General features: G+C 35.8%; 1 protein-coding gene across 1 annotated transcript; it reads left to right on the top strand.

Moving 5' to 3' along the window:
* The first annotated feature begins 33,184 nt into the window (after window positions 1–33,184).
* Window positions 33,185–55,093, top strand: LOC115436381 (zona pellucida sperm-binding protein 3-like). Its single transcript, XM_030159244.1, has 12 exons — window positions 33,185–33,571; window positions 33,657–33,759; window positions 34,165–34,283; window positions 34,361–34,479; window positions 36,252–36,355; window positions 39,061–39,238; window positions 40,916–41,033; window positions 41,976–42,067; window positions 43,198–43,301; window positions 45,495–45,620; window positions 45,721–45,836; window positions 55,010–55,093. Exons 1-12 carry the CDS (start codon window positions 33,185–33,187, stop codon window positions 55,091–55,093), a joined length of 1,650 nt encoding a protein of 549 aa, XP_030015104.1.
* Window positions 55,094–57,059: the final 1,966 nt, after the last annotated feature.

Raw genomic sequence — 57,059 nt, 5'->3', positions numbered from 1 at the left:
GGGTGACAGGTAATATCATCATAGGTGACCTGGCAAAGTTATATGACAGCAACTTTAGTTTCAGACTGTAATATCGCTTTACAATAACTATAAAATAGAGAAGTTAAAGGTTATAAAACAACACTAACACAATGGGAAACTAAAGTTGTTACATTTAGATGAACTTATTGATCCAAAAAAAGTTGGAGTTTTCTATCATTACTAAATATCTATATTAGGGGTGTCAAACATGTGGCTCGGGGGACAAATCCAGCCCGCCAAAGGGTCCGGTCTGGCCCGTGGGATGAATTTGTGAAATGCAAAACTTACACCGAAGATATTAACAGGTTCCACATTCAGACCAATACAATCTGAAGTGGGTTGGATCAGTAAAATACTATCATAATAACCTATAAATGATGAAAATGCAAAAGTTTTTATGTCATTTTACTGTATTTACACTAAAACAAACTATCATTTCACAAAAAATGTGAATAACCTGAGCAAATATCAACCTGAAATGTCTTAAGAGAGGTGCAATTTTACTAATATTCTGCCTTTTATGAAATTTTTTTGTGTATTTGTTGATCGACTGTGATCTGTAAATTATAATTTACATGTGGAAATGATGAACTGAAGCATAATATAGTTAAAATTGGACTTGTTTCTTAAGAAATTTTAGTTTGTTTATGTTATTCACATTGTTTTAAAGAATAATTTATAGGTAATAGATGCAAACATTTTCATAATGTAATTTTTTTCACTCTAAAACATAGAGGAAAGTTTGGAGTTGACATTATTTATATATTATCATGTTATTATTTCACTGGTCCGGCCCACTTCAGATCAAATTTGGCTTAAAGTGGTTCCTGAACTAAAATGAGTTTGACACCCCTGGTCTAAATACAAATGCCCCTGAAAGGTTTAAGTTTAGTTTTTCAGTGAATATCCATGCCGTATTACAGAATACACACCCAAAACTCTATTTATCATCCAGAGTCTGTTCCCAGGAAATAAATTGAATATTGCAAATCACACCAAATCGCAGAGATGAACAAAAATACAATCACAGGATCTGTGTGTTCAGTGAAATAAGAGATTGAATTTTTACTTTTTATAGATATTTAATCATAGACATGGCTGATTCATACAAGATTAAGATCACAGACAACCTCCAGGATTTTCACAAATTACCTGATTTGCAGAGGCAGTACTAGTCCTGAGTGAATAAGGCTTTAGTCTGGATGTCTGGTCCAACAGTGGATAAAGTTAACCGTAAAAATCAATGCGCGATAAACACATGTGAAGCGCAGCGTAATATAGATATCTGCATCCCAAAGTGTTCATGTTAATCATATTTTTCCTTCTCCCGATATGGAAATAAATGTTTTCCCCTGTAAACTACCCCCCCCCCCCCACACACACACACACACACACACACACACACACTTATATTGTATGTTTATAGTTATATTCTAGTTTCTGTGTTTTATGTTTTTCTAGAATGTTCCTTGTTTCACCTCAGGTTTTAGAGTTCTGTATTTCAGTTTTTTTGTATGTGATGAATATATGGTAAAACTGACAAAATAAAGCTGACTTTGACTTTTTGACTTTGACCGTGGCATCTTTATAATCCAGTTTTTTATCTTATGTCCATATGCCTACTTCTATATATTCATCTCACACTTTATCAAAACTGTATTTATTACAATTTCCATCACATAAGAAAAGGATCATGACACATCGTTGGTCTTCTAAGCATGATCTTTGGCTCTAAATTTGGTTAAAAAAGAAATGTTATTGTAAGAAAGATTTAGCTTTTCCAATATTCCATAGTATTCCAATGTATTGTAGGTGTGTAATGAAGGATTTTCTATCTATCTATCTATCTATCTATCTATCTATCTATCTATCTATCTATCTATCTATCTATCTATCTATCTATCTATCTATCTATCTATCTATCTATCTATCTATCTATCTATCTATCTATCTATCTATCTATCTATTTGCACATACAAATATAAAATAAAACAAATACAAGTACATATCTGTCTTGGTAGAAAGGAGGGTATGAAAATGTGCAGGTGAAGTCAGAAACCTGAAAGGCTTATAGAATGACCTCACCTTGACCTAGCTGTATTTTAAACAAACTAAAAGAATATCATTTGCATACCTTTCATGAAGTAGAGGGATAAATAAAAATGACATAAAAGTAAAAGAAATGATGGTTATATATCTATAAACATCATTTCTTTCAATAACATAAAGAGTAAAAAATAAAGAATGATAATGATAATGCAATAATAGTTGTGGTAATAATAATAATAATAATAATGTAATTTTTACTTGCTATGTCATATTGTTCTGTTTCAAAACCAGAGCCTGGTCCAGATAAAAGGTCTCCAAGTCCTGGGGTATTTGTGACTATTTAACCCATAAAGACCCAGCACTACTTTTATGGCACTTCCCAAATTCATTTTTCTCTACATTTAACCTTTTGTATGTGATTTATCACCATTTATCATGATATTATTCTCTGTATTTTGGATTTTTTTTTCAGTGAAAATCATGTATTTTCCTATATTCAACTCACTGATCATGGAGATATTCATAAAAGCTCAGCAAAGATATCAGTAACTGAACTAAATACAAGGATTTGCATCAAACTCCATGAGTTTTTCTGATGAATCAGTGTTGTAGAATATGACAGTGTTTCCATGGTAACAACGGAGCCTCTGACTATCCAAATGGCTCATATCTGATGAGCACGAAAAGATGACAAACTGCATTTTACACCAATTATTTACAGGTATTGACAGGATAAATAGATCAGAAGTTATTAAATATTTTATACTGGTAGATGATTTTGCTCGCCAGTGGTTGTTTGGGTCTTTATGGGTTAAAATAGAGGAATTAAAATTGAATTTCACAGCGTTTTTCTTTTTCAGTGTCACACAGATAAAGCAAATAAAAAAAAAAAAAAACATTGAATTTTGTTTTCCCTTTCTAATAACAAAAAAGAAATTTACTACCTGGCAGAAGTGGAAAAACTGACCAAAAACGCCTGTGTTTTTTTCATTTTCTGAGATCAGATGTTGTCATTTTTAAGGTAAAAGCACTAATGCCTAGGTCACAAAGATTCTTACAAGTGATGGGTTCGAGTTCGTACAAAATCTGGAGTTCGTAGACGTTCATGGAGGGAGCATGTCTATGATGTCCAGATTTTGTAAAAACTTATTTTTTTATTTTATCAGCTCCATAAACATCTCAAGGGGAGACATACTTTTTTTTATTGCATTACACATTTGTTAAACAGATTTAGTTAAACCCTTTATCAGGCAAGTGACTATTTTTTGTAATTTCCGTATACATTACAAGACAATGACAGTAACAGTCATTATGGTCAGTGTATATTTTTTGATGATTGGATTGTCTTTTTAGAAACAAAAGAAAAACTAGTGGTTAATTGATTTTCGTTTTGAAATAGAGGAATTAAAATTGAATTTCAAGGCGTTTTTCTTTTTCAGTGTCAAAATGGATAAAGCAAATTTTAAAAAAACATATTGATTTTTTGTTTTGTCTTTCTAACAACAAAAAAGAAATTAACTACAAGACTGAAGTGGAAAAACAGACCAAAAATGCCATTTTTTTTTTTTTTCATTTTCTGAAAGGTCACAAAGATTCTTTTTATTTAAGATTCTTTTTATGTATTGATAAGTATCATGTTTCAGATGTTATTAAGTATTTTAGATCAGTAGATGATTTTTCTGTGTGGGTTAATATTCTATGGACATCATTGCAGTCCTAGAGTATTAGAAAAGAACGGTTTATTTTATATTGATTTTCATCCTAAGAGAAACCTTGAGAAGAGAGTCTATAATCTGTCAACCTACGAGGGATTGAAAATGAGTAGATTTGAGTGGAATTACAAAACAACAAAGTGAAAAACAATTACACGACTGCAGATCGGCAGAGTTGATCACTTGATCCACGAAGCCTGGTCACCACAGTTGAACACTAATCTTTTAATGCATCTAAACAGTTAGCACCTCCACAGTGATCATACTAGTTTTAAACAGTTTTTGTCAGCACATCTCACTACATATGCAGAAAAAATGACCTAGAATTTGCACATACTGGTAGTGTGCATTTTTTCACAGTAAAAACCTTATTTAACCCATTAAGACCCAGAACTATTTTGGTGGTTTTCTCTGTATTTAACCATTACCAAGTGATTTATCACCATTTATTCTAATGCTATATTTTGTGTTTTTCCAGTTTAAAAGCGATATTTTCCTATATGTAATTCAATGATCATGTAAATGTTAATAAAAGCCCAGTCATTATATCAAAACAGAGAAAATTGAAGGAAACATGACTTTTTCAGCCAAGTATATAATTTATTCGACATAAAATCAAGTGTCTCCAAACACTGTCATTAGTCCATTAAGTGTTAAAAATTCAGTGTGTAATACTGAATGATATATTTGGCAGAAAATGCCAGTTTTTCTTCAGTTTTCTCTGTTTTGATATTATAACGTTATATATAACGAACATCGTGATCAGTGAAAATACGAGAAAATACATGATTTACATTGAAAAATGCAAAATACAGAGGATGTTAATATAATAAATTCTGATAAACTGTTTAAACTAAATCTGTTTAACAAATGTGTAATGCAATAAAAAAGTATGTTTCCCCTTGAGATGTTTATGGGGCTGGTAAGATAAAAAATAAGTTCATGCGAAATCTGAACATCGTAGACATGCTTCCTCCACGAATGTTTACGAACTCCAGATTTTGTACGAACTGGAAGATTCGTACAAACCCATTGTTCATAAGAATCTTTGTGACCTAGGCATTAGCACTTTTTCCTTAAAAATGACAACATTCAGTATTAGAAAATGTAAAAAAAAAAAAAAACCAGCCGTTTTTAGTCCATTTTTTACACTATTTTGTAATGTATGCAGAAATTACCAAAAATAGTCACTTGTCCGATAAAGGGTTAAACTAAATCTGCTCAACAAATGTGTAATGCAATAAAAAAGTATGTTTCCCTTTGAGATGTTTATGGGGCTGGTAAAAAAAATAAGTTTTTCCGAAATCTGGACATCATAGACATGCTCCTTCCATGAACGTCTACGAACTCCAGATTTTGTACGAACTGGAAGATTCGTACAAACCCATTGTTCGTAAGAATCTTTGTGACCTAGGCATTAACACTTTTTCCTTAAAAATGACAACAACAAATGTAAAAAAACAGCCGTTTTTAGTCCATTTTTTTACACTATTTTGTAATGTATGCAGAAGTTACCAAAAATTGTCACTTGTCCGATAAAGGGTTAAACTAAATCTACTCAACAAATGTGTAATGCAATAAAAAAAAAAAAAAGTATGTTTCCCTTTAAGATGTTTATGGGGCTGGTAAAAAAAATAAGTTTTTCCGAAATCTGGACATCATAGACATGCTCCTTCCATGAACGTCTACGAACTCCAGATTTTGTACAAACTGGAAGATTAATACAAACCCATTCTTTGTGACCTAGGCATTAGCACTTTGTCCTTGTAAATGACAACATCCGGTCTCAGAAAATAAAAAAACAAACAAACAGGTGTTTTAGGTTAGTTTTTCCATTTCTGTCAGGTAGTAACTTTCTTACAAATGTGTAATGCAATAAAAAAAAGTGTGTTTCCCCTTCAGATGTAGTGGAATAGAGTTCTTAAGTTGCATAAAATGGAAATGCTCCAGTTGCTCACACCTGTACTTAAATGTCCAGAGTTGCATTTCACCGCTGTTCACGGTCACACAGACCCTCCACAAATGCATTACACTGGAGGTCAGAGTATCACCCAGGCATTTGGAACAGTCAGTGTCTTGCTTGATTACTTCAGCAGCATCGCAGTAGGACCCACTGCCCTCCAGGTGATCACACTCTCAACACTCCACCGATGCCAGGCACTGAATCAGCAGCTTTTTTTTCTCTTTTTTTTTTTTTTGTGTGTGTTATCTGATATCCTCTCTAAATTCCCTCATGGCCCCGAAGAGAAAGAGCATAACTCAGGAAATCAAAGAACCGTCACGTTTCGAAAAAGTTTCCAGTCGAAACAAAGAAAGAAAAGGTCAGTGGAAACATTAAAAGATAAGCGAGGGATCAAAAAAAGATGAGTACGGAAGGTCGCCGAGTGGGCAGAGGAAGAACAGCTTGTCCGAGCTGAAAAAATCAATAAGTGCTCGAGAGTCAATAGCGCGTGGGTGGTCAATGGCATGATTCAAGCTCATTAGCACCGCGTTTGACTCGAGTGTTTGACCTTAAACGCAATCATCCCACTCTCACACTTTTTAGCCTATATGATAGAACTTCGGAATGATAATGAGCTCGGCAGAAATTGCTCAGTTGAACAGCCTTGTCTGTTCATTACGGCACTTTTTGACACGTTCGACTGCGGCGTAGCAAATCAAACTTGAGAGGACTTCAGTGAAAACAGGAAAAAAAAACAAAAAAAAAAAACAAACCAAACCGCGTCGTCGTTATATTACTGTGGTTTGAGCGAAATTGAAGCGCGCTCATTACTCGGGTTCATTGTGTTGCTTCGGGGTGGGAAGATACTCTTTGTTTTTCCGCGGCTCCTCCTGCAATATCTTTCAGAAGAGAAGAAGTAATATGCTGTCAAACAAAGAGACATCCCAGTCAGTTTTCCATCCTTCCTTACAGTCAGTTAAAATTAAATTAAAATGACTGATAGCGCACAATCAATGGTGGTAATTTCAGCAAATGATGCAGCACTGTTTCAAACTGTACTAAAGTATTGATTCAGCTGCAGCCTCCAGTAAGCCATTTATCTTCCATTAAAAACAATCTCTTATAATTACCTTAAACTGCTTTTTAGCATCATGGAAGGAAGAATTAGCCGGAGCTACTGTGTGCAACAAATTACACATCATTAAAATTAAATATATTAATGTATGCACTCATCTTGTGCTCCTGGAGGTTTTGAATAAAATGCAAGTAATGTATGCTCTCATTTTCAACTCCCTGAGGTTCTTCTGGATCACAGCGATGATAAAGATCGGCTCATACCGTTGGAAGGCGCAGCTTCAACCGGTCACACCGTACCCAAAGACCTCATGTTGTTTTTTATGGACTGAGAAAGCAGCCATAATGTTGCATTAAAAACAGAGCTTTTTTTTAATCTTCTTTCTAATCTAAATCTATACCTGATATTATACTGCACACATAGAATATGAACTTAATTCTGCAGTTAGTAATATTTATACAGGCTCTAATCATTTTACGTAACCCCAAAATGTGACATACAATATGCAGGAATAAAATGAAAAAGGAAAAACTGATGGGTGTGGTTTCTTCCAGGATGATTATGTCTGTATCTATGTTATATTTGAGGAAAATCAATGTAACCAAGATTTTTTGGACTGAGTAAATATAGCAGTATCACAAGAGAAAAAAATGTATAATAAATAGACACTATGTCCATTTTACACCTCATTCAAGTGTTGGAGATTTAATTAAAAGTACAGTCACGGAAAAAAAATTATTAGACCACCCTTGTTTTCTTCAATTTTTTGTTCATTTTAGATTCAGAACATCTTGATTAATGTACATACAGAGGTTTAAAAGATCAGTAAAAACTTAACAAATTTTTTTTTACTATTACTGTAGATTACTGATTGACAGATAGCAAAATTATTAGACAAAAATATGATAATTATTGCACATTTGTCTCAAATACAGTATTGATATGTTGCTTTCTTCCATATAATGTGCTTTTCCCCATGTTTTTTAATGTTCTGTGCTATAAATTACTATAGTGTAAAAATGACATGAATGATATGTTTGTAGTCGTCACATCTTAACTTGAATGAACGCATGAAATTTTGGATTGATGTTTCAGACAGTGCAATCCAATACCATCATTAAATCACCAAACGAGAAGATCTATTTCATGAGCTCTCACAGACATGAAGAACTAAGAGTAAAGTCCAATGGAGATGTCCAATACCTTTATTTAATTCCTTTTTTCCCTTTATTTTGTCACCTGTCTGTATGGTTTAACCCATAAAGACCCAAACAGCCACTGATTCTGAAACCGTCTACTGATCAAAAATGTTTAATAATCACCACCATATAAATAATAATTGGTGTAAAATACAGTTTGTCATCTTTTCACGGTCGTCAGCTATGACCCATTTGGATGTTCAGAGGCTCTGTAGTGAACGTGGAAACACCGTCATCTTCTACAACATTGATTCACCAGTAAAACCCATGGAGTTGGATCAATGACAGTGGATGGAGACACTTGTTTTTACATTAAGTTATTCGTATATTTGCTGAAAAAGTCACTTTTACGTCGTTATTTTCTGTTTCTGACAGATAGATTTGAATGGTTGGATGTGAATGATTTTTTTTTATATAGATGGAGTTATAGAAATGCATTTTTTTACTGCTTTTTGTATATTTTAGTTTTTATTAATGTCTGGTTTTTTTTTTATAACATCAGCCTGCCCAGGAACTACAGGTGGAAAGTAGCGCTAGTGCTCCAGCCTGGTACACTACAGCTGTCCTTTTTAAGGTTAATGCATATTGTGCGTTGTCCCTGTCTACAGTAGATAAATAAATAAAATGAAAAAGAAAAATGATAGATAGATAGATAGATAGATAGATAGATAGATAGATAGATAGATAGATAGATAGATAGATAGATAGATAGATAGATAGATAGATAGATAGATAGATAGATGTACTTTATTTATGCCAAACTGGGACATTATCAAGTAGCAGCAGCACGACACATGATATAATAACCTTCAACTTTAACTTCATTTATTATTAGGTTTTACTGTTATTATTTTAATATAGGATTCATTTCATTTCATTCATTCATACTACATGTAACGACAATGAAGTGAACCTTGAACCTTGAACCTTAATCAGACCTGTTATGAACTTCTACATGATCGGTGAATGAAATATAGGAAAATCCTGATTTTCACTGAAAAAACCCAAAATACAGAGGACAGTATTATATTAAATGGTGAAAAATCACTTAAAAAAGGGAAATAGAAGGAAAACTTCATTTGGTAAGTGACATAAAAGTAGCACTGGGTGTTTATGGGTTAAGATGGAGTTGGTGGTCAGCGTTTGTATGTTTCCCAGCTGTCAAACAGTACACAACAACAGCGGCGTATCGTTTCATAGTTTGTACTTTGACCTCTTGATGCCATCAGTAACAGCAGCCCGGTTTACTGCCATCTGTCTCTGTAATAAACCCAACCAATTCAATCTGCTTCAATTCTGATCAAATGTTTATGCACAAAAAAAAAAAAAAAAGGACATATGGTTTTGTCTGAGGACAGATTTGCATTAAAAACCCATAATCAAAGTGCATGTCAACGACAACACAATAAATTAGAGTCCGCCGTACAGCTATGATCAAGCCTTATGAAATCAATAGAAGCTGGAGTAGGTCATGTCTTTACAGCAGCAACGACAAAGAGTTGTTTTGAAGATTCTGTTGTTCCTGCTTTACAAATGGGTAACCTGTCTTGATGATGAGAGAGGCATTGGCCTTCTTTTTAAAGATTTCAATTAGGTGTTCCTGGCTCACAGTAATAACGTCACCGCTGCTGCCGGTTGCCGCATCCAAATATCGATTCAGCCGTCTAACATCATCAGACAAACATGTGAATTATGCTTTAGGCTCGATTTTTGCTTTGATGAGAAAATCACAGCCTCTGTGATGACCACCGAGGAAGCCCCCCGGCAGGTTGAGGTACCAGGCGAGATCTTTTGACAAGGTTAACAGATGATCAGTAAAGAGTGGCTCCCCGTGGCCCTCCCATGGCCCACGCTTCTTCCTTCCTTCCCTCTTTCCTTCCCCCTCAGTATCAATCAATACCTGTTAACAAAAGCTCTGCGGGGCTCCTCTCCACTCTCTGCACTCTTATTCATATTTCAGGATGTTATTAGAGCGCACGGCGAAATGTCAAGATCTTTACAAGGTAAATATCTCTCCGAATGTCATGGGGAGAGTTGAAGGGGGGTGGTGTGTGTGGGGGGGTGAAACTACTTTTCTTCTCCGCTATGTTTTTCACTGTCAGAATATAGAGCCGCCAACATTAGGGCAAGAATGATTTTTCTGCCAGCAGCTATTTCTCAGAGTCGTTTGTTTCTGCCGTGTTTTCAATGATCATATTGGTGTGGCTGTTTGCATTTTAATGGCTCGCTGCAGAGGGGGAGCAGCCAATTTAGAATGCTAAAGAAACCTTCCAGCCGTAATGTAACTAAGTACTGGTTTTATTCGAGGTACTTTACTCGAGTATTTCCACTTAACCCATAAAGACTCAAATAGCCACCGACAACCAAAACCATCTACTGATCTAAAATGTTTAATAACTTCTGAACCACTTATACTATCAATCCATGTAAATAAGTGTTGATAAGTGCAGTTTATCATCTTTTCATGGTCATCAGATATGACCTATTTGGATTTTCAGAGACTTCGTAGTTACCATGGAAACATCATCATTTTTCTATAACATTGATTCGCCAGTAAAACCCATGGAGTTGGATCAGTGACAGTGAATGGAGATGGCTGGTTTATGTTCAGTTAATGATATATTTGACTGAAAAAGTCACTTTGTCTTCATTTTTCTCCATTTTTGACATAATTATCCTGAACTTTAATGTGAGCTTTTATGGATATCTACATGATCTGTGAATTAAATACAGGAAAATACCTGATGTTCACTGAAAAAAACAGAAAACACAGAGGATTATGTCAAGAAAAGTTAAATATAGAGAGCAAAATATTTTACAACTGACACAAATGTAACACTGGGTCTTTATGGGTTAATTCAGCTTTATACGACATGTAATACACCTCAGAGACAAATACAGTACTTGTTTTACATCTGTCTGACAGATTTAATTACTGTTCAAAGTCAAGAATAAACTATTCCTCTCTGAGTTCACTTTTACATTCCTACTTCTTAAGTTAATAATGTCTTTAAAAACCCAGCTGGGTTCACTGGAAAATGCATCATCACAAAGGCCTTTTTTTCTAAAATCATATAAAGTTGATTTTTTTTTTTTTTTTTTTTTTTTTTAAGAGATACATGGTTCTCACAGGATAGCAATGTGACATTATGATCTCATGGAATATGATGCATTTGTTTAGATCTTTTCTAGAGCGCTGATAAGGGGGGGTAAACATGACAAATTCATGGGGCCTAGTACTGGGGGGGGCAGTGGATATAGAAGTTGTGAAAATTTCGTGTAGGATGTGCTGTATAAGAGAGGTGTAGAAGTCGGGAGGCGAATGTTGAAAGTATGTTAAGTTTCATTTTCATTTTCACGGTAATGTAAGTGACGTTGTGTATGGACTGCACCCCCAGGTACACAGAACCCCCCCACCCCCATCCCCACCCCCCCTTAGAGTGATTATGCTTTCATGGGGCCCATAATTGGTAGCACCGCCCCTGGGTCTGTTTGCCAAACTTGGAGTTAGGACCCAAAATGAGTCAAGGAACTGGTTTTATTGGGTGAAATATATCGCAATAATATATGAATGAATGAATGAATTAATGTTTATTTCAGTTAAATACAAAACACATACATATTAAAAAAAACAAACAAACATAAAATTAACACAATTTGAAACTGAAAAAGGAAGAAGCTGAAGCCAGAGGCGTATTTCTGCTTCTCCTATTCCCATCCTTACCCTAAGTCCGCACCTGAAGTTGCAGCAGATTAATACTTAAACACAAATTATACTACATTCGGTGTTATAAGTCACTTTATAATCATATTATTTTCATAGCCCTTCAGAATTTATATATATTTATATATATATTTATATATGTTTATTTATTTATTTATTTATTATTGATTTATTTCGAATATGGAAATGATACAAGCTTTCTGACTGCTAACTGACTTCTTTGCACAACATAATATAGAAATGAAAATTCAAGGAAGCATAAAATAATAATACACACAAAAAGAAAAAGGAAAAAAAAGGTCATATTCGAAAAGGAGTGAGAAGAATCATACCTTGTTAGCTCTCACCCCTTTGTCTATGTGAATTTGTTATCATGAAGTCACCAAAGCAGTGTGGAATGCAGAGTAAAGATGTCACTTGTAAAAGACACAACAGGACAAGAACAAAGATTAAAATGATATTAAAGATGTATGAAAATGATGTAAGACAAACACAACATCACAACCGCAGCAAGACGAAACAGTGGAAGAGTCAATAAAAATGTAGATCTATCACAGTTTATGATGTAATTTTCAAATCTGTACATTTCTTTTTAGTTGCTTGAGCTGACACAATTTGGGAGGTGTTGCTGTAGATGCAACTACACAACAAACGTAAGCCATAAAATGAAACATACATGTTAATTTCTCAGTCATATGAATCCAGAAACATCATATCTAACAGTAAAACATGCATACGCTCTAAGAAATGAAATGTTGGAATTTGTTGGAATTAATTAAAAATGTTATGCAACTTGTTCCACGAAATATGGTTATTTAAATGTCAAAAGATGTTGCCGTTAATTGCAAAGATAACCTTCTAATGAATCCGAAGTAATTGTGTCAATAAATCTAAAGTAAGGTGTTGCTTTAATGCTACCACTTAAGAATTACATTTTCTAATCAAGGGTATTGGTTTGGATTTACACACATTTTGTTGTAAATTTAGTGATGGGAAGTCCGATTCTTTCAACTAACTCGATTCATTCAGTTCATTCGTCTGTTGCAAATCGATTCCAAATTGATGCAGGATGTTTTTTTAAATTAATGAATCCATTTGGAATTGATTCGCAACAGACGAATGAACCAAAAGAATCGAGTTAGTTAAAAGAATCAGACTTCCCTACAACAAAATGTGTGTAAATCCAAACCAATACTGTTGATTAGAAAACGTAATTCTTAAGTTGTAGCATTAAAGCCACACCTTACTTTAGATTTATTGACAGTTACTTTGGATTTATTTGTAGGTTATCTTTGCAGTTAACTGCAACATCTTTTTATATTTAAATAACCATAATTCGTGGAACAAGTTGCGTAACATTTTAATTAAATCCAACAAATTCCAACATTTTATTTCTTAGAGTGTAGGGATTACTTTCCATTTTTAGGACATGAATGATTCTTCCTTTTGAGACAAATATAAGGAGTCAAAGAACAACTGGTAGGACATTACAGGTCTGATTTATTCAATCAGCCAATGCTTGTGCTGCTGTTCTTCTGAACATGTCCAGCAGAACAGCCTGAGGACAAGTCATGTCTTGCAGCGCCTTTATTGAACTCAGCTGCCACAGCGGAAAAGTGATCTAACAACCATTCTGAGGCGACAAAACCACCTGTTTTCTATCTACACATGCTGATGTTTAGGAGATTTCTATACTTGCACAAGTCTCTAGTCACTTTTCCATTGGGCATCTGTGCAAAACTTTATCGATCTTCACTAAATGTCAAAAAAACAGAAGTGCGTAATGTCAGTTTTTCCATTAAATCACAAATGCAATGATTTGTTTATTTATTATCACGAAATGACACAAGAAATCATTCCATAAACATGATGACGAATGTAAATATGGTGTCGATTTACAGATATATTCATTATTATTAAGTATTACCCCTCTATCTTCTACTAAATTAAAAAGTTATTCGGTTTCCTGGTGTGTCCACACATACCGACACATGCTTCTTCTTCTTCTTCACTTGTTGTAACGTACGTCAACATCTAGTTTTTTAATTCACCTGACTAGTTGCGAAAAAAGGTCTTTCCATTAGCAGTTTTGTGTGATATACCATTTGCGCTATGCCCGAAAAAAACAACTCTTGCCAGTGCAAAAACTTTGAATCAAAAAATGAGAATTGTCGTTTTTGCATTAGGTAATTGCACAAGTTATATTTGCGCAATTTGAGGGCCAATGGAAAAGCGACTTCTGTCATCTGCTAAAGCTGGTAAATCAAGTGCATAGCAGACGTGTCTGAGGCAACGTAGATGCAATTAAAGGAGTGTAATAAGCACAGGCCGACTGCCGGTAGGAAGCACGCAGCAGGTTCAGAAGGTGGATTAGAGGGAGGATTTTTTAAAGGTGAGGAGGTCTCAGCTGCATGAGGGGCCTGTTGATCAGAGGAGGATGGAGAGATGAACTTTATCAGCCTGCCAAGAACAAATTACAAACCACAGTAAAAACATGTAGGAGGGGATTTCAAAAAGTTTGTGGAAAAATGACAGTTTAAGTTATGAGCTTTATTTTCAACACATGCTCCATCTAGGTCAAAATACTTCTGCAAGTACTGATACCAGCCTTTAAGTCCAAACTGAGGGCCGTGTTCTAATCTTTCAGAAATGCGTAATAAGGAACAACCACTGTGGAAGGACATAATGGACACTATACTTAAAATCCCTACACTCCCCAGAGACGTGAGACAAACTGGAGCAACACGAATGGTCTATGTTTCCTCTGACCCATGTTAGATAGATGGTCCCAGTGGCCTTGATTTGGTTGATTTTATCCTTTGCACCCTCACCTCACAGAGCTACATGAATCCCTCTCTTGTTGTAATTTTTTTTTCTTTCTTTTTTTTTTTCTCTTATTTTATTTATATTTTTTCGATGCACTTTGTACAGGTATACATATCGATATGTAAGTCAAAGCATTGGCCTCTTTTTTTTGTTTGTTGAAAAACCAATAAAAGTTTTAGTAAAAAAATCAACAAAAAAAAACTGAGGGCCATGTTATTTAAATCATACCAAAGCCCCCCCCGCCGTATATCTGTATTCAGTGCTAACAGATTTGCACATGGTTTAATTTTTGATGTTTCATTAAAGCTACAGAAAGTTAAAAAGTTGTGATATTGTCAATATTCTCATGATTTATTATTTAGTTAATCACAAAAACATCCATTATTACAATTTGTCCACATTTTAAGAAATAAACACAGAGTGAACAAACCAAAAGTACAACAGAAGAAAGCAAACATAATTAACACACATTTTAACAACCCTTATCCCACCCCCCCATCCCAGGACTTATGAATATATTTAGAATATATTTGAGAATATATAATGAACAAACTAATATTACTGTATTTGCCTTTATGTTAATATAGTAGCTAAATATAAAAAGAAAATGTGTTTGAAATAAAGCGAAACAGAGAAGATAAATGCTAACACTGCTAAGCTAATACAGTGTTCAAGTTAACAGTAAATAACAATAGTGTTGCTAAATAAATGAACACTAAATTGTCATTTTTTTATGAAAAATGTTGTAACAATAGACACTTGGTTAAATACTGGTATGAAAACATTTAGTTTATAGTGTCTTTGAGTGGAATTTAGCAGGTCCGTCAAAGTCTAGCTGAACCAAACTGGAGATTACTTCCTATTTCAGTGTCACATGGGTTTGTTCACTGCCCCGCCCCTTTAGGAGAATTAATTTTGACCACTTCTTGAAAAAAAAAGGCATATATGTTAATATTGGATCTATTTGCCTCAAGCCACATACTGTCTGAGCATGGTGACGCTGAACATGAAATATTTTTAAAAAGCACAGATCAGGACAAAATGGACTTTGAAGCTTGTTTAAGTGTCAGCAACAAACTCTCATGAGATTTCGACACAAATCTCATCTAGAGGATGTGCAAACAAGCAGGAAAATAAAACAATAATTCTGGAAAGTTGATGTTTGTTACCATTACAAGAAAGAAAAAGAGAAAGAATAGACTAATATATATAATAGTTAATCCTTTCTTTCTTTCTTTCTTTCTTTTATGATTATGATTATGATTATGATTATTATTATTATTATTATTATTATTATTATTACTGGTCGTAGTAGTGGTCGTTGTACTTATGTCCAAAGTAATAGGCCACATTCTTTAAAGATGGCCGCCGTCTAATATCTAAAATATTTCTTACGAAGCTGTTTACTCATTTGTTCTTAGCTACACTTACAAACCCCAAATTTAAGCAAGACATACTAGCTGCATAAGTCCTTATCCACTCCAGAAAGTATTAAACCATAAAATCTGATGAAATACTTATGTTACTTAAACACTTAGACAACAAATGTTGTATCACTTCGCTCCTTTTCTCTCTCCTCAGAAAACATCATCACACATCAGTAGCGACAACAGCACCACCCAGAACATGAAATGTGTATTTCTACCAGGGATCATGTCTATTTTTGAGTTGTTTGCTTTTTTTTCCCGTTACTGAACATCTGTGTGATGCTCCCGAGCGACAGCTTTGCCTGCCTGATCAGTCAAGCAGAAAGACAGAGAGGGAAAAGGAGAGAGGATAGAGATGGTGAAAGAGAAATGGTGGCATTTCAGGTGATGACAACAGCGCCGTCAACCTCTGGGATTGTGGGTAATGAGGCTCTCATGGGGGAGCTGATCGCCAACGCCAGCTTGGTGATGTCACAGTGCCAACATGAGTGATTCAACATTCAAAGATCCATTTGACAGAGGCAGGGAAACAGTGAGATGGCAAACCCTTCCTCCTTTAGGCTCTTACTGTTTCTTTATGTGACGATGCAAGTGGTGGCTGCTCCTGGTTGACCTCATTCCTCATCACCTCCGTAAGAAACATGCCTGATTTCTGTGTCTGTGCGTCATTTTTCACATTTACCAGCTGCCTTTTCCACTCAGCGGTAATTATAATGTACCACCAACTCTTTTTATCCACCCTTCATCTTGTTGACAGCAGACGTCCTATTTGTGAGTCTACTGTACAGTCCTTTCTTTTACCACCTTCACCCTTCCTCGTGCATTTTCCACACATAATCACCGCCTTATGTTGTTAACTGTTCTCATTTCAATTAAAGCACCTGGCGAGTCAAAGGATGCAATTGTCCAACGATAATTGCAAAAGCCTTGCAAGAAATTGCACAATCAAAATCTCCCCAATTATTCTGTCCATTTAACATCTTACCTCAGATCCTTAATGGATTCTTTTGGCATCTTCAAGGCCTTCATTTGCAAGGCTGAGGAGCACTAAACAGGGATGAGGGAGACCTGGGCTTGAACACCTCTTTTTTTTTTTTTTTTTTTTTACTTTACCACCCTGCACTTACTCTGTTGTACTTGTGCTTTAGTTTTTCTGTGTGTGTGTGTGTTTAAAGCTGCAGGAGCCTGAAGCAGGTGAACTTTTGGTCCCACAGTGCCACCTATTGACTAAAACAAAAAAGAAAAAAAAAAAAAGTACAGTAGGATGTCATGAAATAGTTTAATTTAACCAAGCATTGTCTTTTTCAAGCATTTGATAGCCAACATAGAGCAGTAAATATTTTATAACTTTGCTGTCTGGAGGCAGGAAAGAAAATTAAACCATTAAACAATGAAAGCTAAGATATTTAGTAGCTCCTGTAAGAAATTCAGCCCATTTTAGTGAGAAAATGAGCTGATTTGTCTGTGGGGAAATTGTCGAAATGTATGTGAGGTCACTTGCAGGCAACTTTAGAGGAAAAAATAGGGAGTCGGTCAGAGCAAAGCAGAAGAAAACTATTAAATCTTTCATCATTTCCCACTCTCCTATAACCTTGTTGCGCTGGTGGAGCTGAGGTCTAGACATTGTGGAAAGGCAACAGCCATCCATCATGTCTGATTATGCCGTTTAGATGTAATTGCAAACCCTTAAGGATTGCTCCTCCATCCCTATCCCTGCGCACAAAATGCACATGCACACACTATGCACACACCTGCAGGGGGAAAGAAAGGCTAGAATATCAGTGCCGGAGAGGCGGAGAAAGAAAACAGGCAGCCACCTCCATACGCATTTCACAGACAATCAAATTAGAGCTGGCGTTCGATACATCACTGACAAATTGTTTATTAAACAAAAGGCTTGAATTGCAGCATAACTGAGAAAGATTCAACAGACAGAGACTTTTATATCACTGTGTATATATATATATGGGTGTGTGTGTGTCCATGTAAGGACAACGAGTTTTCATGATCGTCTCATTCACACAAACACACCATTTATGTTCTTTCCCACAATAGGAGCCTGAGTCATAGCTATCATTTAAAAAGCACCGTGAGGATATAAACACAGAGATAAAACGGTGCCAGTGAGGTCATGAGTGGAACACACTGATGCTGTTGGATTCCCACTGGGGCCACCCAGGTTTAGTACAGCACTTTAGTTAAAAGTGGCCACCACACGGTATGTTAATGAGCTCAGTTAATTTGTTGAAAACCTACAGGGCATCAGGATTCACGCGTCTATTTTATGTCACTTATATGTACTGACATCATAGTATTAGGCGAGGAAGTGCACGATATGGAGGTCTATTTAATGTATTCACCCCCTAAAAACATATTAATGCGATCAGAATGCTAACATTAGCCTCTAGGTCTGCAGTATCAGAATCCCTCAGTGTGTTGAACTTTGTCATTTAATTGCATATTAACTTAATTTTTCTCATAAGATTTGCTTCTTTCTTTCCCCAGGGCATTGTTTTTGCCCATGTCCATCTGTGTGTGAATCAGTGCACACTAAAATTCTTCTGACGTCTGTGTAGTATATTGACTGTTTGAATACCTGGAGCTCTGTCTGTTTTTCTTTCATCCAGTTTAAGAGGGAACTGTTTAGTTTACCTCTGTGTGCCACATCCTTAGAAACGTATGCATATGCTGTATGCTTTTTCTTTGCCCCAGCCTCAATGGTTTTTGGACTGGCTACTCTACTGTTATGTCCACTGTTCTTGAAGTAAATTTGACATTCCTGACTCCTCACTTGCACTGAATTCTACGCAAAAGGATATAGCTTACACGTCTTTACTAGCAAGACGTTTGTTATTGTTACAGTGGAAGTCTGCTAAATATCCCTCCAAATCCCGGTGGCTTAAAGACACCGTGTCTTTGCTAAAACTAGAGAAAATTCACATTGAGATGATGTACTGACAAATTTTTCCACAACTGGCAAACTTAGAGGTACTGTCTGGTTGAATTTTGTTGCCTGTTGTTGTACTTTATAATATATAAGTAATCATTACTTTGTATGGGTCAGGATGAGCTGGGTTGGGAGGTGCAATTTGTTTATTTCATAATACATTTCATCAAAACTTTAATTTTTTTTGCTACAGTTTAATTAGAATGCTCTTTCATTTGTTGTTTTTGTATGCATGCGTATATGTATATATATATGTATAAATGTAAATGTGTCTCTATATGCATATATGTTTACGCTCAAAAAAAAAAGGGAAGGTAAATTGTAATTATGTTACTGGAAATGCTCTTTTTTACTTCAATAAAAAATATTTGAAAAAAAAAAACAAAAAAAAAAACATTCATATATTTCATAAACATCAGGCTAGCATGTCTAAATAGTGACCAGTCTAGAGTTACAGTATTTCTTTACCTCTAATACAAGTCAGACTAATATTTTAACATGACATTTATCGTCTGTTGATAATATGTGTTAAGTTTCATGTTGTTTTATGACTGTAACTGTGACTATTTTGTGCTAATACCTAGCTAGATTAGCTATAGTCTGTCAGTAAGCTACCCTTATAATACAATACTACCATTATTACCCCACCCCCCCAAATAGGAGGCAAGGGGTGTTGTATTTGGGTCGGTTTGTTTGTTTGTTAACACTTTAGCAGCAAAACTATTGGTTGAATTCATACCAAATTGGGTTTATAGATTGCCAGTGACCCAGAATAGATGTGATTACATTTTGGGAAAAGTAGGTTAAAGTTCAAATTTTGTATGAATTTTTGAAATCTTTTTTTTTTTTTTTTTTTTTTTTTTCCCCATTTACTTATAATGGCCATAATTTGTCTATGTTGTCTATGTCTATGCTAAACTCAGCACATGCATAGACATAATGACATCAGCTGCGAGGGGCGGGGTTTGTTGTGCCTGGCACCACTTGTTACTACTGTTATGATTACCGGTACACTGGATGAGTTCTCTACAGCGCAGGTGTCAAACATGCGGCCCGGGGGCCAAATCTGGCCCGCCAAAGGGTCCAGTCCGGCCCTTGGGATGAATTTGTGAAATGCAAAAATTACTCTAAGATATTAACAGTCCTTTTAGTTCAGGTGCCACATTCAGAACGATTCAACCTCAAGTGGGCAGGACCAGTCAAATACTATTATAATAACAAATAAATAATGACAACTCCAAATTTTCCTTTTTGTAAATGTAAATATTTTCATGTATTTACACTAAAACAAAATATAATTTCGCAAAAACATGAATAACTTGAAAAAATGTGAACAACCTGAAATGTCTTAATAGAAGTGAGTACAATTTTAACAAGATTCTGCCTGTTGCTAAATGTCTTGTGTATTTGTAGACCCACTGTGATCTGTAAGTTATAATGTACGTGTGTAAATGATAAACTGAAGCATAATATTGTTAAAAATTACAGGGTTTTTTTCAGTTTGTTCATGTTATTCACATCTATTGAAAAGATAGTTCGCAGATGTAAACCTTTTCATAATGTAAATTTACTTTTTTCGCTCTAAAACATAGAGAAAAGTTTGGAGTTGACATTATTTATATATTATTATGTTATTATTTTACTGGTTCGGCCCACTTTAGATCTAATTTAGCTGAATGTGGCCCCTGAATTAAAATGAGTTTGACACCCCTGCTCTACAGGAACTTGAATAGATGTGTAAATATGTGAAAAATAAGGATGATTATGTTGTATTTCACTGTGACATTAGTCAAGTTCAGCTTCTTGTCATGCTTCTCTTCACCTGGATACCCACAATTTCCCATTGGCAGCCAATCGTGAACCGCCACATTTATTTATTTATTTATTTATTTACTTATTTTTTGTCATCACTGCATTCAGAACGCATAACTCAAATAATAAAAATAAAGTTGCAACTGCACAACTGTTTACACACAATATATGTAAAGCGAACAAAATTGTATGTTTTTACTTGATACGCGTTATTATGTGAAAACAGTGCGTTTCAGTTCTAAATGACATTTTCTTTTTTGTGTTTCAGCTCTGATGGATCATGCACTTTGGTTTTAGCCCCTTCTTAGCCTGTCATCTATCAATCTAATCATTAAACTGCTTTTTTCCCCTTTTATTTGTCATTTCCTATAGACTTTCAGAGCTGTAATCCTCATGCAACATATGGAGATAATATGATCTTGGATTTCAATATCTTCATTTCTACACTTGGTGGTTTTCCCAAACAACATTGGAACTCAAAGGTTATTGATTTCAAGCCAATTCCATGAAAATTGCCGCTTTAATGATCAATGTGTCCTTGTATGTGACCAGCATATCTCACAAGCAACCATATTGATATTTATGACACTTGATAGATGTATTGATTCAGTAAATATCTAGGGGTAAGATCATTCATGTGCATTTAGCTCAAAGACTAACTTAATGGGATGGGTATATGCATGTATGTGTGTGTGTTTTTTTTTTATTCTTAAATTCAGTATCTATAAGGCAAGAGAGACCTGCTACCAAAAATGTGTTTTTAGCCCATAAAAACCTACTGTGACTTTTGCGTCAGTTTTCTCTGTTTTTAACATTTCTTAAGTGATTTAGAACCATTTATTGTAATATTATGTGCTGTAGTTTGCAAATTTTCTGAGAAAATCAAGTATTTTCTTATATTTAAGTCACTGATCATGTAGATGTTGATTAAAGCTCAGACTAAAGTTGAAGGTTTTTGTATCAGAAACAGAGAAAACTGAAGAAAAACTGATTTTTTCCAACAAAAATATCAGTAACTGAACATAAACACAGTGTGTCCATCCACTGTCACTGATCCAACTCCATGGGTTTTACTGGTGAATCAATGTTTCAAGTTTTTTTTATTCATTTTTATTAATTTAAAAAAAAATCTTCAATTTAGTTCAGTTTGTGGCTAATTTTGTTGTCGTTACTTATTATTTTGTAGATTTATTATTCATTTTTGTTCATTTTGTTGCTTATTTTATTTATTTTATTATTTTATTTTAGTAAATTTGCTTATTTCTTCCACAGTATTTATTATTTTGGAGGTTCTTTATTCATTTTTGTTGATTTTATTTAATATAGCGTGTCCATCCACTGTCATTGATCCAACTCCATGGGTTTTACTGGTGAATTAATGTTGTAGAAGATGACGGTGTTTCCACGGTAACTACGGAGCCTCTGAACGTCCAAATTTGTCATATCTGATGACCATGAAAAGATGAATAACTGTATTTTACACCAATTATTGACATATATTGATAGGATCAGTGGATCAACAGGTATTAAACGGTTTTTATCAGTTGATGCTTTTGGTCGACGGTTTGGGTTTGTTTGGGTCTTTACGGGTTGAATTTAGATAGAAACACAGATTAAATTATACTTATTCACAGTAGAAAAGATCATACAAATGTGACTCAAGTAAAATAAGACAAAGTACCTTCAATTTTTTTTTTTTTTTTTCAAATTTTTATTTAGAACAATCTCATAACATATCACACAGGACATCATTGGAACAAAGTACACCGTTTTTTTTTTTGTTTGTTTGTTTGTTTGTTTTGTTTTAAAAGGGTGTCAGTATTGCTCACTGAAAGGAAAAGAAAGTAATTTGTAAATCTTTGTCACATGAATAATGTCATGTAAACATAGACTTGACAGAGTGAAACATAACAGAAGAGTGATTTGTGCAGATCATCCTTACACACACTCACATTTATCTACGTATATAAATGATTGCGGATGTGTCCATGAAGCGCACACATGCAAAAACAAAAAAAAAAAAAGTGTAAGTAGCTTAAATTTTTAACCTCAGTATTTTAATTTCAGTGCAAACAGAAGGTGCAGCTAATTTTAAAATACCTCTGACTTGTTTTTGCAGCACTTTAGCAGACTACGACTGCACGTTGTTGCTCCCTTGTGTTTGTAAAGGACTATCCCATCTTTTCATATAAGGTGCAACGGTGTGTGAGAAAGCCTGTGATGCAGCACAGATGTGGAGAGCACGTCAAGCACAAAAGTGGCTGTTATTTGTACAATAGCAGCACAGAAGCTTGATTTGTCTCACAAAAATCCGCTTGTGACTTTCAGTTTGCTCAACAGGCGTCCACGTGGGTCTTCAAAATGTCCGTCTTCTAAGGAAAATGTAGATTCACATATTTAAAAGGTTCAGTCCAGGCTTTTTCCAAGTGTTTAGAAAGCTTTTCATAACTGAGGGATTTACAGACTGCAAAAAAAAAAAAAAATACAGCCTAAAAAGGTAAGCATGGGAACAAATCGCAGGTAAATATCATCAGATTAGCTCTTCTAAAGCATAAGAATCAGATAAAAAGAAAAAGTTCCCCAGAGAGAAAGTTTGGAGTCCATATTATAGGGCAGGGCACGGGGTTAAAGGTCAGCTCGTGGTCCCTCAGCCACTGCATTATGCCTCAACTCCGGGCTGTGACACCTGTCAATCAAAAGGCGCCGAAGACCTTTATGGTGCAACAAAGGGCATGTTGAGTGGGACGGCGATCCCTTCATGAGAAATGTCATGGATGTTGTGATAAAGTTGAGGTCAGAAGTGTGTGAAGTGAGCGTGGGGAGTTTTGGGCTGGTGCTGAAACTGCAGCAGAAGTGTGTCCCTTTTTTTTTTTTTGCTAAATAATACATCATGTGTGAGTGCAGTGGGAGATCATTCGCTGCAAAAATCTAAATCTTACCAAGTGTATTTTTCTCATTTCTACTCAAAATATGTCATCACACTTAAAAGAAGACATAATCACCTAAAGAGTAACTTGTGAGATGTAAGAACTTATTTTTAGATAATAGATCTTGAAAATCTTTTTTATTTATTTATTTTTTTTGCTTGATTCAAGATTTTTTTTTTTTTGGTGCTTAATTCAAGATGTTTTTCTTAATTCAATTTTTTTTTTTTTTTTTTTTTTGCTTATTTCAGGATTTTTTTTTTTTTTGCTTAATTCAAGATGTTGTTGCTTAATTTAAGACTGTCTTTTTTTTGTTGCTTAATTCAATATTTTTTGCTTATTTCAAGATTTTTTTTTTCTTAATTCAATATTTTTTGCTTAATTCAGGATTTTTTTTTTTTTTTTTTTTTTTTTGCTTAATTCAAGATGTTTTTTGCTTCATTCAAGACTTTTTTTTTTTTTGCTTCATTCAAGATTTTTTTTTTTTTGTTTCATTCAAGATTGTTTTTTACTTAATTCAAGATTTTTTTTGCTTAATTCAACATTTTTTGCTTAATTCAAGATTTTTTTTTGGCTTAATTCAAGTTTGTTCTTCTTAATTCAAGATATTTTTTGCTTAATGCAAGATTTTTTTTTTGGCTTAATTCAAGATTTTTCTTTCTTTGCTTAATTCAAGTTTTTTTTTCTTTTGCTTAATTCAAGATTTTTTTTGCTTAATTCAAGATTTTTTTTGCTTAACCTCCTAAGACCCAGGACATGTCAGCAAAGTACAAACTTTTTTTTGTTTTTTATTAAATAAGTGCCTATATCGAAACATCATGATGCAACAGTTTTGTCAGATGCAGTTTTTACAAGTTTTATGGAATGTCCTTTGTGGTGGACAGTTTTCTTTTCTTTGTATAAAGTTGTGAAACTCTTGTCCACAAATGTGGACAGAAAACCCATAGCTGGGTCTTAGGAGGTTAATTTAAGCAAAAAAAAAAAAATCTGCCAATGGAACAAGTGAAAATTATCTTGTTAAGATTTCTTGAAAAAAGATTTTCAAGAGCTATTGTATAAAAATAAGTTCTTATATCTCACTGAAAAGTTACTCTTCAGGTGATTATGTCTTATTTTAAGTGTGATGAGATATTTTGACCAGAAATGAGAAAAATACACTTGGTCAGATTTAGATTTTTGTAGTGTTATCCTACTGGTGTGTGTGGCTTTGTGTGTGGTCGGTAGGTGACGCGGTGTAATGCGTGTCTTTAATAACACTCCATTAGCTCCCTGCATATGTGTGTGTGTGTGGACTCTTGTATGTGTGTGTCCTTGTGAAAGTGTTGGAAATGGCCGCTGATGGGCTGTGAATCAGAGCCCAGTGTGCTGTTATTTCATGTCGTTCCCACTGGGACGGGCTGCTGTCTGTTACCCCTCACCCTGAGGTCCGATGACCCCAACCATATTTTCTTCCTTTCTTCCCTCCTTTGTTTTCATTCCATCTTCCCTTCCCCCACATACTCTAAAGGCTTTTTTTTTTTTTTTTTTTTTTTATTTTCAGGCCTTCTCACTTTCTCTTCTCACTCTCACACTCGCACATATTTAATCTCAACTTTAACCTCTTGCGCATATTTGCTCCTTTTTAGAAATTGCCAGAATACCAAGATAGTTATTCAAGCAGAACCAGTGCCAGCATCTAAAAACACATGCCAGTACATGTTAAAAGACTAAATTTCCCTCAGAAATATCTCCATGTCCCACGCAATCTTTTCACCGATGCTGACAAAATGCATGGAAATCCACTGATCTTGAGTGCTGCTCGCCCACTACAACAGCAGGCTAGAACTAATCCATCTCCCACTACATGTTTTTAATGAGCCTCCATAACTGTAATCCGTATGGTGCAGTGCGGCACGCGGGCCAAATCGCTCTGTTTCCATGACTTTGTGCTGTCAGCAAAACGTGATGTGGGGACATGTGTGTGTGTGTGTGTGTGTGTGTGTGTGTTTGTGTGCATGTTGTGGGTTTCTGTCAGCTAGCATCTGCGTCGTCAGTGTGCCATCCTGGTGGACGACTCTCCATCTGGTGAATGTAGGATGTGTGCGTGTGCATACCAGAGTAGACTATGTGTGTGTCTGTTTTCCAAACAATAGACGAGTCTTTTACCTGCATTATCCTGAGATTATTGGAAACAGGAGCTTATGGGAGTGGTGGTGTGTATGTATGTGCATCGTAGGGGTAGAACCTGCCAGGCCCTTTCAGAAACCCCAGAGGGGCCCACATTAGGGGCCCCCTAGGGTCAAATTAGAGGATGGTAACCAAGTTAGAGATCGGCAGCAGAGGGGGACTGACTGGCAGGGATGGACTGATCTCACTCACCCCCCCTCCTGAACACACACGCTCACACATATACATACACAAACACACACAGACACACACTCCTCTCTTTGTTTTGCCAGTGATCAGCAGAAGATAAAAGCCAGTTCCTGACAATAGCAGCCTCTCTGTTTGGGAGTCTGCAGGGAGATCCTGACAGAGAGGAAGAGCTGTAATGTATTCCTGTAGGTCAGCCCAGATTAGGTCTGTATCAAGGGGAAGTGATTTCAACTCATTTTAGCCCGTAGGCCTTTCATTCATCGAAATCTTATTATGATTTTTATCCATATTGTCTTTACGGGAAAACTTCGACAAATAGAGTTTGGGTGTAGATTATGTTATTTGTCATATTAAAGCCGAGCTCTTATTTCATGGAGATGCAGTTTATTACATCATTAACCCTTTATAGGGCACTCATAGAAATAGACTGATATTTAAAATTTTAACCTTAGTGTGTTATTTGAGGACAGAACAAGACTTTAGTACTTTTGTTTTTATTGTTATGTCGAAAATCAAGGTCAGTGAAGTTTAAGTGGCAAAAAAATAAAAATAAAAAAATCCAAGAAGTAGATTTAAAAAATACAAAAAAAAAAAAACACATATTAAGTGAATGGAAAGTGTATTTTAGTACAATAGAACATCACTTTTAGGATATTACAACATACATATTATCACTTTGAACATCATTCCTTACATTAGTACCATTATTTCATGGTACTTAACAAAAGCAGGTACAGGAATGGATAAAAGAACTATCTTATCTATCTATATTATTATCTTATCTATATTGTGTTGTTTTGATTCATGTTTTTTTATCTATGTTATTATTTACTTTGTTTACCTTTCATTACAAAACCTGAATACAAAAAAAATATTGTGAAAAAAAAAATCAGTTTCATTCACTGTTCATGCGGAGGTGGACCTTACAGACCCTGTAGACCACATTGGACCTGAGATTGCTGACTCACTGTCCTCACTGTAAATGTTGCTGTCACTAGTGGCTTTTCTATCAGACATCTGTGAAAAACTTTACCGATCTTTACCGAATGTCGCAAAAACTGAAGTGCGTAATGTTGCTTTTTCCATTAAATCACAAATGCAATGATTTGCTTATATATTATCACAAGATGACACGAGAAGTCGTTCCATAAACATGGTGACAAACATAAATATCATGTTGATTTACAGATATATTCATTATTATTATATATTACCCCTCTATCTTGTACTAAATTGAAAAAAAATATTCGTTTTCCTGGTGTGTCCACACATGTTTCTTTTAAAACTCTTCTTCTTCACTTGTTGTAACATCCATCAACATCTGTTTTTTTTTCATTCACATGTCTCTAGTTGTGGAAAAAGGTCTTTCCACTGCAGTTTTGCGTGATATACTAATTTTGCCACACTTGAAAAACCAGCTCAAAAAACAAACTGGCTAAACTATCATTTTTCCATTGGGCAAATATTTATGCGCAGTTTGAGGGTCAGTGGAAAAGCAACCAGTCACTTGGCCAATAAAGGGTTAAATCAGGATGCTGTCATTCTTACAAACTTCTGATACCCTCATCCTACTATTAATATATAACACACGAGAATAACTGATTTAATTAACGGTCTTACACAACATCAAAATTTAATAATATTAACATGTCTTTTGCTGAGTAATGTGATTAATGTTATAGGGAAAAAAAAATATTTATAAGCAGTTCACTAAAATGTATACATTGTCAGCAGAGCATATAAGAAAATCGCTGTTTGCTGCGTCTCCATCAAAATGACTGACAGGATGGTTCTTTAAAACAGGACATGTATCCGACAGAAACTCTAAAAATAGCCCCATATATTAAACCTGCACATCAGTCAATCACTCACATTTTATTTGCCTGTCATCTTCATGCAAATGAATGCAGCAAAGTGCTTCACAGATGACTGATAAGGCCTGGAAGAAGACAAAACACGTGGAAACTAATGAAAAGGAATCAGTGGGAAAATGCACTAGAACAGAATAAAACCTTCTAATATAAATGTGAGTAAAATGAACGGTGTGCCTAAACCATGTTGAATCTAAGACCGCCTCCTCCAGCAGATCGGAGCTGAAGCTGAACCGGGTCCTTTTGACAGCGGTCCCTCGGGGGCCCCTGGTATAATGGCATCTTCAGACAGCACTAATTAAAACAGAAAACAATGATATGCAGTCATTAGGAACAAACTGATTGACAAAAGCATGGAAATTGGAACGACAGAATAAATACCCCATATGTTCAAATGTAAACTCCCTGGGGTCTTGTGATGGGCAAGTGACACTGGGATCAGAAAAATGTCGTTATTTTGTGGTGATTTAAAGAGATGAGAGTTTATATGGTCCGCTGACAGGTTAAAGAAATGATTTATTGATAATTTTACTGTCTGTGTTTCTTGTTTATGGTTAATGTTATTAGGATGAAGGTCTGGAGATACAATATGACAACATGAATTACACGCATACATGAAGCGGACTTTATTCCAACTGATTCTGATGTCACTATCTGAACCTATATGTAACAGCGGAGTGATAATTTCATCATCTGAATTAAAAAGGAGGGAACTAAAAAAACAAAACAGCAATGCAATGCAGCATGAACTGATTTATGAAAGTAGAAGCCATTTTGGTTCTCTACTTGTGGTTGTTACACCTATTAAAAGTCCAATGTGTAAAACTGAGGTGGATTTAAGAGGATATTTTTGCAGAAATGGAATATAATATCCATAATAATCACAAAAAGATGAGTTTTGGTGTTTGATTGATAGATTGATTGATTGCAAATGAAAACAGTGATTTTGACGAGCATTGTATTAATGAACTGCAGCAGTGTTTGGGTTATTTTAACCCATAAAGACCCAGTGCTACTGTTGTGATACTTCCCAAATTAATTTTTTTCTCTATTTAATTTTTCTTAAGTGACTGATCACCATTGATTATAATATTGTCCACTGTATTTTGGATTTTTTTCTGGGAAAATCTGGTATTTTTCTATATTTTATTCACTGATCATGTAAATATTCATTAAAGCTCTGATTAAAATTGAGGTTTATTTTCTAAGAAACAGAGAAAACTGAAGAAAAACTTATTATTATTATTACTTTTATTGCTAAGTCTCTTTCAGTTTAACCCATAAAGATCCAGTGCTACTTTTGTGGCTGTTCCTATATAAATTTTTCTCTCTATTTAAAGTTTCTTAATCTATTTAAAGTAAAGTAAAGTAAAGTAAAGTAAATTTTATTTATAGAGCACTTTTCACAGACAGAGTCACAAAGTGCTTTATCAATTCAAATCAGAATCAAATTAAGTTTACAGAGACCCAACAGAATCCTTCAGGAGCAAACACTTGTGATTGGTGACAGTGGCGAGGAAAAACTTCCCTTTAACGGGCAGAAACCTCGAGCAGACCCAGACTCCTGAAGGATGGACGTCTGCCTTGACCAGCTGGGGTTAAAGAGAGAGAGAGAGAGTAAAGGAGGAGAAAAGAGAGAGCGATAGAGATATAGAGAGACTGGGGGGGGGGTGACACATGGAGTACGTTATGATGAATACATAGAGTGTAATCAGTCTGTGGTGGTCCTGGGTCAGGTGGGAGACTAAAAGCCTTTTTGAACAGGAGGGTTTTGAGGTGTTTCTTAAAGCTCTCTACAGAGTCCATGGACCGTAGGTGTAGAGGCAGGTCATTCCATAGACGTGGTGCCACAGCTTTAAAAGACCTGTCACCGCGTGTGCTAAAACAGGTCCGTGGAACCATCAGCAGGTGCTGTCCTGAAGACCTCAAGCTACGAGTCGAGCTGTAGGGCTGGATCAGGGAAGCAATGTATGCAGGGGCCTGGCCATGTAGGGCCCGGAAAGTTAGCACAAGAATTTTGAAATGAAGACGATATAGAACAGGGAGCCAGTGGAGAGATTTAAGGATGGGAGTGATGTGGGTTCTCCTGTTTGTGAGGGTCAGGAGCCTGGCAGCAGAGTTCTGGACAAACTGTAGACGGGCCAGCTCCTTCTTGTTTAAGCATGTAAACAGGCTGTTGCAGTAGTCTAAGCGAGAAGATACGAAAGCGTGAACGATCATCTCGAGCTCATTTGTGGACACCATAGATCTGAGTTTGGAGATGTTGCGTAGGTGGAAGAAACAGTTTTTGACTAGGTGTTTGGAGTAGAATTCTAAAGACATGTCCTGGTCAAAGATGACACCCAGATTCCTCAGTTTTGTCTTTACCGAGGAACTCAGGTCTCCAAGGTGATGTTTGATCCCTGGGATTGCACTATCCGGGGCAATGATGAGGGTCTCAGTTTTGCTGGAGTTCAGCTGGAGGCTGTTATCATTTAGCCACTGCTTCAGCTCTGACAAGCAGTTGATTAAGGAACTCAGTTTGTGGGGCTCAGAGGAGTTAAAGGAGCAGTATATCTGGATGTCATCCGCGAATAGATGATAGGAGACATCACTATACTGTTGGATAATGTGGCCAAGTGGGAGGACAGAGTAAGAATAGGACTGGTCCCAGGACAGAGCCTTGGGGCACACCACACAGTAGATCCGCTGAGTCAGATTGGAAGTTGTTTATTGACACAGTGAAGCTTCTGCCGGTCAGGTAAGAGGAGAACCAGTCTAGCACAGGACCTGACATCCCTACCAGGTCCCTCCGTCTCTCAATCATTATGGTATGGTATTTACCACCATTCATTATAATATTAGCCTTTTTATTTTGCACTTTTTACTGTAAATTCTGTATTTTGCTTCATATAATTTCCTATATTTAATATATATGTTCACAAAAGCTAAGAGTAAATTTAAAGATTATGATATCAAAACAGAAAACTGAAGAAAAAGTGACTTTTACAGCAATTCTATGATTAACTGAACATAAACCCAGTGTGTCCATCCACTGTCACTGATCCAACTCCATGGGTTTTACTGGTGAATCAATGTTGTAGAAGATGACAGTGTTTCTACGTTCACTACAGAGCCTCTGAACGTCCAAATGGGTCATATCTGATAACTATGAAAAGATGACAAACTGTTTTATACACCAATTATTTACATGTATTGATAGGATTAGTGGACCAACAGGTATTAAACATTTTAGATAGTTTTAGTCCGTTTCATTTAAAGATGTATATATCTATGTCATCCTAAACTGACTACTGTTATCACTTTTGTAACTTGACTGTTTACAACCATAGAGGCGCAGGTAGATGACATGACTGATGATGGTTTACTCTTTTACTTTTTCCAAATATATGTATGGTATCCCCGTTTATCAGATCAATGGTGCACAGTGATAAACTTAAAAGGCTGCTGAAATCTTACAATCTGCAAACGCCTTTAGAATGAAATGTTTACATCCACAGAACGAGAAAATGCATTTTCTACAATTGCTTGTTTGTTTGCTCCATTACAGTCACTATTGTCACTTTATTTCCATTTGTAAACTGTTCCCGCTGCTCATATTGTTGCTTATATACACCAACACCTTAAGCTGTTACTGCTGCTGTTTATTATCCAATACTGTACATATTCACAGGTTTATTTCATTATATTTTAGTGGATTTTATGGTAGTTTTATTGTATTCTATTTAGCTTCTATACATTTTATTTCATATTTTATCTTATTCTCATGCTGCAAACACTGAGACTTGGGTAACTAGCCTGTATTTTATTCTATCATGTCTATTGATTGAGTGACAGAGTCCGAGTTTCTTCTGTAGCTACTCGACTCCCTATTATTTTTTAAAACTGGTCTCATCCAGTATTTAGGTGCATTACTACTATTACTACTACCTACTATGTCTGATCTATATCCCTTAAAGTAAAACACTGGCCCAGAGGATGGAATTCCATGGTTTTTATGAGGTATGCAGTTGCTTAGAAACAACACTAGATGTCACTAAATATCACAAATTCAACTCTTAAAATAATTTTTTTTTAAATAATATAAAAACACAACTTTTAATTAAATTCTGTTGCACAAACAGACAAACAGTGATTTGTAAATCACTGTATTTTTGAAGTCATGCAGTTCCTCATCCTGTCATTTTCAGTTCGATAAATAAAGGCTTAAAAACTACATTCTTTTCTCTTGTGCACTCTCCAAATTTATATGGAATCAAAAACCAACCCTAGAGACAAAATAAAAATAAAAGGGATGACATTTTCCAAATTATCTGCCTGTAGCCCTGCAGGGGAGTCTGTACTGAATGTCCAGTCAGAGGAAGATTGATAACTGGTGGAATTAAAAGACCACAGCGACCCATATGTGTGATTGATTGGTCTGTTGGAGCAGGATCAGGCCACGCCTCCCGCTTCCTGTCACATGTCACACACACACACACACATATATGTATATATATATATATATATGTATATATATATATATATACATATATATATATATATATATATATATATATATATATATATATATATATATATATATATATATATATATATATATATTCTGTGGTGGTGGCATGTGTGAAGCCCCTCAGAAGACGACCATAAATTTGTATTTTATGAGCGACTGCAGTCTGTTGACCGTGTTGCCTTGACATGACCACGCTGGCAAAAATGGCGGGTTCAAACTCCCAGAGAGTTTTGATTGATTTGCCTCATGAGGGCAGTGAAAACCACTCACTGTTAGCGTTGGGCTTATTTCTGTTTTAAAAGTCTTAGCTCATTACCATCGTGACAAGCAGAGACTATGCAGACCAGAATGTTTGCTTCGAAAATATTCAAGGAATGCATAAAAATGTCCACCACCACCACCCTCCCCCCTCCCCCACACATGCATCACTGGCTTTAACTCTGTGTTTTTCTTTATGAATCTCTTTGGGTCTTTAAAACGAAGACAGAAAGCCGTGGAGCAGCTGGCATATGTAAGATTAAAATCCCATGTTATCCACCGTCAAAGCTGACGAACCTTTTGACCTTTTGGAGCACACAGCGGCTGTGAAATCTGCAATTCTATTTAGTAAAAGGGAAAACAGGGGAGGAAAGGAAGGCTTCAAAGATTGAATCCCTCAAGCTGGAATCCAATCAAGTCATTAAGAGGAGGTGGGCCGGCCAAGATGCCAAATTTTAGTTTCTGGTTACAAGACAAAGGGAGCTCTCTGAAAACACCAAAAAATCAGGGTTTTGAGTGATAAGCTGCAATGGGGTTCAGAGATGTGCTTTTGTTAGGCTTCATCCTTCTCCTCTCAGGTGATAATCTTTGTGCTGTGACACAAAATTGGTTAAATCCTAATGAGGCTCTGAATCAGATTCCACAAGAAGAGAAAGAAGTGGCTTCAGAGTTGCCGAGATCTGTGCAAACAAACAGATCCGAGCAAAGCGATCATCCCTCTGTCGACTACAAGCTCAAGAGCAGCCTCCGTAAACAAACACTGCTCCAGCGTCCTGAGGCGAAAGAGCAGATGCAAACTTTTCAAAACCCTCAGAGATCTGAAACTGCAGGAGAACTGACCCCAGAACAGCTGCAGCCAAAGGCAGCTGTCCAAAACATACCAGTCCTGGAACCTCCTGTCAAACAAGAATCAAAGGTACCTTCAGAGGGGTTTATCTTTGTGATTTCACTGCGGGGTTTTGAAGTCCATATCTTTTAAGGGTTGTTTAATTTCTGTCCAGGTGTTGGTGAAATTTGAGCAGTGGGTTCCTGTCGCCGCCGACAGCGTTGCAGTTCAATGTGGTGAGGGAGGGGTCACCGTAAAGGTCAAACAGAACTTCCTAGGTGAGTCATTTATTAATCTGAAGTGGGTTTTTTTCTTACACCGGGAGAAGAGCTGGTAAAAACACAGAACAGGTCCATTTTGATCTGATGTTGGTAAAAGAAAAGGTCAAATGGGAGAACTGAGGATGGGACACTCAGCGCTGATGACTGTAAATGGCACAGACTATGGACCCACTGATCAATATTATGTTTCCTCTTATTTCTACACTCCGAGAAAAGGGGGCATTCGACTTGGCTTTTCCCTGCTTAAACGCTGTCTTTCACAGCAATGCATTAAGAAACCTTTTTATTTGTCCTGTGGCTGAACCTGCACTTGCTGTGAGTGTTATTGACTGAAGCAGGAAAAGGAATGGCCTCAGGTAATGGTCCTAATTTAAGCCCAGTCGCTCCTCTTCTCTTCCCTAGGTAACGGTCAGTTGATCCGTCCAAGTGATCTGACCTTAGGAGGCTGCGCTGCCCAGGACGCCGCAGACCACATCCTGCATTTCCAGGCTGATTTGCAAGAGTGCGGTAGCACGAAGACGGTATGTGTGTGCCTGTCTGTTTCAAAGTGTCCGCCTGTTCTGCTTTTGTCAAAATAACAGTTTGGTGCTTTCGTCAGATAACAGAAGATACCCTCATCTACACTTTTTCCCTGATTTACACTCCAACACCCATTGGAAGCACCTTCATTTTAAAGACCAACCCTGCTAAGGTGGAAATTGAATGCCACTATCCAAGGTAAAGTCTCATTATCAGGCATATCATTAGCCTGATGCGCTAAAGCCCAGTCCTGCTGCTAACACAGACAATCACACTGTTTGCCTCTTAAAGCAAGTGTTTGAGAGATGGTGGGCAGTTTTATCCAGGGATGGGATGTGCGTTGGAATCCGATCTTGATCTCAATCTCCATCATGGGTTAATATGATGCAAAAAAAGTCAGTCATGAATTTTTTTTTTTTTTTGCATGCAAAGCTTGTTGAGATTAGGATTTTAGCTGTATGTACTGATGTGTCTTTTGATGTTTTTAAGAAGATGTAGGAGGCTGCAGCCTTTTTATACAGAAGCAAAAACATCACATTTTCCACGTTTGGTTTCCAAATTGTATAGAATATACCTGGTTTAACCCATAAAAACCCAAACATCCACCACTGAACAAAATTGTCAACTAATCTAAACTGTTTAATACTTGTTGATCCATTAATTCTATCAATACATGTAAATAACTGATGTAAAATACAGTTTGACATCTTTTCATGGACATCAAATATGACCCATTTGGATGTTCAGAGGCTCCATAGTTACCTTGGAAACACCGTCATCTTCTACAACATTGATTCACTAGTAAAACTCATGGAGTTGGATCAAAGACAGTGGATGGACACACTTGTTTTATGTTCAGTTAATGATGTCTTTGTTGAAAAAGTAACTTTATTCTGTTTTCTGTTTCTTGGAAAATAAACCTCAAATTTAATCAGAGTTTTAATGAACATTTACATCATCAGTGAATAAAATAGAGAAAAACACCCGATTTTCACTGAAAAAATCCAAAATACACAGGACAATATTATAATAAATGGTGATCAATCACTTAAGAAAAGTTAAATAGGGAAAAAAATCATTTGGGAAGTATCACAAAAGTAGCACTGGGTCTTTATGGGTTAAAATAACCCAAACACTGCTGCGGTTCATAATGACAATACTCGTCAAAATCGACATATTCATTTGCCTAATGACTGACTTTTTTTGTTTTCATGCAAGCTGTACACATGGATGGCCCAGTGAAAATAATACTTTATTACCAACATTGGAAGGAACATAAACTATAAAAATAAGATGCGCATTAACATGTCAAGCCTCCAAATTGACTATATATCTTTAAGTTTACCCACTCTCAGTTAACACCCTTTTAATCCCTATGAAGAGATGATCTAATTCCAATCCTGGTCCTCGAGTGCCGGTATCCTGCATGTTTTAGATATCGCAAAATTGAATTAAGCAAAAAAATCTTGAATTAAGCAACAAAATCTTGAATTAAGCAAAAAAAAAATCTGCCAATGGAACAAATGAAAATTATCTTGTAAGATTTCTTGAAATAAGATTTTCAGGATCTATTGTCTAAAAATAAGTTCTTTATATCTCACTGAAAACTTACTCTTTAAGTGGTGATGTCTTATTTTAAGTGTGATGAGATATTTCGACTAGAAATGAGAAAAAATACACTTGGTAAGATTTAGATTTTTGCAGTGTGAGATTGAAAATGTCTGTCCTTTATCGGCCGTGTCCGAATGTCTATTACTGCTGCTCAAACTGTTTCATGAAAGGATGCATTGAAGCACCTTTCTTTAAGATACTTCTGGGCCATTTCACTCAGTTAAGCAGAAGACATTAAAAGACACTATTAATGCTCCCTACCCCAGTATATTCACAGCGTACCCTCCGGGACTTAAACCCACTTTGATGAGCCCCTCATCTTTCTGAAACGCCTGTCCTTGCTTTACTCGTTCTCACAGGAGGCATTACGTGAGCAGCAAATCCATGAGGCCTACCTGGAAGCCATTCGCCGCTTATAAGCAAGCAGAGAACCAGCTGCACTTCTCCCTGCGCCTCATGACAGGTGGGGGACGCACCAAAAACAAACTTAGAGCAGTCAAAATGTACATTTGCACCCGGCACTGTGGCTAATTTCCCCAGCGAAAGGCGTAATTGCAATCACCGTAGGCCTTGCAGCCCTTTTCTGTGACTGTTTAAGATGCTAAACAGTGACTTGATAAACAAAAGTGAAACTTGCGCGCATGGTGATGAGATGAAATTGCATGCCTCGTAGGGTGGAGCTGACCCAGTGGGGTCACTTCCATGGTACATGATCAATAAACTGCTGATTATCTTTTCTAATTAATTCCAAGCTAGATGGCTGAAGAAAATTGCTGTTATTCATCCTACCTCACTACATCTCTCATGTGATGAATTTATTGCAATATTTGCACTCAGTGTAATTATAAAACAAATTAAAGAAGTTTTAAAGTAGTTTTTGCTGGCACAGACCCTTTAGTTACTTTTCAGATGATTTGACACAGTGGATAATATAAGATACATTAAACTGAGTACATTTACATTGCAAATTAATCCATTTTCTTTTTCATATTTTTAGTTTAGGCCTGTTGGATATGGGTGCTTCTATGAAACTGGTCCCTAAAAATAGGACATGGGTTAAAAATTCAAGCTAGATGTAGACTAATGTTAGGAAGCAAGTTTGGAAGCACTTTGAGTCTATTTTAAAAATAAATACTCACTGAGACAAAAGAGTAACTATTTTTCAGATAAAACACATTTTTAAATTATATTTAATACAAAAATCTGCATGTAACACGATAAAAAGGACACAAAAATTCAGCACTATTGTTTTATTGAATATCTTTTTATTCTCTCACAGGTACAATTTGGAAATTGAATTAATTATGCAAGGCTGAGTGTTTGACAAAAATGACAGCTGTTGCAAAATCATTTGTGTTTAACTGGGCACGTTCTGCATGTAACATTAGTGGACACGATGGGTTACATACAAAACCTGGAATGAGACTGAGATTCATGACAAACCCACATGTTTGGATTAGAAAAACTACTAGGATCAACACATTTAACACAGTGTCTTTATGTATAGTGGTTTCTAAGACCATTTACAGCCATGTTTTCCAGATCAAATGCACTGACACCTAGGTAGTTTTTCCTGTCCCAATTTCGGTCCTATTTTTGGACCCAATATTTTATTAAAAATGCAATAACTTTGGGATGGCTCAGGGCAAGAGTATAATTTTTTTTGCATTTATCTGAGGTCATCATTAGGTACATCCTGGGGGGAAATATGTCTACATTTCTCTTTTATTATTGGGTCTAAAAAGCTGGTAAAATGTCAGATATCAAAACGTACATACCCAGTTTCAAAGAAGAACCAATATGCTAATGTTCTGGTTTTATGAGGAATAAAAACAAAGATGAGAGAAAATCCCCCAAAAAATCCATGTTTCTTTTCAGAAGGACAAGCACAGGTACTGTTAAACATTATATTAGAGGATATTAACAAGTTTGTAGATCTGAACAAATACTGAAAACACCACCTTTTTCCAGTAGGAACAAAAGAGGAATTTTAGAGGAACACTGGCCATTACATGACTTATTCAGAAGATTGTCTTTGTCAGAATTGGACAAAATCCAGAATGTTAGTGCACATTCCTTTAGTCGACTTGCATTTCAAATGGTCTAGAGTTGGTATCATCTGAACCAAACAATGAATTCAGCCTCTAAATTTATCAAATCACTCAAATCATCATATATCACCAATAGTCAATAACTGGAGAATAAGTCAAATTTTTTCTGTCCCATTAATTATCCGTTGTCCTTGTATATAACATGACTTTATTGCATTTCAATGCACTTAAATGGACTCTTAAGAAGTTGAAGGAAATTCTGAAACTTTTAACTAGTCGTTTTTAAGCACATATACTCACTTTTGGCTTCTTATGTCTTATATTTTGTCAGCAGCTGTAAAAAATAATCATGTTTTTACCTAAATTTGTCTGTTTAATTTCGGTAAATGCTCATATCAGTCAATATCTTCTCAAAAAAAAACAACTATGAACTATAAAAACAGTCAAACTGAAAACATCGGATATGAATTAGCTGCTTCTTATGTGATTAATATAGTGCAACATTTCTATGGACTCATGTAGTTATGAAGGAAAAAGGAAAAATCAAACTTTTAACCTAGATTTAATGTTCTTTTCAGTTGAACATTGGACCCAGTGGATATAATATATATAACTTCTAAATTCTGACACAGATTTCATCAACAGCTGCAAAAAATAGACATTTTTACACAAATTTGCCGTAGTTTAATTTCAATAAAATCTTCAAATCAGCCCGTATCTCATCAAAACTCAAACTTCAGGAAAAAAAAGTTGAAAAGCTGGAAACTCTGTCTCATTGATCATCTTTTGTCCCTTTTTATATAACCTCGCTACTTCTCATGTGATTAATTTATTTTAATATTTGCATGGACTCTATGTAGTTACGAAGGAAATTATGGAAGTTTTAAACTAGTTTTTGCCGGCCCAGACCCTCTCACTCAGGTTACTGATGATGCTAATTCATTTACGGCCTTCTTTAAAGTACTTTAGTCTTATTGTTACTGTACCTATATCTTATTCTGTGCTGCTGCAGTGATCCAGTCGTCCCCCACAGGCATCATTTAACTTTGATCTAATCAGATTGATGGCCCCAGCATTACTTTTCCACTTATATTCTTCCCTTTTTGGATTTGATTAGAGGACTGGCAGTCGCAGAGGCCTTCCAGTGTGTACTTCCTGAGTGACGAGATGCACATGGAGGCGTCGGTCCTGCAGGGTCACCATGTCCCGCTGAGGGTCTATGTGGACAGCTGCGTGGCCACCGCAGACCCCGACCCCAGTTCGCATCCCAGATACGTCTTCATCAGCAACCACGGGTTAGAACAGTGTTTTTCAACCTTGGGGTCACCTAAAATTTCTAGTAACTGGTAAAAATAAAAAAAAAAAAATGAATAATTTTTTTAATGATTCAATATATATTTCATTATAATAAAACACCACACACTTTAACCCTAATAAAAATGTAGTTCAAATAAAATGCAGGATATAATATGAGAGGACATACGGTTGACCCGATCATGTGACCACGTGCATTAATACACTTCAACCTGCTCAGAGTATATGTATTTATATTATACATTATATATCCTAAATCAGTGTTTTTCAACCTTTGTCCAAACAAATGTACCTTTAGTTAAACCAGGCATTAAAATGAACAAGAAATTGAAGAAAATAAGGGGTGGTCTACTAATTTTTTCTGCAACTGTACTTTGAAATAAATCTCCAACACTTATATGAGGTGTAAAAATGAACATAGTGTCTGTTTATGCATCTGTTCTCTTGTGATACCGCTATATTTAGTCAGTCCAAATATCTTGGTAACATTGATTTTCCTCAAATATAACTTACAGGGTGGGGAAGCAAAATTTACAATGAACATTTAGTTGTTTTTTCTCAGCAGGCACTACGTCAATTGTTTTGAAACCAAACATATATTGATGTCATAATCATACCTAACACTATTATCCATACCTTTTCAGAAACTTTTGCCCATATGAGTAATCAGGAAAGCAAACGTCAAAGAGTGTGTGATTTGCTGAATGCACTCGTCACACCAAAGGAGATTTCAAAAATAGTTGGAGTTTCCATAAAGACTGTTTATAATGGAAAGAAGAGAATGACTATGAGCAAAACTATTACGAGAAAGTCTGGAAGATACTATTAAAGAAGAATGGGAGAAGTTGTCACCTGAATATCTGAGGAACACTTGTGCAAGTTTCAGGAAGCGTGTGAAGGCAGTTATTGAGAAAGGAGGAGGACACATAGAATAAAAACATTTTCTATTATGTACATTTTCTTGTGGCAAATAAATTCTCATGACTTTCAATAAACTAATTGGTCATACACTGTCTTTCAATCCCTGCCTCAAAATATTGTAAATTTTGCTTCCCCACCCTGTAGTTTCAGGCTAGAAGAAACCACACCAATCAGTTTTTCCTTTATCATTTTATTTCTGCATATTTTATGTTACATTTTTGGGTTAGGTAAAATGATTAGAGCCTGTAAAAATATTAAGTTATTATTATTATTATTATTATTATTAAATGTAAAAACTTTCCTAATTTAATTTTACTGTTTTTGTAGTAGTAGTAGTAGTAGTAGTAGTAGTAGTAGTAGTAGTAGTAGTAGTAGTTTATTCAGTCATGACAACACCAAATATTGTACACTGTATTGACATTTCATGCAAAGGAAAGAAAAAGAAACACAGAATCACAAAATCAAGAATCTTGTGTTGAATAATGTGTTGAATAATGACTGAAAAGGTATAGGCACTTAAACACAGAGAAAAATTGTCATTATTTCTAGGTTATTATGCTATTATTTTTACAGATTTAGCTGTATGTGTCCCTGTTTGACACCCCTGATCTATGTCGTCTGCTGCAGTTGCATTTCATGTCAGGAGCATTTATTGTCCTAAGAGGTTGGAGTGACTGACCATATTTGTGTTTCTGAACATGAATCCTGTGCATGTGCCGTTTTTATTGCCATTTAAGGTGTTTAACTGATGCTAAGCTGACAGGAGCCAAGTCTTACTTCATGCCGAGAAAGCGCGAGGATAAACTTCATTTCCAGCTGAAAGCTTTCAGGTTCCAGCAAGATCACAGGAATTTGGTAAGTACAGCGAGTCAGAGACGTGTTTATAGAGTTTAAAGCTGCAGATCATGCATCACACAGCCAGACATTTGACTCTTCAGGTCTCAGCCCCTTTTTTTTTTTTTTTCCCCATTTTGCGTTTTTCTATGCACAGCAGAGGTGTGACGGGCCAACGTTCAGTCAACGAGGTGTTAGTTTAAACATTCTCTGCTCTTCTAATAGTCTCCTATGCGCGAGGTTGGCGCCTACTGTCAGCACTGGCGAGTGTTTGAGGAGTGTAAGACCCTCAGATTACACTGTGTTTGGGAGGTTGTGATGCCATCTGTGCTGCCTTTCAGAACTCTCCATCTGTCATATACGTATAAAAATAACCAATTATAAATACCCCCGAAATCTAACACAAAGTCCTCGAAATATGTGTTTGTTACGGTGGCTGACAAGGGCCAAACACATTGCAACGGCTGCAAGTACAGAAAGGATACAAATTCACAAACTTAAACACAAGTCTAAACGAGGTACAAAAAGAGGAACGTGGTGCAAATGAAAAAATGCACCGCAAGAAACAAAAACAAATGCATATTATCAAATGCTCTGCAAATAAAGAAACGATGCAAACCAAGAAAACATCTGTAAATGAAAAACGCAGGGAGCACCATTCATAGACAACACACTAGTGTCAAATAGAATCAAATAAGTCACATGACCGAGCTCCACTGTAACTTCTATTTGTTCCCACTGTAGTTTGAAACCCTGTCAGTCAGCTGTTCTGTCTCTCTCTCCATCCTGTGTATTATACCTGTGTACTTCAGTGCTAATATATATATATATATATATAAGGCTATAATAATACCTGAGGGCAAATAGACTTCTTAATCACCCATGGAGAACATTAAAAAAAAATGCGCTTTTTAATCTACAAAAAAATAAGGCACTTTAACCTGTCACATGTTCTCCTCGTAGCTTTACATCACATGCAAAATGAGAGCGACGACGGTCTCCGTTCCCTTCGACTCACAAAATAAAGCTTGTTCGTTCCTGACTGAAGCCAACAGGTGAGTGACCTCAAACGCATCACTGGGCCACAAAACAACTATCATATTCCCATTCTAAGAGTTTCAGTGTTCTGGTACTGAACTTAACTTTACTGCTGTGTACAGGATAGAAGTCTTAGGCCACAAATAGGTTTGTTGTGTTAATGTAAATGTACACTGCATTAAAATACAACCAGGATATTTGGGGAAAAAAATGGTCCAGTACTTTTTTTGCGACATGCCTTTTAAAGATTTCCTGCATTGTATTATGGTTCTTTTACACCAAATTTCATTCGGCACATCATACTTTTCTTATTGTTTGGGCTACTTTTCACATTATATACAGTCTCTAGCTTAAAAAAGTAAAATTTGTTCTGATTTTGTCTGTTTTTTTTTTTTTTATAATATCGTGCACATGTATGTTCTTGGTGTATCTAAACAAAAAAAAAAATGGACGAAAAAATAAACGTATGCTGTAGTAGGCTTAAGACACTTGTGCATTTCTGTATTTTGACAAATATTTTATCGTTGTAATGGTTGTGAATGTCAATTCTGCTGCTATGTTTCTGAAATGTTGTGCTTTTAAAGATGATTACAACCACAAATAACATACATGCATCTTGCTGAATCACACTCATGAACTATAATATTCATGAAAGCCAAATAAACTATAACTGTTCATCTCATTCTATCTCTAACATTAATTTTCAATTCCATCTTTTTTCATTTTTTTATTCTTTTCAACTCTTCATTGTGTTTCATATATTATATTATTGTTTTTTTTGTTATGTCTCAGGAGTTGTATTCACCATGTTGCTCATTGGTTTCTTCTCAAATAATTTAATAACATGAATTCGGATACAGAAGATGATCCAAAGGGGAAAATAACCATCTGCTTTCTTCAACATTCACTCAAGAACACAAATCAGTCTGCTTGGAATCTGGCAAGAAATAATGATGTGATAGTTATCAATGTTGTCTGACACAAATGTGTAATATGTGCCATATTTCTCAGCTCTGCACAAAAGTAGTCATTTTTCTCAGTCCTTTTTTTCTAAACGTCTTCAAAGAAATGTGGATGACCTGAGTGTTTGTAGTTTTTAATGATGTGATAGTGTATATGTTTAACAAGGTGTATTGTGTGTGCACAGATGGGTGGCATCAGGTGGAGACAATAAGGTGTGTAGCTGCTGTGAAACCAGCTGCAGTGCACAGAGATGGAGAAGAAGCCTCGAAGCAGCAGAGGCAGATGCTGGTACAAGCTAAGCAAACATTACATTACACTCAGAAACCATTTGAAACACTTGATCTTTGGCATCCAAAAATGACTTGCATTAAAAAACAAACATGATCTGAAGAGGTAGCATTACCTTCACCACTACAAAATGGAGCTCGGATGTTGTTGCTGTGGGGCGGAAACCTCGTAAGTCCATTTTTGGTCTTTATTTATTTATTTTTTGTCTGGTCAGTCTTCCCATTGGCCTAACTGTTTTAGAAATACAGGGTGACACAAAAAAACCGGAACTTTTTAACAATCCAATAAAACCAAGAGTGATGGAAGAAAAATATTTTATTCTTAGTAATTGAAACCTTAAAACATGCCATTTAAGAAACAATGATGGAATTTTCATTTTTTAAAAATTACTTCCTGTAGATGGCGTCCTCCTGTACGAATGCGTTCTTGAAATCTGCTGTTGAGATTCCTCATTGACCGCTGCAACATCTCAGCTGGGATACTGTGAATTTCATCCTGAATTCTCTGTTTTAACTCATCCAGAGTTCTTGGTCGAGTCGTGTACACTTTACTCTGAGATCGCCCCACAAGAAAAAATCACAAACGGACAAATCTGGTGATCTAGGGGGCCAGGGAACGTTACCGAATCTTGAGATCACACGGTTACCGAACAATTCTCGCACACCCGCCAATGGTTACTAAAATGGGGGTGTGTTTACTTGCTCAAGGTCACTGTCTCGCAGTGCTGCCACTTGCTCGTGTCTGCCAATAAGCACTTCAAAAATTCCCGTTTTTTTGGGTCACCCTGTATTTAACCAAAGAAAATGGTTGAAAATGGCTTGTGACTACATCTCTTAACTCCATTCATTTATTTAGAATATACATAGTTTTTCCAGTTTCCTGAAAAATATCTTCCTGAATAGTGGATGTTTAATTCGTGTTCTGTTATCAATAAAAAAATTTAAAAAAAAGAAAAAAGACCAGGGTGGTGCGAGAGAAATGTCCAGATTCTGAGCAGCATTTCTAAGAACAGGTCAGTCATCTGTTTCATGTTCACCCTAAAATCCTGAAAACTCCTTTTCATCCAAGGTGACTGGGCAGCAAAGCAGAAATTATTCAATCACATTAAAACAATTCTGATTGGACCCCAGGGTGAGGAAATGAGTGACCGATGGTGAATTTACACTAATTTTACCTGTACTCTAGAACCCAGAGGTGAACATACAGGGTGGGGAAGCAAAATTTACGATGAACATTTGATTGTTTTTTCTCAGCAGGCACTACATCAGTTGTTTTGAAACCAAACATATATTGATTTCATAATCATACCTAACACTATTATCCATACCTTTTCAGAAACTTTTGCCCATATGAGGAATCAGGAAAGCAAACGTCAAAGAGTGTGTGATTTGCTGAATGCACTCATCACACCAAAGGAGATTTCAAAAATAGTTGGAGTGTCCATAAAGACTGTTTATAATGGAAAGAAGAGAATGACTATGAGCAAAACTATTAGGAGAAAGTCTGGAAGATACTATTAAAGAAGAATGGGAGAAGTTGTCACCTGAATATTTGAGGAACACTTGTGCAAGTTTCAGGAAGCGTGTGAAGGCAGTTATTGAGAAAGAAGGAGGACACATAGAATAAAAACATTTTCTATTATGTCAATTTTCTTGTGGCAAATAAATTCTCATGACTTTCAATAAACTAATTGGTCATACACTGTCTTTCAATCCCTGCCTCAAAATATTGTAAATTTTGCTTCCCCACCCTGTACAGTCGCGGAAAAAATTATTAGACCGTCAGAAGTCATCAAAAACAATAGTTATGCAATCAAGTACTAACTCCTACTAGTACTGTGTGTATCATGTGACTAAAACAGAAAAGAAAACATGGAATGCCTAAAAGCACTGTTTTTGACAGTACAATGCCATAGATATTGATGTAAGAACTGAAGTGATTTTGGTTATTATCAAGAAAACCCTGGAAAATGGATAAATATCAGCTCTGAAATTAAACTCTTTTGTTGTTATCATTATATTTGTCCAAACAAATGTACCTTCAGTTGTACCAGGCATTAAAATGAACAAGAAATGGAGGAAAATAAGGGTGGTCAAAAAAAAAAAATTTCCACGACTGCAAGAGGTTTCCGCCTGACAGTGACGGTGTGAATGTTTTTGCTCAGAGGTCTGAGGTGTAATGACCTTTGTCCAGATGTGCAGGTGGAGGGGACGGCTGTCCTCGGCCCCATCCTGTTGGAGGACACTCTGCAGACCGACCTGATGGAACCATCTGACCTTCATACTGAGCTGCAAACGCATCCTGAAGAGGCTGATGCAGGTAAATACCTAAAGTTGATTTTTAAACACACATACACACACACACACTGCTGAATAAGCAAGTGCCCATTAAAGTTTTTCTCGTTATCCTCCTTCCTCAGACTGCTCTGCATTGATAGCCCTGCTGTGTACTGTGGGTGCAGCGCTGGGTGTGGTTTTGCTGTTAGTAGTGGGGGCTATTGCCTCCAGCAGACGAGGCAAATCCACCGAGCGCTCTGTGTGTACTTGAATTAAAGCAATAAAACATTCATAACCCAGACTAAGTTTTCTTTAAGGTGCAGCCGCAGACTTGATCTATCACTCGCAGTGTTTGTAGAAGCAAACCTGCAGCACTCTTCGGTTCCCCCTGTATTTGCAGTATCTGTATAATATGGCACTGAGGTGCTTCTGCGCCGTGTTATAGGCTTCCTATTGACTGCCAGGGTTAAAAGGGGTTAAGCTGTAGTGACCAACACTGCAGAAAATGACCTGGCTATAAACCCTGTGCTGCTGCGTACACAAACAGCCACTGTATATTGCTTTAGTGTCAGCAGGCTTTGGTTGAAGAAAAGCAGCAGAGTTCAACAGTTTTGGATGCACCAAGAAGATATGTTCGAATATAGCATTTAGGGTTATTCAGTTTTTAGTGATAAAGTGATGGATTTGCTTTTTTGTCTTTTCATTTTGATTTCTGTGAATATTTTAAAATCCACAGGCACGTCAGATTTGTACTCGGCTTTTAAAGGAAGCTTACAAGATTTTTAAGTTGTATTAACTTAATATACTTCTTTGTTAAGTTAAAGGCAGAAATGTCTGTTCAAAATCAGTGTTATTAAGTTAAGACTGTTTAACTTGTTTTTCATTTAGACCAACTTAATAAAATAACTGATTTAAATGTGTACATGTAACAAACTTAATTTTTTTAGCAGAGAAAGCTCTTGATTTTAAGCTTAACTTACTAACCCCATGAATCATTTTTTAGAGTGCAGATGAACAAACTTTGACAAAACTATGAGGATGTGTCAGTCAGTTCAAATGGACTCACCAGTTGATACAGCATACACAAATATGGACACTAATAATCCACATAAGATACTGGATTTGCGTTGACATTCTAGAGATAGTCGCAGATAAAAAATTACCAGACCATCCCTTGTTTTCTTCAATTTCTTGTTCATTTTAATGCCTGGCACAACTAAAGGTACATTTGTTTGGACAAATATAATGATAACAACAAAAATAACTCATATTTTAATTTCAGAGCTGATATCTATCCATTTCCCATGGTTTTCTTGATAATAACCAAAATCACTTCAGTTCTTCCAACAATATCTATGGTATTGGACTGCCAAAAATAGTGCTTTTAGGCATTCTATTTTCTTTTCTGTCTGTGTTAGTCACATGATATACACAGGAGTTTGAATGTGATTGCATAGCCATTGTTTTTGATGACTTTTGACGGTCTAATAAGTTTTTCCACGACTGTACATCCATGATCTACTGCTGCAAAAGTTTCCTGCACTAGCTACCATTAGCTTCGCCATAGAAGCGGCTAATGTCTAAAGATGTCCGACTCCATGCACAACACAGATAATAATGCAAATTTTATTTAAGTGCAAGAGCAAATCTCAAACAAAAATGCATGAGAAAAACATTTGTTACTTTACATAGTTTGTGTTTTTAACCCTTTAATGCATGAATTATGAGAACCTTAGTCAAGATTTTTTTGTTCCTGAGTGTTTTTATTCCTCTTTAGGCATGAAAAAAACATGAGATTGAATTTTTTTAATGAACCTATTTTTTACAGAGTTTCAAAAATGTCCGCTCAGCTCGACACCATGTTTAATTTTTGAAGCAAAGAAACATGCATTTAAAACACAATATCAGAAAGTGATATACTGTTTGGAAACTATGAAATAAGAACATTTTTAATGCAGCTAATCTGATGGTTTTATTATATTTGCAATTTTTATTAGCAGTTGATTTACATTCAAACATGTTAATGCAAATCAGGCTTATCAAGAACAGCGAAGCTATTTGGGTTGATATGGGGTCGCCATTGGTTTGGGAGGGGTACACTTTGTGTGTCACAAAATCTTGTATCATAAAATGTGAATTTCTTTTTTTTTTTTTTTTTTTTTTTGTACTGTACTTTTGGAGATGCACAATGAAAATAAATAAAAAATTAATTTAAAAAAAAAAAAGAACAGCAAAATTACATTAATGGTATGAACTGCAGTGTATGTGATGGTGCATAAGCGTCCATTGTGTTGGCTGATCTGCAATGAAAACAACAAAACCCATGAAAATACAAGAGAACAGCTGTAGATTAGCAGTCCACTGTAGTGACCAGTATGCATGAAAGGGTTAAAGTGCTACCAGGTGACTGAATCTGCTGTATGACATGTACACGACATAGTAGGACAAACAACACAAGTGCCAGCATGAATACTTCACACGATATGACCCACGGTGCTGGTCTGTATGTTCAATTCATGCATGGATGATTTGTATGGCTAATTTTTCGGGAGCCCTCAGCCAGTCCAACCACCACACTGATCTCCAGGAGATAATTTAATGCACACTATTACTAGAGAACTGCCGTGTAATTCACTATAGCTGCATGAGATTTTTCCATCTTTATACTAATCTACATCTAAAACAAAGAACCTCAAAAAATAAATTGAAAAGCGCCGCCATTGGCTGGTAAAACATAATGTACCATCACAGTAACAATAGTCATATTTTAGCTCGAGGCCATTTTCGGATTTTTCCCTTTAATTCACCCCCTCCAGCTTTCTGCCAGTGGTGGAGTATTCATGAAATGGGGCTCATCATGAACTGTTGCTCACAAGCCCAGGAAGACGAATAGACATAATTAAAAAGCCCATAAAGGCAAGAGCAGGGGCTTTTATTACAGTAATATGTGAAGGCCTTGGTTTAATGGGGTGTTTGTTCCAGTGTGCAGGGTTGACGGCTGTGCTGGTTTACTGCCGGAGAGATGCTGACCCCCGCCTAGCTCCAACACACTAGAGGCTAATAAAAAGCCATAGCTAATGATGCACCAGCAGGACGTGTGACAACGACAAGCAAGCACACACAGAGGAAACGCACACCCACACGTCTCTTTAGAAAAAGGATTGTGATTTCCAGACAGAGGAGAAACAGCAGCAAAAATATATATATAGGTATTGACCACTAGGTGCTGTCCGGACAGTTTTCCATTAACTCTGTTTGCTTTGTTCTCTTTCTAGTCTGAGATGCTAACAACCAGCACCTCTAAAGCCAAGACGTTTCATGATTTAGAATATTGAGAAACAAAATCACTCATGTGACAACGTCTTTCTTCCGGCTCTATGTGCTGTTTTTGGCAATATTTTCACATAAGAAAAATTGTAGGGAAAGGTATGACTTTGGAAGAAATAAATACATTTAAAATTTATGATTTAAATTTTTAATAAAAATTCATAATTTAAAGATTCATAAAGTACACACTACATTAAAAAGTTTCTGTATTACCATCTGTGGAGTAAAACTGAGGAACAAATTGTGTGGGGAGATAAAACAAATATCAAACATAATTCAGTTTAAAAAAAGATTTAAAGAATTGATCCTTGACAGGTACAGTATTTCAGCCTTTCATGCGTCGCAGTCGCTACAGTGGACAGTTATTCTACAGGGTGGGGAAGCAAAATTTACAATATTTTGAGGCAGGGATTAAAAAAGACAGTGTATGACCAATTAGTTTATTGAAAGTCATGACAATTTAAATCTTCAAATCATATTTTACTGCATTTCTAACGGTCTTGTTGTCTACCTCAAGTTCAGTTGCCATTTTTCTCATGGATTTGGTTGGATCCTTTAGGATTTTGGATTTGAGAGCTTTAACCCTTTCATGCACGAATTATGAGAACCTTAATCAAAATTTTTTCCTGAGTGTTTTTATTCCTCTTTAGGCATGAAAAAAACTGTGATAGAAAATTTTCTTCTGAAAAATAAATAAAAAAAATAAAAAACAAATATATTTTTTTAAATACATAAAAAAAGTAATGACAGAAAAAATTCTTATGAGCCTATTTTTCATGAAGTTGCAAAAATATACACTCAGCTGGACACCACACGCTTAATTATTGACACACAGAAACATGTATTTACTGATAAATTGTGTGAAAACTGTGGGGAAGGCTTGTGATTCTGGGGGTTTATCCTCAGGAGAGATCTACACAATGTTACCAATTCATGTCAGAAAAGATATGTAGTGTCTTAAAACTTTAATAAAGATATGTGTAAAAAAACAACAAAAAGAACAACAAAACCCATGAATATACAAGATAACAGCTGTAGAATAGCTGTCCACTGTAGTGACCACTATGCATGAAAGGTTTAATAAAAGCTTCGGTACGTTTTTTTGTCGCTTCCTCCACTTCCAGACTTTCTCGTAATAGTTTTGCTCATAGTCATTCTCTTCTTTCCATTATAAACAGTCTTTATGGACACTCCAACTATTTTTGAAATCTCCTTTGGTGTGACGAGTGCATTCAGCAAATCACACACTCTTTGACGTTTGCTTTCCTGATTACTCATATGGGCAAAAGTTTCTGAAAAGGTATGGATAATAGTGTTAGGTATGATTATGACATCAATATAGGTTTGGTTTCAAAACAACTGACGTAGTGCCTGCTGAGAAAAAACAACTAAATGTTCATTGTAAATTTTGCTTCCCCACCCTGTACAGCTGCTCTATTGTAAAAATTCATGGTTTTTGTTGTTTTATGTTCATATCAGCCAACACAGTAGATGCTTTATGCATCATCTCATACATTGCAATTCACACAATTACTGTAAATTTGCTGTTCTTGCTAAACCTGATCTGCAGTAACATGTTTGAGTATAAATCAATTACTACTTGTTTTTAGACTATAATTAAGTTTTCTTTAAAAAAAAAAAAAAAGGTTGTTTTTTTTTCACATTATCTCCATGAAATAGTAATAACTAGTATTAGAATGTTAAAATGTGACAAAACATCAGATTAGCTGCATTAAAAATGTTTTTATTTCATAGTTTTCACACAGTATATCACTTTCTGTTATTGTGTTTTAAATACATGTTTCTTTGCTTCAAAAATTAAACGCATGGTGCCCAGCTGAGTGGACATTTTTGTAACTCCACAAAAAATAGGTTCATAAAAAAAGTCAATCACACTGGCTTTTTCATGCCATAAGAAGAATAAAAACAGGAAAAAAAATCTTGACTAAGGTTCTCATAATTAATGCATCAAAAGGTTAATAATGACAATGAGGGCTGTTTGTTTATGGATAATGTAATGATAAATCTGCTGTAATTATTGAAGAAAATTGAATTGTTGAGTCTGTTTGTATGACTGTACTGCCATGATCATACTGTTGTGTATAATTCAATTACTGCATTATGTATTTGTTGTGGTTGAATGCTAAAATTAGGAAAAATGTATTATTTGATTCTTGTGTTAAGTTAGTGATAAAGGTGTAGAAGCACTTGAGGGGTAGGATTAAATAAGTTTGTACTTCTTCCTTCTCCTTTCTGACCATGCAAAATTCAGACTTGAAGATTCTGTTCATTTAAATGTTATTTTTGTCTTAATCTGCTTCATTTTGTTTTATTTTGTTTCTTTGCAAGTTTTAAATAAATAAATAAATGAAAATATGGCAAAAATGTGTGGGACAAACAGAAGGTAAATGCAAATAAAGATGCTGTCACACCTATTTGATTTGATCCAGACTTATGATGGCAGGATGCGTTAGTCCACTTGGGTGTCATCCCCAAACTGTAGTGTGAAGGCAAAGCTTATTAAAACCAAATGTATAAATTATGACCAAACCGTGAACTTTAGAGTGGACTTTCTCGCAAATAGGAGTTTTGCTTACTGAAAGATGTTCTGAGGGCAAAAAACTGTTGTGACTGGTCCAATCAAAACAGAGGAGGGGCGGGACAAGTAAGCGCTAAGTGGCTAATGGTAGATAAATATAACTGCTTTCATGGGTAATACATACAGTTAATATTGTTAATATCGTCCATAGAAATACATACTGTCACATACTGTTACTACTGTAAATTTGCATCTATCGATATTGTCCATTTTATTTTTATTCTACTTAGCTCTAATCTTATGTTACTTTTAAAACTGACATTCTGTTTTATTATCTTATTTTTAATTTTGTAATTTTATATTCACTCTGTTCTTTTTCTTGTAGCACTGGTGTTTTTAAACCTACTCTATTCTATTCTATTCTATTCTATTCTATTCTATTCTATTCTATTCGAAACCCGACTTCTGGGAGATTCTTTGTGTTTTTTCCTTCTCTAACATACACTCGCACATCACTGACCTTCCTGATGCCCCATCTCATTTTTTTTTTCAGTAAAATGAATCTATTTAATAAGTAAATTAGTTGCATCTGTTTGTCTACTCTGGTATTTGTCATGACATTTTGAGTCAATTAATTTTTTTGCATCTGTTTTTCCAGTGTCATGATTTTGCTGCGGTCTATCATGGTGGATAATGATGGATCTCATTGCTGTTTCCTCATAAATGCTCATTTGAACAGAATCAAATCAATCCTCCACACGTATATCTGTACGACTTCGCAGTTTCAGTCGTGTAACAGGCTATAATTACCGACATAATCGCCCCGTAGACTATGTGGACTCACACTGGTGCATTAATTAACACCATCATATATATCAGGGATGACAGCAGTCAGTTCCCTGGTTGCTATAGTAACCTCATCATGCAAGTCTCATGTACACGTGTACTGTAAGCCTGTCCAATAATTAGAAAACCTTTGACATCAAAAATTGATCACGGCGGGTTTAACATGTTTTATAAGTAATTACATGACATAATACAGTAATGCCCATCGTATATGGTGACACTTCTATAGAAATTAACCCGAATAAATCTTTCCTTATGACGTTAAAAGGGGTATGTGATTTCTGCAGGATAAAACTGAAACTAAACTACACAAAGACATGACAAAACAGCTGCAGAGCTTATGAAAAGCCACAAGCTTTCAAGTTTTTCCAAAGGGGACCACAGAGGTTTGCAGACTTATATGGTTTAGATAAAGCATCTTTGATTTGGGCTGCAATAACAGGTGGACCATAATCCCACTGATGCACAAAATTTCACTACTTTATCTGTAAATTTGAGGATCTTTTTCTGTCTAATCTTAACTTAAGAGAAAAACAGAACAGAACAGAAGTTAAAAAAGTGTTGACAGTTACAAACTATATGCTCAGAAGTATTGGGACATATCACAGCTACAGTTTGTCGAACATCCCATTCCCATTGATTTGGAATATTATCATGATTAACAAAAAAAAAGTTTGTATTAATTATATTTAATAGTTATCATGATCGACGTTAAATTAATATGCCATAAAAACCCAGAACTACTTTTGTGACAGTTCCCAAATACATTTTTCTCTCTAGTTAACCTTTCTTAAGTAATTTATCTCAATTTCCTATAATATTATCTCTGTATTTAGCTTTTTTTTCAGTTAAGTCATGCATTTTCCTACATTTAATTCACTGATCATTGTAGATGTTTATAAAATTGAGGTTAATTATATCAGAAATAGAGAAAACTGCACCATAATCACAGGAGCTAAAAAAAAAAATTGTTACTTACCTTTGACAACAATATTACTTCATCAGTACATTACTTCTTGCTAGCTACTTCATCTAAATAAGGTACAAACAAGTGGCAAAATGAAGCAAATGGTAAGTTCAATACCAGTGTTTTATTAAATAACATAAAAACGTGCATTTTTATTGTATACTTAGCGCCATTAATAACGTGATTTGCTCAGGTGCCTATTTTATGTATGTTGCTCACAAAATGAGTAACACAGTTAACACCTGTATTTTTTTCATTCCTGACATGCGCAGTGTCAGCGTTTGGACTAATCCCTTAATGTCAAACAGAGTCGAATCTCTTGTACAGAGTGATGCTCGACTGGTAACTTTCAGTGTGGTCAACAGCTGATATAAAGCAGCAAAGAAAACCAAAATGTGTCCCAGCCAGCATGTCCATGTGGGCCCCAGATGGGTTACATCTGGACTGTGTATAAGGGTCCTAAGTGGGTTGGTCCACAGTTTCCATGGTGGCCCCAAATGTGACAGCCCAAATCAGAATCAGAATCTCTTTATTGTCATTGTACCAAGTACAACAAAACTGAGGTAGAGTTCTCTGGTTGAGTGCAAGAATTTACAGACAGACAACAAACATCAGTAAAACAACAACAACAAATATCAGTAAAAGGCACAGTTATTTACATTAAAAAATAAAAAGCATTGCAAACTGAGACATTTGTAAAACATAGAATTTAAGTAGTGCAAATAACATGAGAAGTACTGCAAATGATATGAAAGATAAATATCATGGGATAAATAGTGTGAAAAGTAAATAATAGGAGATATTCAGATCTCTGATTCTGATATGGGCAAACACATGTGGGGTCACCATGGAAACTGCGGACAAAACCACTTGGGACCCTTTGAATGACATTAACCTCCTCAGACCCAGGAAATGTCAGCAAAGTACAAGTTTTTTTTAGTTTTTTATTAAATAAGTGCCTGTACTGGAAACATGATGTAATAGTTTTTTCAGATGCAGTTTTTAAAATTTGTATGGAATGTCCTTTGTGGTGGACAGTTTTCTTTTTTTGTATAAAGTTGTGAAACTCTTGTTCACAAAAGTGGACAGAAAACCCATAGCTTGTTCTTAGGACGTTAAATGATGACACTTTCAACTTCTGAGTACCTGTACTCAGTGACTGAATAAACGTGTTAAGATGATTACAATTTGTCCACAATTCATTCTCTGATGGCCAGTGCTTCCCTCTTTAATATGAAGGTAACCCCAAACCAATTAATTAAAAATGTCTCCAACTATACATATTATTCTGACCTGTGTGTTTTTAATCCACATGTAGTTTAAACCCTCCTGACTGCACACACCTGGGACAGAAAGTGTCAGTATTTGTCACAGATCCTCTGCAGGGCCAGTAAAGAAAAAAAAAAAAAAAGTTTGAATGCCCCAAAGTGAGTAATTTTTTTTATTGTTTTCCAGGCAAACTCTGAAATACCATAAAAAAAAAAAAACTACAAAATGTCAGATTTGGGCCAAATAGCCTAAGACATGTCATCGAAAAACACTTCAACATAGACTTTCATTTCATAGATGCTTGAAAATAGTGCACATCATCAGTTTCATTCTGAAAGTTTGAGGTGCTTTTCGCTATTGCAGCCCGACTTTTGGATGTAAAATGCTCAAACAAATGTGTTTTTTAACTTCTAAATCTAGCCTGCAGCTGTAGCCGAGGACTCAACAGGGTGTAAAAGGTGTTAATGTCTTGTTTTGGCCGCAGAGGATGCTCATCATCATCATCATACTAGACATGGTCGCCCACCCACAGATGTCTAACAGTTTTGGCGGCGCCGACACGAGTTGACAAGGAAAGTGGCACGGAGTCCTGAATCAGCCATTTTCTCCGAGAGGATGCGTGACCCAGAGGGCACGAGTACGCACACACGCCGAGCCGACGAGCGCTTCCACTCTCCCAAACACACCAACAGAGACCATCAAAAGTAATGGTGTGTGTCCAGTGGCGGGCTGGGAGAGTCCTCTCATGTCTGGCAGCCATAACGATATTATTGCTGTAGATGGAGCGTGCTGGGGAATATTGTTCCACACCATTGGTATGCTGCAGACATCCACTGGTACCACACACCGGCGGTGATGACAGAAGTCGGTATTAACGCCAGACCTGTTGGTTGACGCTTTTGACAAGAAACCACAACATGCGGAGACGAAAACTGCAGTGGAGTTTAGCAGAGTGGATTTATGGGCTTTTCCCTTTTAACAAGGACAGACGTAGCTGACCATTATCAGAGAGATGCTCCTCTGTTATTACTCCCATGGCAGACAGCTCTATCATTTACAAGAGATCCTATCTGACTTTAATATCCACTTCCTCTGAATTTAAATAAATACCAAAAGCTGTTTCATTTACATCACGGAGTCTCATTGTGCTATTATCTAATATGATCTGCTATTATCTGTTAGTATTTACTGGGCCATTCCATCCTTGGCTCTTTCTTACCTTTGTTGGATTGTGCTTGTTGTTGTTTACCATCGTTGGTATGTGATTACACTGGGTTATAAAAAAATGTTTTTTGCAAGTTGTCTAGGTTTTTTAAACTGAATTAGGAGCATTTTGCACCGCTAAATCCAAAAATGACATCTGTTTTTCTCAATCAGGTCAGGTTTTTTTGCTAATTTGATTTTGAAAAATTTGGTCTTCTCACAAAATTGATTACATTTTTGTGACTTTATCAGTTGATTTTTTATATAGTTCTTACCCAAAATAGGTTTTAAGAGAAAAAAATCATTTTCTAACAGGATTCCTGTTAGGTACAATGGTGTATTCAGCGCAGATGTAGCAGAATACGTCAGGCTTATTTTTGCAAGATCTTCTAGTCGAAGCCATTTCATTCACCTGTAATATTAAAAAAACCATTAATCATAAATTGGCAAAAGTAAAATCTTCAGAACTCGTTTATTGCAAGAAATATGAAAGAATTTTGTATCATATGAAGTGAAAATGCCCATAAACGTAAGCAAAAATGTTAAAAAGACAATATGTAGCATAGTTCAGAAAGTTGACCTGATTGAGCAAAATTAAAGTGATTTTTGGATTCAGCACACCAAAATTATCCTAAATCAGCTCAGAACACTTAAACAATAAATTTGTTGTTGACCAGTGTTATTGTTGAAATTAATTGTATTATAAGTTATGCAGACGATCATTTAGATCATGGGTGTCAAATGCATTTTAGTTCAGGGGCCAAATTCAGCCAAACTTAGTCTGAAATGGGCCGGACCAGTAAAATAATAACATAATTAAATATAAATAATGTCAAATCCAAGCTTTCCTTACGTAATGAAAATGTTTACATCTACAAATAATGTGAATAACATGAACCTAACATTTCTTAAGGAAATTAAGTGCAATTTTAACAATATTCTGTGTCAGTTCATCATATACACCTGTGCATAACAACTTACAGACCACAGTGGATCAACAAATGCACAAAACATTTAGTAAGAAACAGAATATTGTCAAGATAACATGAAAATATTTATATTTACATTGAGAGAAATTTGAAGCTGTGAGTATTTATGTTATGATAATATTTTACTGATCTGTATGTGGAACTTGAACAAAAATTTTTCTGAATATCTTAAGTGTAATTTTACATTTCACAAATTCATCTCACGGGCCAGATTGGAACCTTTGGTGGTCCGCATTTGGCCCCCGGGTGACATGTTTCACACCCCTGATTTAGATAGTTACGAAGTGTCATATACATCAGTTTTCCTAATCTGTTTTCTATCGGTTATTTACATTATTAAGA

Source organism: Sphaeramia orbicularis, chromosome 2 (genome assembly GCF_902148855.1).
Source record: "Sphaeramia orbicularis chromosome 2, fSphaOr1.1, whole genome shotgun sequence".
NCBI lineage: Eukaryota > Metazoa > Chordata > Actinopteri > Kurtiformes > Apogonidae > Sphaeramia > Sphaeramia orbicularis.
Note: the sequence above shows the minus strand (reverse complement) of the source record. Positions and strands in the feature narration are given on the sequence as shown.

What these genes read in the sequence shown, in the direction of transcription:
- LOC115436381 (XM_030159244.1), top strand. Translation starts at nt 33,185, where the DNA reads ATGGGGTTCAGAGATGTGCTTTTGTTAGGCTTCATCCTTCTCCTCTCA. An exon ending in AGTGCGGTAGCACGAAGACG is followed by an intron (nt 34,284 to 34,360) that starts GTATGTGTGTGC and finishes TGCTTTCGTCAG; the next exon opens with ATAACAGAAGATACCCTCAT. An exon ending in TCCTGAAGAGGCTGATGCAG is followed by an intron (nt 45,621 to 45,720) that starts GTAAATACCTAA and finishes CTCCTTCCTCAG; the next exon opens with ACTGCTCTGCATTGATAGCC.